We start from the raw sequence: 72,089 nt of genomic DNA on the forward strand, positions 1-72,089 counted from the left end.
ATTGAATGTATTTTAAATTTGTAATTAAGTTATTTATCGTTTTATTATTTTATCTCTCGTCTAATGCGACTAATAGCTTTAGTCGGGTCGAGGAGAGAATTAATCGAAGGTTAATATTTCGCCAAATGGGCAATGGGATCGGGCAAACCCTAATGCATATAACCTTTCTAGGCTTTTATTGTGATTTTTAACCATTTTAATTAATTAAATCGAATAATTGGATAATCGGGATGATCCTAAATAATTCTAAATCCTAATCCTAATTTTAACCCTAATTATATTATTCAAATCCTAAATTAAATTAGATAAATTAATATAATTTATATTTAACCTAAATAATAAAAATAGGAAAAAGTATATGAAAAAAAACCTGGACTGGCTTGTATATGACTGGATTGAGTGCTCATGGTACGCATCCTCATCTATGATGCGTTGGATCCACTTAGCAGCTGATCTGACGGCTGAGTGCTGCGATCCATGGTGCTCCTCTGCAAGTGAAGCGCACAAGATCTGCCAAGAAATATTAAGAAAAATAAACTGCAAGGGCCAGGGATCGAGCCCCTTACCCTTGAGCCACCAGCGCGCGCTACTTACCAATTCTGCCAGCTTTCCATGTTGTTAATATACACACTCGCAACAAATATAAGTGAAAACAAAAGATGATGCTCCCAAACGCGCGCGATTTTTCAAACACGCCAACCATGTGACGACACGTCGCCATCCCTTCCACCAAAACCTGTAATTCCTTTTTCACAGCACATGTGACAGATACGCTGCGAAAACTCCTGTCTATTACACCTGTTAACCTGTGAAATCCTCATACGGACACGAAAACGAAAAACAACGCCATGGACGGACTCGCACGGATCACACGATCTTAATAGAACCCTCAATTCGACTTAATTGTCCCTGTATGAAAAAACCCTAAAACAAAACCCTAAGCACCATCAATGGCATATCACCGAATAAATACACACCGATCCAATTAAGTATCCAGAAACAATCAGAACACCACCATGAACAATTATATACAATCAAAAGCTATTTACAATGTCAGAATCAACGCAATCAACGAATTTTAAGAAAGAGCAAACCGTGGCTTATTACGAACGATTCTGGGAGCTTCCAAACCTGCTAACGATTGGAATAGCTTCATCAATGCTCTAAGAATATGCCTGAGTCTTCAAAACCCCTTGAATGAACCTGCTTCTTCAAATTCGATTTTGAGTTTTCTTCCAAATTTTTTCTCTTGGTTCTCTTTATTGGAGGCCAAAAAAACCGAACCCCTTGGCATCGACAACTGTTGCCTACTTATAGATGTTTGATTAGGTTAACAATTTTGAACCAAATCCTCTTGAATCAAGATATTGCAATTTGATGAAAAATCAACCTTTAAAACCTTCTAAAATTAGCCTAAATCCAATCTCCTTTTACCAATCCTCTCTTTCACGAAATTATATCAAAGATATGGCCTTTATGTGATTGAAGTGGATTGGAAAATAAGCAAAAAACAAATCTTTTATTTTTCTTCCAAATATTTGATTAAATTAATCTTTTTAATGAATAAAAATTTACTAAAAATATAATAAAAGTCAAATAATCATGGGCTTGAGTTTGGAGCTTCTTAATACTCTTATGAGAAAGTTTGGATCGTAAAAGAATAGGCCCATCTGGAAAAAAATCCAAGTTTAACCCTTATTTGCTTCACATTTTTCCTCCAAAATCGACCAACTTTGACGAAGCATATCTCCCTCAGTTTTTAAGATATGAGAGAGTTCTATGACTTTTTGGAAACCTCAAGATGTCCTCTACAAGCCACTTTGGAACATATTTTTCATTTGGAGATTTTATCTTGATGATATGCCCTTTGACAAAAAACTGCTTCTGGTTGACCTTTGAAAAGGACCTATAATCTTTTTGACCATATCTCTCAAATGAAGCATTTTTTGGCCTTGGCTTGTGAGAGACAAAGTTGTAGAGAATCAAATTTCCTTCAGAATAGGCTTTGAGTGGGGAATTTCTGATACTCCTTGTGAAAGTTATGACCGGTCAAAGTTGAGTTGGCTTTCTCCTAAAAAAAACCCTAATTTGAACCTTTGCATTTGTTCATTTCTGATTTTTTATTGATGGATCATGATCAACCTTTGATCAAATGATGGATATAACCCCACATACTTGATGCTGACCAAAAATCTTGGAGTTTGATTGTATTTTGACTATAGTTGACTTTTAGGTCAGCATAGTCGATTTTTGAGCATCTGAGCCATTTAGTGAGCAATCCTTGGAATTGAAGCTTGACTTTTGACATGGAGATGCTTTGATACATATGAGACACCTTGAGATCCATTTGAGGCCTCAGAGATTAGAAATCCTTTGATAAACTGCAAACCCTAATCTTGAGACCCTCGATTAGGAGACTCTTGCTTGAGAAGAACCCTAGAACACTGAGTTATTAGAGATGAAATGAGGAACCTTTAATTGAATATAAGAGGGCAAATTTTGGGGTCTGACACTCATGAAACTTAATTTTTGGTGAGGGGTTACAACTATTTTTCTTGTCTTAAATTTAGTTATAACTTTCAACACAACAATAATAGGTCGTAAATGATCTTATCGAGCTTTGCAAATTTCAAAACTTCCTATCATTTAAAAAAAATTGTTTTCCTTCTATTTTAAGTAACTTCACAATAATTTATTTTCTACTTTTTTTTCATTTGAGAATATGATTTATATTAAAAATAAATATAAATCTTCTATTTTACCAATTTGATAATTTATATAACTTTTACTGTAAGTAGTCAAATAATGCTACAAAGTATTAAAATAAGAGATTAATTGGTATGTATTGTCAGTGTAAAAGATTTTACACTATCAGTGCATTATAACTATCCAAATGGATTACTTTAATAAAAATTCACTACAAGAAAATAGTGTTTTTGCAGCGAAAAAAGTTATTGAGAAAGATACAAAGTTGTTGCAAAATGTATTTTTCGTAGCAAAAAAATTGTCGTTGCATGTCGTTGGTATAAGTGCTATTGCGAAAAGTTGTGCAACGATATTTGATGTCGCTGTCATAACTATTGTTTTTGCAACAAAAAATATTGTTGCCTTAGTAAACATATAGCGATGACTTTAGTTGTTGCAAAAAATGTTTTTTTTATATCTAAAGTGGTTGTAATAAATTATTTTTATTGATAATACAACTTGTTGCTATATCATTTATTTCTCAAAAATTAAATAATTGATTTGATTTATATTTTTGACTAATTAATTGTATTCATTATATATATATATATATATATATATATATATATATATATATATATATATATATATATATATATATAAAAATTAGTATGAATCAAATTTTTTATTTGTTGTAACTATTAAATATAAACTATTTTTAAGTATAAATCATAATACTATTAATGTAATTTTTTAACAAAAAACATAAAAAAAATTAATATAACATTATTAACAAGAAACATAAAAAATAATTAATAGAAATTTATATTAATGTATCATAACTTATCTTATTCAACATCCAAATTAAAAAATAATAAATAATTTAATTCTTACCAAAATAAAACCTAAAAAATTCATAATTAACAAATAATTTTTTTTTCATAAGCAACTCTTGTATTAAGGTTATGGGGTACTAGGGGTACACCAACCCATATACAAGAAATGAAAGGAAACCTGATCTACATTACACCAAAATCACACACATAATAAGGGATTTTTAAACAACTCATAAAAGTTACACTTGATGTTTGAAGATGAGGCAATCCACCACCAAGAGTACCACAATGTCATATTAAATAATTCATCAATATCCAGCTTTGCATTGTTAAAGATTGTATCATTTCTCACTTTCCACATACACCAACAAAGTGTTAACCATATTGCTGCAGATTTATTGTTCGACATCCTGCCCTGTAATTGTGCCACCCAATTCGTCAACGAATCCCGACAATTCAGGGCCACAGGCTGTTGTGTATCAGTCCACACAGAAATTCTGCTCTTCAGAGAAACAAAAGTTGGACAATGCATGAATAGATGTTCAGAATCCTCCACCCGCATATCACAAAAAACGCACATAGCTTGTTGTTAATGAACAATAATATTCCGTCTTTGGAGTTGGCTCATTGTGGGCAGCCTATCTCTAAGCAATCTCCACCCGAAAATCTGAATTTTGGAAGGCACAGCTGCTCCCCAACATAAACTGAGACTCTCTTTCAATGCAGCCAGAGAAACCGTAACAGATTATCGATTGATAATGTCGTACCACGATTTCACATCGAAGGAGTTGGAGCTGTCATACGGCCAGATAAACACATTTTTGCTACTGGCTGAAGGCTTAATCCCAGTCAAGCATAATTTCAGTTCCACATACTCCTTTGTAGCCTCACACCCCAAAACCTCTTCACCTTTGATGTTAGACCAATCCCATGCATCTCCATTACATTTACCAGCATTGTAAACTGTAATTTCTTTGGTCAATACTTCATTATAAAGGGAAGGGAATTGAAGTGCCAAAGTATCTACCCCGATACAATGATTCAACCAAAAAAGTATGGATTTTCCATCTCCTAAACTTGCTGTGAATTTCTTCATAACTCCCTCTTCCTCACCACACAAATCCATCATATCTTTCCACCATAGGGACTCTTTATTGGTTGACTTAGGTTCTTCACACCCCCACATTCTATTTATCACATTTCCGTACCTTCCATGTAACAATCCGTTCCATATAGCAGTATCTTCGTTTAGAAATCTCCAAGTCCATTTTGACAACAATGCTTTGTTGAAACTTCCCACATGTTTGATTCCCAAGCCACCTTCATCCTTTGGTTTACACACCTCACTCCAACGTAACCATGTTATAGACTTTTTATCCCCAACTCCAGCCCACAAGAAATTTCTTTGTATGGCGATAATTTCTTTTAACACTTGGCTTGGGATTTTGTGAAACGAAAGTTGATAGCTTGGCATATTCGTAAGAACACTGTTTATCATAGTAACTCTTCCTCCAATTGATACCAGATTACTCTTCCATGAGGAGAGTTTGTCTTTCAATGATTTCACAACCGGTTTCCAGAAATCTATCCTCTTATGGTTCCCTCCCACTTTGAAGCCCAAGAATTTGAAAGGGATTTTGTCTATTTTTCATCCCAAAAAAACTGAACAAGCCTCCATTTGGTAGTCTTGAATGCAAACTCCATATATCTTGCTTTTATTCAGATTAATTTTTAAACCGGATGCCATCTCAAATCCTCTTAACACAGCTTTAAGAGTCCACAAGTTATGCCATGATCCATCACCGAATATTATCGTGTCATCAGCAAATTGCAAGAGGCTATAATTGACTGTTTCGTTAATCTGAAATCCCTGAAATTGCCCACTATCCATAGCTTGCCTCATCAGACCTACCCAACCTTCAGCCACAATCGTAAACAGAAACGGAGATAAAGGGTCTCCCTGCCTTAAGCCTCGTGTCACCTGAAAATCCGCCGTTGGGCTTCCGTTGACTAAAACTGACATAGAACTTGAGAATACAGCAGCTTCCATCCAATACATCCATCTCTCTCCAAACCCCATGCTTCTTAACATTAGCCTCAGATAATTCCAATCCACACAGTCGTATGCTTGTGCAAAATCAGCCTTGAAAACCAAACGCTCCTTCTTGTTCCTTTTTGCATAATCTAGGATTTTGTTTGTAACCAAAACCCCGTCTAGAATTTGTCTTCCCGGTACGAATGCCGTTAGGTTGTTTGAGATCAGTTTACCTATAACATTCCTCAGTCTCGAAGCTAGTATAGGTGATACAACTTTGAGCATTCCACTAATCAAGCATATTGGGCGATATTCTTCAAGACTTAAGGGATTTTCAACTTTAGGGATTAGAGCTATAAAAGATGCAGTTACAGCTTTTGGCAGCTTACCTCCTTTGTGAAAATCTTGGATGAAAAGCACAATCTCCTCCCCTACAATGTTCCAGCACTTCTTCATAAATTCCAAGTTAAATCCGTCTGGCCCAGGCCATTTGTCTCCATTGCCTTCGAATACAGCTTGCCTAATCTCATCCCTCGTGAAGATTTCCTCCAAGCTCCTGCTCTCTTGTTCACTTAACTTGTATGGACATGGACAGTGCAGGCGCGGTCTTGTAGTATTTGGGCTTCTGAACTTTGCTTCAAAGAATTCCTTAATAACTTCTTTGACCTCCATAACCGAATCCACTACTATCCCAGCGGAATTTATGACTGATCCAATGTAATTGCTCCTATGCCTAGCTTTCATTGTCGCATGGAAAAGCCTGGTGTTATTATCGCCTTATCTTTCCCACTAGTGACTTAATTTTTGTTTGATGATGCTTTCTTTGATATGAAGTTTCTGCCAAAAATTATCCTGATATAACCTTCTGTTTACAAAATCTGCCTCTGCTAACTTTACATTTGGGATAAGCAACTTATCTTCCAACCGGTTCAGATCATTCACAATATCTTCTATCTTTAGGTCCACCATGCCAAATACGTTACGGTTCCACCATCTTAGTCTACCTCGTAAAAATCTCAGCTTCTCTTTTATGATGAAGGCTGGACTTCCTTTGAATACAACAACATTCCACTCATTTTGTATAAAACTTTGGAATTTCTTATGTTCGTACCAGCACTTCAAGACTTTAAAACTCTTTGGCCCCCAATCTAATTTGCTTGATTTTGTCCATACCGGTTTATGATCTGAAACATCCCTCTTCCCTACTTCTTGAGCCACTATTTCCCACTTTGAGATCAACGCCTCAGACAACAGAATTCGATCAAGCCGACTCCCAGCCTTGCCATTTGGCTTGATCCAAGTGAACAGACTACCCATTACTTGCAGATCAACCAGGTTCATCTCCTCAATAAAAAATTTAAATTCTTCCATCTCCACCCCTCTACTGTGGTTCTCCTTACCCCTCCTTTCCTCCCTATTTTTAACAGAGTTGAAATCTCCCCCAACCACCCATTCTCCCTGATCCAGTTTGTTTCTCCACTGAATAATTTCCAACCACATGTCTCTTTTTTCAGATAAACTACATGGCGAGTATACATTGATGAAATAAATTACCTCATCATTGATGATTACCTTTAATCCAAGGAATCCTTTTCCACCACAAGTATATTTTGGGCATAAGGCTCCTTTCCTCCAAATTGTAACGATTCCCCCTGATCTCCCTGTTGCTTCCTTAGCAGACCATTCACAATCTTTAGATCCCCACAACCTCCATACCACCTGCTTCGACATCTTTCCAATCTTAGTTTCCTGTATGAACATAACCTGTGGATTGATTTTCCAGACTATCTGGGAAATACGTTTTTGTTTCATCGTATTTCCGCTCCCACGAATATTGTATGTTGCAATGATCATTTAAGTGCCATATCTCTCTCCTTCTTTCCTGCTGCACATCTTCTGTCGCTTTCCTTCATTTCTCGAATAATTGTTTCAAAGACCTCATCATCTTCATCACCTTCGATCCCCAATACCTTTATTATGTTCCATACCTTCTTTGGGACACTTTCCATTGTCTTCCATAATCTCTTATTTCCAGTTTGAACCCCAGAGTCAGTAATTGAATCTCCTGAAACCCCTGAATTGTTTGGCTCATCATTTATCCTCACCGACCTGACCTTTTTCAGTTGGTTTTTTGAGATAGTTGGTTTCAAATTAGGGTGGACTTGGGATTGTAGCAGAGTAGTGAAATAAGAAGGAGCATACGGTATTTTCAAGGATTCGTATATCTCAACCAAGGCCTTTTTTCTATTGGACTTTAGAGGTTTTGATGGCCCAAACAGGCCCACTTGTGTGCTTGAGATAGCATCAGAATTGTCTTGGCCCATAGCTTCTGTATTGTCCAGCCCAACTCTCTCTCTCCCCTCCTCAATGACCCCACACCCCTTTTTTTCAGCCAACGTTGACTCTTTCCCCTTGTTACCTCCATTCCCATCACCATTAATAATTCCTTTTCCCGATGACTTTTGATGTACTTTTTCTGCCTCCAATATCTGGATACTCCCATAAACCAAGGCCCCTAACCCTAAGGTTAGGAATTTAAGCCGAAAATCTTAGTGCAATAATACTAGTTCATACTTCCTTCAGAGTTCATAGAAAGATGATGGATAAAAATCCGACAAGAGTATTAATTCTTCTCCATAACAATATTACTTTATCTTCATATAACTTTGCTTTTGAACCTTTCTTTATGGAGTATTTGAAAGATCTGCAATTCAAACACAATGAAGAGTTAAGACTTAATAATATGTATACTTTTAATAAAAAATTTACACAATAAATCTCATTGATAACATTATTAAGAGAATCAAAAGTAAAAAATTCATGAATTATGAGAACTTGAATCTACTAAACAAACCAACACTCAAATTGAATCTCACTCAATCAATACATTATTCTTTTGCACTCAAGACTTTGTTGAATTTTATAATGAATAATTGTAGGAAGATAGTCTACAATAAAAACACAAAGATGATAACATAAATGTGAGAATTGGAAATAGAGAACGCTGATGACAAGAAGAATGATAAGATAAGTACGGGGAGAAAAAAAAGAATAAAAAAAAAACCTCTATAGATTTGTTGTATAAAAGTAGAAACAAATAGCCTCTTTGATGTAACATTTGACATATCTACAAGAACAATGAAAAAACAATCAAATAAAAAATATGTCAAAAGAGATGGAGAAAAAAACTATAGAAAATGGTGAACGGTTTCATAACTACAACCACATTTTTTTCCATTTGTAATTGAGAATGAGTTAGTGGAGACGGTTTAAAAAATTATAGTGTTTAAGAAAGAGAAAAAAGAGAATGAGTTAGTGGAGGGTTTCCATTTTTTTCTCCTTATTTTATTTTGTTCATTAAATTAAAAAAATTATTTCTAATTCATAAACTCATTCTGTTAATCGTAGAGACATTCATTGGGCAAAATTTTTCCAATAATAACTACTGATTTAATGCATAAAAAATAGGCAGTTGAACGTAAAAAGATGATTTTTTTGGTCTCTAATAAAAACAAACATTAAATAGCTTCAATCACATTAAAATTAATTCTATAAATCCATAAACATTTATAGTAATTTATAGTTATAGTGGCCATAATTTTAATTTCATAACTATAAATTAATTATGTTTGCACGAGCTGCACCCATCAAATTAATTACATGGGCACCAATAATATTTAAATTTATTAATTAAAAAGATTATAATTTAAAAAGTTTTATTATACTTTTTTTTTTACAAAGGCAAACTTAACTTCCATTAATCAAATAAGAGGAGATACAAAGAGGAATTACGTCAAACATCATGCGTCGAGTCTAGGAATTGGCCGCCTTAGCTAAGGTGTGGGCAACCAAATTCGCTTGACGCTTTACAAACTTAACCTCAAAGTTGGGAAAAGCTAACAGTAACGACTTAATAGAGTTAATAATAACATTAAATTCGGAATTACCACAAGAATTTGACTTGAGACCATGATCAAGCACCTGAGAATCACTCTAAAAAATACATGAGAATAATGCAAATTTATAACCCCTCGAATAGCTTCCTTGAGGGCCAAAGCCTCCGCTTCAAGGATAGAAAACGTTCCGCCATCCCAAGCCGTGCCGGCAACAACAAAGTCCCCATGATCATCACGGAGACACCAACCACGGTTCGTTGTCCCTAAAATCCGATTAAAGCCCGCATCCACATTACACTTAAAGGTTCCACTAGGTGGTAGGCTCCAATGTAACGAGTTCTCAGGAGGAACGGTAGTCTGACGAACTTGTTGGGCTGAGAACCATTCTTGCCATTTGTGAAAGGCGAGCCAACCAAGCTTAGAAGCATCTTCTTTCTCCTTGTTCCATAACCAATCATTCCTGTTCTTCCATAATCCTTCTATCATAACCGCAACTCTAGTTGCAGTATTTCTGTCTTCCTTACGACAAATATCAAAGATTATAGATTTAGCATCCTGAAAAGAGTGGAGACGGGGAGATATAACATTAAACAAACCTACTGCCCGTCAAGAGGAAATCACATCCGGGCACCCAAAAAGAACATGCCAATCATCTTCGTAATTACTATCACAAGACGGATAATTAGGAACACAAGGAACATGGTGCAAACGGAGACACACTCTCGTCGGGAGACAATCCCTACAAATTCTCCAAAGAAGATGTTTAACTCTAGCCGGTGCCACAACCCCATCATAAGCTGTTCCAATTACCAGTTTTGGCCACCCTACCATTTCTATTCCTCGCCTTCATCCAGATACGATACCCCGATCTGACACTATAAGACCCATGATGTTCTTCCTTCCAAACCAAACGGTCCATCATAACATCTTCCAAAAGAGGGACTTGCAAAATATCTTTAATTACAGGAGGATCAAAGACCTCCCGAAGAACTCTCATATTCCACTGTTTAACATTAGGCAACAACAAATCTCTAACCGAAAAGGTATAGACATCATGCCTTTGAGGTCCACTCAAGCAACCCTCACGAGCATGTTAAGTGCCAAAATGTAGTTATTTTGTGTTTGTAAATAGTGGCACTTATCGATACTTTTTGTTAATACCGTTTGAATAATTCCCCGTTTTTGTGTATATTTGTATCGTTTGTGTTTTGTTACGTTTTCGCGTAAATATGTACCGTTTGATAGTTTTGTTGTCTTTTTGTAGGTATTTATGCGTGTTCAAAGCTTTGAGGAATAAAGTGTCGAAGACACGGCGACGAGCACGCGATTTTACCAATTCATCGGCGGACAAGGCTCAAAATAAGGATGATCAAATTCATCGATTTGGTTGAAACTTGTTCATTGTTAGATAGAGCATGGAATAAGCTTTCCAACGCTTCGAACCGGGCGCAAATCGGAGTTACGGTTCTCAAGATATGACCAAAATAAGATTTCAGTTTTCTGTTGAGCGGGCTAAGCGGGCTTGACCGCGCTAAGCGCGGTCTGGGAGCATTTTTGACCCGTTTGGCAGAAAGTTGGGCGCTTAGCGCGGGTTTTTGGCGCTAAGCGCGGTCTGGAGGTTTCAGAACAATAAAAAACAGCCCGCTTAGCGCGCTGGGCGCGCTTAGCGCGGTCTGCGACTTCAGTTTTGGTATTTATGTTGTAAAATCACATTTTTTAGGGTTTTTTATCATCCATTTCCCCCATGGAGTGGCTCTGGTCCAATTTTGATAGTTTAGAGGCTTAGGAAACACCATTGGGTGCGACATCATGTGGATTGATCATGGATCTGTCTCGATTTCATTGTACCGGTGAGATCTTTCCGGTTCATCTTCTCTCTTCCCTTTGTTTCATTCCAATGGTGGGTGTTGTATGCATGTTTCTACTCTTATTGTATGTATATTTGTGGATCTTGGGATCGTTTATATATTCGCTTTACAAATCATCATTGTTGTTGTTCTTGATCTTTTTGCTTAAATGCTCTGGATTTGTGTTGTTGCAGACATGGACACCATAGATCTTGATTAGGAATGATAACTGTTAGTTTCTGGGTTGCAGACATGGATTTAGGACTAACAATCGTAGTGGGTATCGAGTCTAATGCCTCCGTGTTGTTTGTGTCGGTGGAGAAATCGCTGATGTGAATAGTACGGTTGAGCTTTCGTCGGTGTTGCAGACATGGACACCGATGTGGCATCTCGAGTGATGCCCGGTGATGTTGATGCGTATTGTGAGTGTCGAGCGATAGATCTTCAGATTTAAGTATTCGACGGGTAGAACGAAATGCAATTCCATAACTATTTCTCTTAGACTATTGAGATTGTTTATCTGCTTTTATTTACTTTTCCCGCATTTACTTTCCGCACCCAAATCATGAAACTTAGAACGCGAGATAGTCGAACGGCAGTTTTTCTCAACCAATCTCTGTGGACTACGATACGATATAACCTATATCACCCGGTAATAAATAATACCTATTACTTTTTGCTTGCCGCTTTACCGCTTCAACAAAATGGCGCCGTTGCCGGGGATTGGTTTTGAGATTAATCGCATTGCGATGATTTCATGTTTTAAGTTTCGTAAATATGTTCATATGGTATATTTTGTGCATATTCTCATACTTGTGTGTTTTTGCATAGTTATACATGTTTATGTTTTCATACTTATACATGTTTGTGTGTTTGATTTTGTTCCTCTTTATTTTTGCTATTTAGCAAGGTGAAGTTGGCTAAACAAATTGAACTCGGATAGTTCGTAAATTCTAAATCTTCACTTTTCAATTTGTTTAGCCAATTAAGGATTTTGTAAATATTGTGTTTTATGTATATTTGTGTTTTTACACATACTTGTATATACTTTTGCTTTTGATTCGTTTGTTAAGTGTTTGGTCAGGTCGCTTTCTTTATGTTGCGTTTGAGGCGAAAGCATTGACGTGTTGCGAGGAAGTTATTACCATTCGCAAAAAAAAAAAGGCGTCGAGCTAACGACGTAAAATGAGCGCTTGTTGGGAGGCACCCCAACGGTTTTATTTTACCGCTTTTCTGTAAATGAGTTGTGTAGGTGATTAGTGGAGGTTTCTCTTGGTTTATGTTTTGCTGCACTGGTTTTTCATTTTCTGGTGTAGCACGCTTAGCGCGCTCACCGCGCTTAGCGCGGCCTGGGAGTTTTGTCCAGTGAACTCTTTTTAATGGTTCACTCGGCTCGCCTTTTTCCACTTCCACCAAGGCCTTATAGAGTAGTAATTATTAGTAATATGTTTTAATTCTTTTGTTGTTGTTTAGACTCAAATTTTGGCCCGATTACTTGGAATCGTATTTGGTAATTCTCCAATTTTGATTGATTCAACATGCCAATTGTGCGGTAATGATTGTTCAAATTTGTACATAGCAAGGTACTCGTTTATCGCTTTCTATAGTATAACATGTTTAGGAGACTTTTCATTTGTACATTTTTCATATTATTCATTCTTTTTGCATAACTTGTTCATGACTTGAATCACATTAGTTTCCCCTTTTTACCATAAATGTGAGGTGGCTTTCCATTGTATACATATGCGAGTGACCGACATTTCTTGTTTTAACTGGATATTATTATGTTTAATCTGTCGTTTGTATTGATTTTGTGAATGCACGAAAGTGATCAAGGCACTTGTTTGATTTTGAGCACAACTACCTTAGCCAAGTATCAATTCACCTTGTGAGTGTGTGACCATTCGTAACCCCTTTGCACCTTTTCGTCATTGTCCATTTTGTTTTTGAACTTGAGACATAGTTCACATTTTTGATGGATTTTGATTATCGTTTTTCTTGAACCTTTAACTATGATGTTTAGTTGTATTTTTACCTTGCCTTAGAAAGTAGGGAGTATTCACTTTATATTGTTGTTGAATTCAAGTTGGGGAGAGGATGTTTGCTTGTTTATGTTGTGATTGATGTGAGGTTGAGGAAAGAAAAGAAAAAAATGTGAAAAAGAAAGAAAAGAAAAAGAAAGAAAAAAGAGAAAAGAGAAAAAAAATTGAAATAGAAAATAACAAAAAGAGTTGGGAATAAGATTGTGCTAATAAGTATTGGGTTTGGTGTGAAACATGCGATGAAAAAGAAAGTTTGATTGAAATTCCTTTGTTTGGAACTTTGTGGAAGTAACTACTCCCTTAGGTTTAGGCAAGTTTTTGTTTCGATTAGCTTTAGGACTTATCGCTTGTTTGTTAACCGAGCCACATTACAACCTTTAAAGCCCTTGTGATTCGTGTCGTTGCGTTTTCGATACTATTTTTGGATGAATGCATAATTTTGTCTTTTGTTTGCAAGTTTGTCGGGTGTGTGTCAAAGTCCTCACCTTTCGGTGTTTTCCATCTACCGATGAGTTTTTGCTAGGCGTGATTCATTATTGAGCTTGTTTTTGTTTAGAATGTTTTGTATGATTATTGTACTTACGATTGGTTTCATTTTCATGCGTCGTTGTAGGATTGTGGTAAGTTTTTACTTTGTTTGTACGTTTTTGGTTTGAACTGTGCAATTGTTTCGTTTTCTAAACTGTGTTGATTCTTGATTCTTTGGATTTTTACTTTTGATTCTTTGAGTGTTTGGCCTTGTTTGAGGACAAACAAATTCAAGTTGGGGAGAGTTGTTAAGTGCTAAAATGTAGTTATTTTGTGTTTGTAAATAGTGGCACTTATCGATACTTTTTGTTAATACCGTTTGAATAATTCCCCGTTTTTGTGTATATTTGTATCGTTTGTGTTTTGTTACGTTTTCGCGTAAATATGTACCGTTTGATAGTTTTGTTGTCTTTTTGTAGGTATTTATGCGTGTTCAAAGCTTTGAGGAATAAAGTGTCGAAGACACGGCGACGAGCACGCGATTTTACCAATTCATCGGCGGACAAGGCTCAAAATAAGGATGATCAAATTCATCAATTTGGTTGAAATTTGTTCATTGTTAGATAGAGCATGGAATAAGCTTTCCAACGCTTCGAACCGGGCGCAAATCGGAGTTACGGTTCTCAAGATATGACCAAAATAAGATTTCAGTTTTCTGTTGAGCGGGCTAAGCGGGCTTGACTGCGCTAAGCGCGGTCTGGGAGCATTTTTGACCCGTTTGGCAGAAAGCTAGGCGCTTAGCGCGGGTTTTTGGCGCTAAGCGCGGTCTGGAGGTTTCAGAACAATAAAAAACAGCCCGCTTAGCGCGCTGGGCGCGCTTAGCGCGGTCTGCGACTTCAGTTTTGGTATTTATGTTGTAAAATCACATTTTTTAGGGTTTTTTATCATCCATTTCCCCCATGGAGTGGCTCTGGTCCAATTTTGATAGTTTAGAGGCTTAGGAAACACCATTGGGTGCGACATCATGTGGATTGATCATGGATCTGTCTCGATTTCATTGTACCGGTGAGATCTTCCCGGTTCATCTTCTCTCTTCCCTTTGTTTCATTCCAATGGTGGGTGTTGTATGTATGTTTCTACTCTTATTGTATGTATATTTCTGGATCTTGGGATCGTTTATATATTCGCTTTACAAATCATCATTGTTGTTGTTCTTGATCTTTTTGCTTAAATGCTCTGGATTTGTGTTGTTGCAGACATGGACACCATAGATCTTGATTAGGAATGATAACTGTTAGTTTCTGGGTTGCAGACATGGATTTAGGACTAACAATCGTAGTGGGTATCGAGTCTAATGCCTCCGTGTTGTTTGTGTCGGTGGAGAAATCGCTGATGTGAATAGTATGGTTGAGCTTTCGTCGGTGTTGCAGACATGGACACCGATGTGGCATCTCGAGTGATGCCCGGTGATGTTGATGCGTATTGTGAGTGTCGAGCGATAGATCTTCAGATTTAAGTATTCGACGGGTAGAACGAAATGCAATTCCATAACTATTTCTCTTAGACTATTGAGATTGTTTATCTGCTTTTATTTACTTTTCCCGCATTTACTTTCCGCACCCAAATCATGAAACTTAGAACGCGAGATAGTCGAACGGCAGTTTTTCTCAACCAATCTCTGTGGACTACGATACGATATAACCTATATCACCCGGTAATAAATAATACCTATTACTTTTTGCTTGCCGCTTTACCGCTTCAACAGAGCACCACGGAGCCATGGTTCATTCATGACTTTTTTGTTGTTCCCATCCCCAATACTCCACCTAAAACCTAAAGCTAGGACCTCTCGAGCCTTCCAAACACTTCTCCAAACAAAGCTGGGATTGTAACCAAGGTTAGCATCGAAAAAAGACATTCTTGGAAAGTACCTTGCTTTGAATATTCTGGACACAAGAGCTGCAGGGTTAGACATGAGAAACCAGCCCTGTTTGGCAACCATAGCCATATTAAAAGCTTTAAAGTCCCGGAATCCCAATCCGCCTTCTGCCTTAGGACATGTCAGCTTGTCCCACGCCATCCACCTAATCCCCTTACTATTCGAACCACCTCCCCACCAGAAGGAATTAATCATTCTCTCAATATCGTTGATCACAACATCCAGAATAAGAAATATACTCATAATATAGGCAGGAACTGCCTGGAGAATCGACTTTATCATAGTTTCTTTACCAGCTCTGGACAAAGACCTTCCTCTCCATGAATTAATACGTTTCCAGATGCGATCCTTAATGAAGGAAAATGTAGCCTTTTTACTCCTACCTATCAAAGAAGGCAGCCCCAGATAGTTATCGGTACCTAACACATGACGAACACCCATAACCTTAGCAAGATCCTCTTGCGCGGGAATGCTCAGGTTACGACTAAAGAACACCTCCGACTTTGTCAGATTAATCTCCTGACCAGCCGCTTTAGCATATAAATCAAGAATCTTCATGATATGATGAACTTCAGAAAGATTGGCCCTGCAAAATAAAAAACAATCGTCAGCAAAAAGCAGATGGGACACACTGGGTGCCCCTCTGCAAACTTGGATGCCATGGATATCACCCCTGGCCACAAAACTCTTAATAAGGGTGGTAAGACCTTCTGATAAAATAATGAAGAGATAAAGAGACAGTGGGTCTCCTTGCCTCAAGCCTCTTCCTGGTTCTATAGGTCCAACACTATCAGTGTTAACAAGCACAGAATAATTCACCGAAGTAACGCACATCATGATCCAGTGGATCCATTTATCCGCAAAACCCAATCTCATCAGCATCCCCTTCAAGAAACCCCAGTCCACCTTATCATAGGACTTACTAATATCAATCTTTAGAGCCAACGACGCTTTCCTACCACTCGTCTTCCTCTTCAGGTGATGGATGATTTCGGAAGCAATCAACGCATTATGTAAGATAGATCTACCTTCCACAAAAGCCGGTTGTTCTTCAGACACACACTTATCCAACACTTTTTGGAGTCTGTTAGCCAAGGCTTTCAAAACAATCTTATAAATCACATTACAAAGAGAGATGGGCCTAAATTCTTTCATAGTACTCAGATTAGTACTCTGAGGAATTAGGCAAATATTAGTATCATTAAGCGAAGGTGGAAAGAAACCTCGATCAAGCCAAATCAAAGCTGCATGGTATATATCCTCCCCACAAACTTCCCAGTACTCTTGAAAGAATGCGGGATTGAAACCATCCGGACCCGGAGACTTGTCAGGGTGCATATCGAAAAGGGCAGTCTTAACTTCCAGCATAGATAAAGGTTGAAGCAACTGAGTGTTATCGGCTTCGGTAATCTTTTGTTGAATCAAGCTAAGAACCGGATCATAATCTCCGAAGCCAACGCAGAATAGCTCTTCAAAATAATTCTTGGCAATGTCACAGAGGGAGGCTTGCTCTCTCGTTTCGCTGCCATCTTCATTTTGTAACATGTCAATCCTTTTAAAATTTTTCCTTGCAGTAGTAGATTGGTGAAAGAACTTGGTGTTCATCTCGCCATTTCGCAGCCAATGCATTTTAGCGCGCTGCCCAATATAAATCCTCTTTAAGAAGAGCTTTATTATACTCAGCCTGGGCCTCAATGAATCTTTCCCCTACAAAATCATCATTCTCCCCTCTATATAACTCCATCGTAGCTCGACAACGGTCAAGATCACTCCTCAAACTCCTTCTCCTATTTCTACTCCACACTTCCAGGTTATTAGCACAATTAACTAGACTTCCCTCCACGTTAATGTTCCCTCCGTTCAGCCACCCCTCATGAACAACGACATCAATATCTGGTTCCTGCAACCAGCTATTCTCGAAGCGAAACTTCCTCCTATAGGTGCAGCTCTGCGGAATATCACAGGATAATAAAATAGGATTGTGGTCAGAATGGGCAGCCATGAGATTTTTCAGAGAAACATGCGGGAATAAGTCCAATCATTCTAACGTTGCCATAGCCCGATCTAACCTTTCCTCAACCATATGCGCTGAGCCTCGACTTCTAACCCACGTATATTGGTATCCTTCTAGAGCAATATCTATCAGATCACAATCAGTCACAGCTTGCCGAAATCCCGTACAAAGCCAATTAGGATGAGTGTGAATCCCTCGCTTATCCTCTTGCGACAAGAGGTCATTAAAATTGCCGATAATGCACCACGGTAAGTGCGACATATTACGAATATCCCTCATCATATCCCAAGCCATCTTTCTCCTATTTCTCTCTGGAAATCCATAGTAACACGACAACCGCCAATCACCACGGTTCTCATCCTTTATAACAAGATTTATGAAGTTTCTAGTGAAGTTGCTCACACAGCAAGAACCAGTATGCCTCCAGAGGACTGCTAGTCCACCACTCCTTCCCTCCACATCAATAGACAAACACACTTCAAATTTCAGCGTAACATGAATAGCTTCCAACCTACGACTGTTAGTCAATGTTTCTGATAGAAAAATAATATCCGGACGATGCTGCTGAGCCAGCTTTTTCAAATTCGGAATTGCACACGGATTGCTCAGACCCCGGCAGTTCCAGCTTAAGATTTTCATGATTCCCGGCAGTCCTGGCTGCCAGAACTTGCCGATAAAAAATGCTGAGTTGTTGCACTCGAATTTAAAGTCTTGACAGTTTCATCGACCACCTCACGTCTTCGCTTTTTTTCGCCATGTTCCCCCTCTACTTGGTTCAGCTGGACACTAGGTTGGTGTAAGTGTAAGGGACTGCTGCTGCAATGATCTGAAAGAGATAGGAGAATTGGTTCCATGTTAACGGTACTGTTGCGGGTATCTTCATGTGTTTTATGGGATAGTTGACTGGGTTTGGAAGAGTTGGTTTTAGTTTTGAATTTAAAAGGCTTAGGGTTAAGGGAGAGCATCAATTGTGTAGTGTGGATTGACAAAGGTTGTTGAGAAATTTGTGTAGAATTTTGTTTTGTGTGCATGAAGGAGTCTGGTTGGTTAATGTTTGGTTGGGTTGCTAAAATCGTGGTTTCGTTTGTTGGTGGGGGTGAAATCAATTGCAAAGAGGAATTGGTGGGGTCCGCTGGTTTAGGGGTAGTAGGGATAGTCAAAACGGTTGTCTTGTGTGGGGAATACATCTGTCCCATAGGAGAATTAATTGGTTTCTGTGCATTTAAGGGAATAGGGAAACATTCTTGGAATGTTTTTATTTGACTCTGAACATGTCCACCACGTGGGGGAACATAATGAGCAATTTTTGCAAGATCATGATTCACCAATGATAAGGCTTTAATGCCATTGAAATTGCTTTCAATTGGCTGATTTGGTCGAGGCGTGTATTGTGCATCAGCGAAGGCCTCAGGTGGGGTCCGCTGCTCTTCCACAGGATCATCACGTGCGCCCTTCTAGCCGTGGGATTCACGCGCATACTGACTTTTGGTACCTCTCCGATCTCCACTACTTGTCTCCTCCTCCAGCCACCGTGAAGGTGCCCCTCCGCCGCCATACCGCCTTGTCTCAGCTTTAATTTCCGACGACCAACCCCTAGTCCCATCATCTTCTACCATAGCAAACCTAACTTCACATCGTTGCTCAGAATGTCCCAGTATACCGCATACATAGTAGAATAAACTTAACTTCTCATATTTAAAATTAACAGTACACCATTCCCCTCCTTTATTCTTCACTTTAGTGTTCTGCTTCAAAGGTTTGCGGACATCAAGCTTGACTCAGATTCTCATATATTGTTTCCAAAAACTCGTATTATTCTGCTTATCATAGTCCACAAAGGAACCAATAAAATTTGCCAGTGTCGTACCAACTTTCTCCATCATGAGTCCTGCAGGAAGGTTATGAATCTGGACCCAGAAATCCACAAAGTAAAGAGCTATATTTTCTATCTGCACACCGATTCTCAACCTCTTCAGAATTAATAGATGACCATCATATGTTCAGGGGCAGCCGTTAAGAACAGCCTCCATATCCAATTTATGAGCAAATTGGAACAAGTAGAGACCGTTAGCTTCTTTGATCGCAACACCCTTGAGCGGTCTCATGATATCCGCCATTCGCGATTTCATAGACACAAAATGGATAGGCCTGTCGCAAAGGAATCTCCAGACAATGCACAAACTTAATTCCTCCGCTATTACCGTATCTTCCTCCACATCGAAACAAAAACCCTCTTCCCCTCCTTCATCCCCTAAGGACAGATCTGCGAAACTCGAGCTTGCCATAATGTGCTTGCAAAACCAAACTTGAAAGACCAAGAACCAGAAAGAAAGAAACAAGACTTCTCAATTGAGAAGAAAGACCAAGCCCTAGCAGAGCCTTCTCAAAAGAGAAGAAAAAAGTATTTGCATCAATATTACGTAAAAGTTTTATTATACTTATGTTTAATAATTTTTTTTGGGTACAACACGTTTGATAAAATTATATAACTTAAATGTAATGAAATACAATTTTTTATTTAATATGTAATATTTGATAAGCTTTATTTATAATTTATTTCAACGAAGTAAGAATTCCCCTTTGAAAAGTTTAAAGAAAATGTTGAGTTGATATTTTTATTTATAATCTATTTATTTTTATTTTATTTAAAGAGAAAACGAGTATATATATATATATATATATATATATATATATATATATATATATATATATATATATATATATATATATATATATATAAATATATATATATATATATATAAATATAATAATTTTTAAAGTCATATTCTTATTTTTTGATATATAGTTTATTATCCTTGCGACAAATATTTTTATGTATAAAATAAAAATTCCCTTAAAAATAAATTAATTAATAAATTTTTAACCTAGCATTAAATTTATAAAAAGTTTTTTTCGACGTTGCAAAAATTAACTTATTATAACGATTTATATTAGTCGTCGCAATATGCATATGAAAAAGTTGTATCCATAATCTTCAAGGGGAAAGCTTTTTGCTATGATGTGGTTTGTTCCAATATCATCTTCCTTTCGTGGAGTTGGTTGTCTTTTGGTTATTCCAAGTTTAGTGCCATTTATTATGAATGGTTTAAACTTCCTTTATCCTGTTCAAACGCTATTTAGCGTCTCTTTGTAAGGGTTGCACCCCTAGTGCGAGCTATATAATCAATTGCTTATTAAAAAAAAATTTCAACAAAAATATTTACTGTTGCGATAGGCCATTTTTCCCAACAGTAATGAAATTGTTGAGAAAATAATAACTTATTACAACGACTAAAATTAGTCATTGCTATATGTATGTTATTGCCAACAAATTTAAAGTCGCTGAGAAAAAATCGTTGCCAAATATCTTATTTCTTGTAGTGATTAAACTAAAACTCAAATATTCTTACCAAATTAACGGTTGTGATTCATTCACAGTGTATAACTTCTTTACACTGACAATATATTTCAATTAAATTCTTAAAATAATTAGAATATATTAAAAAATAAAGAAGAATAATATACGAAAAACATTTATATATATATATATATATATATATATATATATATATATATATATATATATATATATATATATATATATATATATATATATATATATATATATATATATATATATATTAAAAAAATGAAAATATAATAATTTAATAGAACTTTTCGGTAAATCGCATGGATATATGTCTAATTATTATATTTTGGTAACTTAAATGTCTAGTTACTTGCAAACACATAATTGATAAATTTTTAATTTGGCCGCTCTACTAAATGTCTTAAATGGGCAAATACAATGTATTAATATACTTCAGGAACATTTAATATTATTTTTTATTTTAAAAAATACTTTTTACTATTTCATAAGAGCTAAAAATTATTTTATTGATGTAAATAGAGGTAACATTATAACTTATAAAGTGATAAATTCATCCCTTACATGGAAATGAAAAAGGGAAATTATGGCTAAAATTGTGAATTTTATTCATGTTATAACTATCATTGTTTTACTATTTTTTTCTGCAGCAAATGTTGAATGTAAGTCGATTTGATTGTTTTTGAAATTTTCTTATTTAATTTAACACAATTATTTCACAAATTAATTTATATTACTTTATCATCTTTTCTTCTTACAGGTAAACTATGTTATAAGAATTTGGATTGTGGTTTCATGAAGTGTCATCATTCCAAAATAGCAATGTGTGTAGAGCGTAGGTGTTTATGTGTAAACGAATCGTTAAGTAGTTTTATGGTGATTGATGTTGAATTTAGTAGGAAAAATTATGATTTACATCTCCGCAACTGCGATCGGAAAAAGGATGAAGCCACATGATGTATTTGGTGTTATATTTAAGAGAGTACCCAATTTCTCTACTACAATTTTTCATGAATCGTCATTTAGTTATTGTTGGCGCTTAATAAGTTGTTTTTTTCTTATTTTCTTATTTAAGTTTTAAAAATGTAATTTTATGTTGTTGTTATTTAAGATGATGATTATGAAATAAAATAAGGTATTAATAAATATTATTTAGATTGTCTTTTTTTCTTTTAATTGTAGATATATTACTATGACCTTCAGTTATTCATTTGTTACTATCTATCATTAATATCTTTGATATTTATGTTAAAAATCAATTTTCTCAAACACCTTTGCTTCGACACATTGATGAATGTAAAACAGTTTCTTCTGATCTCTCTTCTTGGATTCCTTGTATGCCAATCTCTGAGCGTCAATAGTATTTTCTTCTAGCAGTTGAAGCCCTTATGTTACATAGTCGGGCACATCTTGAACGTTGAAGATCACTCTCATTTGGATGCACCATATTCCTTAATTCTTTCTATCAAGAATTAGAAGATTTATAAGGAAGTGATTGTCACATATTTAATCGTTATTGGTTCTTGGAACTAAACCAGTCTCATGATACCAAATGTTGGTGTTATCAGAACAATGTGAAAAATGCAAGAAATAATTGTGAGAGAGAGAGAGTTGTGGAGTGAAGGAAGAGATTATTAATTATTATTGATTGAGTGAGTGTGAGAGTCTATTACATTATACACAAGTTGTTATTATACATACATGAAGTAACAAACTATATACAATCAACATGTAACTGCATTTCTAAACTAAACTCACTAAGTTTGAATTACTACACAATAATTGAAATGACTTTTTTTTTTATAAAAAAAAATAGGGAAATTGATTTGAAAATGCTATGATTTCAGCAGAAGGAATTGCTTTTGAAATGGATGTAAAACCAAAATTTCGTGAAAAATGTATTGTTTGTAGAAAGAAACAATTTGATGAGATTACTAACAATGAATTTATTAAATCTCCTGAAGAATCATTTAAAACTGATTACTACTTATATACAAGTGTTAAATATGTTTTTGGTCCCTCTAAATATAGGCAATTTCAATTTTAGTCCCTCAAAATATTTCCTTTAAAGAATTGTCCTCCTAAAGTTTTCCATCCACACTTTTGGTCCCTACTGTCAACGTCGATTAACAGAAAATGATGTAGCACGTCATGTGGCCGTGCCAACGTGACAACATGCTGACATGTCATGCCACGTGGCTAAGTTCAAGAATATACTTGAGCCTATAAAAAATTGTAGCTAATCCGTAGTTTAATTCGTTGCTAATCTCTAACAAATCCAAGAACCAAAAAATTTATCATATTGTCCATGACTCATCATTATTCTTCATGAGCATAGTCTTTTAATCATTACTACAATTATATCCAACACAATTATAAGATTGCCTTGTGGACTATAATGAAAGCATGCCTTTAAAACTGTTTAAATTGAGGCACTTGTTTTCGAGGCTTCAGGGTTGCAGAGCCTAGCACATATAATATGTGAAAAATAAAGGAAAGAAAAGAACCCTAAAGTGGTGTTGAATATGCCAAAGCTTCTAAGAAAGGTACTCCTCGTCTACGAAACACGGACATCGAAAACACGACACCGACACTCATACGTCGACACATGGTTTTTAATATGATAAATTTGCTGGTTTTTAAATTTGTTAGAGATTTATTAGGTACGAATTTGGCTACGGATTAGCTACAATTTTTATGGGCTCAGGTATATTCTTGAACTTAGCCACGTGGCAAGACACGTTAGCATCTTGTCACGTTGGCACTGCCAGATGGCGTGTCATATCAGCTTCTATTAACAGGCGTTGATAGGATGATCAAAAGTGTGGACGAAAAACTTTAGGAGGACCATTCTTTGAAGAAAATATTTTGAGGGACTAAAAATGAAATTGACTATATTTAGAGGGAACAAAAACATATTTAACCCTATATACAATAGATCAAACAATCACTTCATTTTAAAGTATATTTGAAAATTTTAAAATATATAGTGATATTTTTAGTTTTTTATTTAGTGTTGAGATGTTAAAATCCATTGAAGTTGAAAATTTAAAAGACAATTGTTTTAACCTTGAACGATCATTAAAACATAATGACAAAATCGATATTGGTGGATTAAATTTATTTATGGAACTCCAAATTTTAAAGGCTAAATTACCTCCTGGGTCCTTTAAGTTTTTTAATTGTAACAAGTTAGTCCTTTATATTTTAATTGTAACAAGTTAGTCCTTTTTCGTTACATGTTGGTCCTTTATATTAACTAACGCTGTACCGTTGACCTTTTTCTCAAAATCCTTTTCAAAAAAGCTGAAGTAACATTAAATGGTACTTATATGTCACGTAACATGGTCAAAGAGCATCATTGAATCATATAATAAAATTTTCAAAATTTTTAGTGTATAAAAGTATTTTTAAACTAATTAAAATGCACGCAAAAAAGAAATTAAAGAAAAATAGTAAAACAGAAAATAAAATTCTCATAAAATTACACAAAGTGTAAAATGAGAAGAAATATTTTTAAGAATTTTTTTATAATTTTTGGACCCAAAACGGGTTTAATATGAATTTTAGAAGTTAAAATAAAATTTATAGAACAAAATAAATTAGAAATAGGTCAACGGTGCACGCGTTAATTAACCTAAAGGATCCACATGTAATGAAAAAAATATAAATGACTGACTTGTTACAATGAAATAACTTAAAGAATCTTGGAGGTAATTTAGCCAATTTTAAAAGATATCCATAATGAAGGGAGGCACACTTGTATATTGTCGGACGTGGACACATAGTTTTAGGACAATCTGAATCATGTCGACATTTATTCTTCACCGCTATAGTGAAAAAAGATAACAAATATAATTTACTAAATTGTAATAAAATAATTACAAATGAAAAAGAAAATTTGAAAAGTATAAGAATGACTAACCTTCAACGTTCATAATAACAAGAAATAGAGAAAGAAAGAAAATTTCACAATAAAAAAACTTCATAATTACAATAGTACTTTCACCTCTTTGCATATAAAAGATTGTTTTATTACTTTGTAATGTACTATAGTTTAATAGTTTTTAGTACTTGTTTCTGAAAAACATTCCAAAAGATATATTCATTATTAAATGTTTCTAAAGTAAATAAATATGTTATGTTTGTCTCTTTAACACACTTAGTAATAACGCCTCTTAAAAAAACTCTAATCATAAAAATTCATACCTTTTTGAATCTCTAGATTTTCATCAATTTGATAACCTTTCAAGATTAATAATATTGTCTTGACATGTATGTATTAGTTGAGTGCATAGTTAGATCATAGTTTATTTTTTTATAGCAAATATTGTATATGTATAACATGAAGCAAGGATTTGAGAGTATTGTTATATCAACTTAATCCCTAAAAGTTATGCATTATTTGAAATTTCTCGACCTCTATAGCCTATAGGTATTGTATATATTAGATTTTAAGGCCATCAATATTTTTTTTACGGGAGCATGAAAGTTCGATTTTTTTTTTTTTCAAAATAACAATGTTTTCCAACGAATTCTTTTAAATAATTATATTTCTGCATTAATTCCAAACTACTCAAATTTTAAACAAAACATTTTTAAAACGTAGAGCACAAGTCAAATGAATTGACATTTGCATTGGACAAATTATAGGTCAAGTCAATTGAGTTGGATTCTCCTATAGACAATGTCAATTCAATTGGCGTCTATATATAAGTGTTAGTAGAAGGCGCTAATTCATCTGTCTTTAATGTGTTGCACGTTTTATTTGTATTTTTAAATAAACAATTGGAATTAATAGGAGCAAAAGGGATGCTCCACCCCAATACAAAAAGGAAAGCTCCTACCTCAAAAAACAATCTAGAGGTCGAATATTCCAAAGATAAAAATTACCAAAGTTCACCTTCTTATGAAGAGAAGATAACCACCTCCAAGAGTTGAAAATAATCTCCGACATACAATCGGTAAAGCTAAACGGTTCCTCTCTAAAGATCACCGCGTTACGCTTTGTCCATATAGACCAAATCGTAGCAAGCCATACATAGGCCACAATCATTCTCTTATTTAAACATTGAATCTTCTCATAATTGTAGAAAAAGTCACCAAACTCCTCGAGAGTAAAAAAGTCGGCTAAATCTAGCCACATAAACACCCTTCTCCAAATGCGTGAAGTAATTTCACAAGAGAAGAAAAGGTGAGATTGAGATTCCTCCTTCTCCATACATAAAAGACATAAAGAATCCATACCTTCCACCAACACTACCCTTCTCACCAATTGATCCCTAGTGGCTATACGATTGTGTATAAATCTCCATCCAAAAACTAGAATTTTCGAAGGCACTTTGCACTTCCAAAGATAGTTTAACGCCAAAACCTTCTTGCTATCCAATGGGGGACCGGAAAGAGAAGCCTTAAAAAAATCATAGCATGACTTAACGGAAAAAACTCCATTAGTAGTCCGAGCCCACGAGAAACTATCCTCACTATACTCCCTAATCAGAACACGATCAAGGGTTTCCACCAGTTGTTGCAGCATATCCGTAAGATGCTGCCCGGACTCTAAGGATTCATCCGTTTTGCTGTGGTTCCTGGCTGAACCGAACACTTCTGTGTTAACGACAGTTCCAATGTTTAGACAGCCAGCAGCATGACTATCCTCTTGCGCAGGCCTAGGAGATTCAGCCACCGTGCACGTTTTATTTGTAAAATATTATATTTTAATAGGTATCATTTTGTTTAAATAGAGGTATGCTTTTTATCATTTTTCACACCTCTTTTCATTTTTTTCTTACTATTTTCTTCACTTGTTCTAACATGAGTAGTAAAAGACATGAACATGTTTGATTTTTCGAGATTATTTTATACATCTCTATTGTGAATGACAATGATGATATCCAGTTAGAGATGACAATGATGTTAGGGATATGATGTTTGTACCAAATAATATTATTTTGAGTATTGTATACTCTTAGACATATTGTGGTGTTAAGTCTTTTTATTTGTTGTTTTGATTTTTTTAATTGTTGTATGCTCTTAGATATGTTGTGGTGTTTTAGGAATGATTATGTTCGTTTTGTTGTAATCAAAAGCTATTATCTATATGAAATTCCTTGATTGCAAATTTTAGGATTACAACAAGATGTACCTGATACAATCATAGTTACAAAGAATACAACACAAGCAAAAATCTTGTTACTTGAGATTTCTAAGATATACAAGTGTAAGACGATCTCGAGTCTACGTGCAATACAACAAGTATGTATAAAAGCTTAAAGAGTGAAACAGTTCATGTTCTATTTTGTTGTATGTATTTTTATTGCTACTTTTGAATCTTCAGATCTTTATATAGAGGGCACAAAAGAGACGTTGGAAGCTTGCTTGCACTAGTGTCTTTGCTAAAAAAGCGGTTTCCAAGAGAGAGACGATGGATAGGTACGTTAAGGATCTTTATGTTCTAAATTATATCTTTACCCATAATGTCTTTCTCAAGTAAGGAGTCCATAAACATGATGGAGTATGTTAAGGAAGTTGAGAAGATGTAGTCTCACTTCATTTGTAAATAAATCGTTAGCTTTTAAATATTTTTCATAGCATACGTAATCAAATATTTTTTGTAATTTAAATTAATGATAACTCTTTTTATTAAATATTAGGATAGGTGGATGCATATCCACCACGTGCTTAAAAATTTAATTATGTAAGTATCAAATATGCCTAAGAGGGGGGGGGGGGGGGGGTGAATAAGGTACTTTATAATTTTTTTTCGGTTTTATGGTGTAAAGGTGATTATTTTTCTGATTTATGGTGATGTTACTAAAATATGTAAAGTGCAGAAAAATAAATGACACAAGGATATATCCTGGTTCCCCTCACAAACCGAGAGTACTCCAGTCCCCTTACGCAGTAAGAGATTTCAATATAGTTGGTATCTTGTACAAGCCTAACCAAACACCAAGAACAATCCTCTTGGACCAAGAACAATCCTCTTGGATTTTTCACTAAGACCACTTATGAGAACAATCCTCTCAAAGTGTCTAACTTGTTTCCAACAATCCTGGGTAACAAGAATACAACAAGTATTTTGATTTTGTATAAGAGTTTGAATAGAAAAATAAAGTATCAATCACTTGATTGATCTTCTCTACCAATCATGCAATTTATAAGAATAACAAGTTCTCAAATGTTGATGGATATGATATGAATTTTCTGTTTATGATTTATGAGACAATGCAGAAAATTCTTTTGAAAGTTTGGTAATCACAACACTTGAATGAAACTTTTATGATATAGAATGATGTTAAATTGCAATAGGAAGAGGTGATTTGAATTCTGAAAATATAGGATATATATAGTGTCTTAACACCCCTAGGAATGATTATGATACAATGAAAAGGTGCAAAGTTTAATGGTATAGAAAAGGTTCACGTTCAAATTGTAAACATACTGTTTTTAGATTCTGGAACGATGGAAATCGATTTACCATTATGGGAAATCGATTTCCCTGAAACGTTGTGCCTTAAAATTCAAAAACTGATACTGGAAATCGATTTTCCACCACAGGAAATCGATTTCCACAAGCAAAAAACAAATTTCCAGAAACTGATTTGGCTAGGAACGCATAGGAAATCGATTTCCACTTATAGGAAAGCGATTTCCAGTTTGAAAAAGTTAGAAAAACAGAATTTTTAACAAGCCAAAATGCACATGATTTGAGGATGAATTTGAGCACTTAATTTATTCTTATAAGAACATGTTTGTACCTATTTGAAAGATGAGCTTCATAAATTCTTCAAGTGATCTTGTATGTTGACAATCTTCTCTGACTTTATTAATTTGAGTAGTTCAATCTTTGATACGTCCTTTCTTGATATTTATGAGTGCACACATGTTGTCTTCATCAAAACACATAATATTTGGAGAAGCTTGCAATCACATTCTCCCCCTTTTTGATGATGACAACCAATAAGCTTTAAAAGTGATTTTTGCTTGACAAGTCCTTATGCTCCCCCTATGTTGATGACTCCTCTTTTAACAAATTGTTTATCATAACTTGAATGAGTCTTGAGACAAATTTTTTTATCCATGAGGCTGCATAATTTAGACTAAAAAGCAAAAAATACAAGTTTCTTCTCCCCCTTTGTTATTATCAAAAAGGATGGGGAAAAGAGGTAAAACATGGACAAAATATATAAAATGCAATATAGTAAAAAAGAGACTTAATAACACAAATAAACATAGCATAATGATAATAATTTTGTCTAAACCATAATCATAACATAATACTACTAATTATGTCTAAAAAAGAAGAACTTAAAACCATAACATAACATAACAAAATGAAAATTGTCTAAAGTACCACAAAACATACTAAGAAATAAAAATAGAAAATAAGACACATAAGAGAACTAGTCACTAGCATTCATCTCTTCATTTCCAACATCTTCTTCTTCTTCTTCTTCTTCTTCTTCTTCTTCTTCATCTCCGGAATTCTCAAGTTGTTGTTGAAGTTGATCAAAGCGATGATTAAACTCATTCCGGGTTTTTTGATGTTCATGAATGTTACGGATTTCCATTTAGAGAAGTTTCTTGTAAAGGAATTCCATGGTAAAGCCTCCTTCGGGTATGTCGGAAGGTGCTTGTGCATTCTCACCATCATTATGTTTGTAAAGGCCATCATTATCTTTAAAAATTCCCATATTTCTCAAACAATTGTCACTTGAAATTAAGCTTGTCTTCCCCATTTTCTTTGTGGGTTCCTTGCCTAATGGAATTCTAGAGGCTTCAAAAATTTTGGAAATTGGGCGAGCATATGGTAGCCCACTTGTCAAAGAAAAACAGTATTCCATATGGCGGAGAATCACATAGGCCCAATTTACCGGCATAACATTTTTCATGGCACATAGAAGCATCATATCAACTTCTCCTACGTTAGTATAATTGTTGCCTTTTGGAACAAGCACATGAGCAAGAAAGTAATGAAGCATTCGGTCACTTACCGACAAATTCTTGCTAGAGACAAACATCTTGGATGAACCGGATTGAATGTGTTTAGCATAAAACTCCTCTCTAGAAATACGACTTATTCCAAAATAAAATTCCATCATTTCATAGTTAAGAGCTCCTAGTTCTTCCGGAACATAACCGCGCATAATTCGTACACCTTCATAAGGAACACCCAAACATCTACCAAATTCTTCTATGGTCATAACAATGTCAACATTTTTAACCTTAGAATGTAATGTAAGAGTATCATCTATCCTAAGGTGAGCATAAAAGATTCTAACCAAAACCGGATAGTAAGGGCCAGCATCAGAAACAAACTCATCCATCTTTTGAAAAGCTAGTATTTCAGGGAAATTGAAGCTAGTGTTAGGGAATGAAGTAAGATTACCAAATTTAGGTGTGATGATGGCTCTTTGTTTGAAGTTGAAGAATGCTTTGCGTTGCCGTACCGGAGGGAGTTCTTGCTCAGAGTCAGTGTCGGAGTTGACAACCATGGGAGCTTTTCCTCTTGATCTTTTTGGAGGTGCCATGGAAGAGTTTTTGTGAGGTGAAATTTTGTGAGGGAGAGAGTGATTTTCGTTTTTGGTGTTAGGGTTCACAAAATAAGCACTTTTGAGAATGACTTATTTTGTGAGAAGAAGAGAGAATAAGGTTTTATAATAGTTGGGATAAGTGGGTTTTAATGGAGATAGAGTTGGGAGATGGAGAGATTTAAGTGGGCAATGAAGATTGTGTTGAATACTTTGTATGTTACCAAGGAGAGTAGTTGAAGAATGGAAGAGAGAGTGAATGCTAGTTTGACCCAAAATTAGAATACATACAATGCATAAAACATATAGAAACAGAATAGTAAAAGAAATTAAATAAATAAGAAAAACGTACAACAATAACGTATATTAATATTCTGTGTAAGGTTACGGAAATCGATTTCCTATGGGAAGGAATCGATTTCCAGCTTCGCAAACAGCATTCCAGAACCCAGATTTTGAGATTTTCGCTGAAGGAAATCGATTTCCTGTGAGGGTAAATCGATTTCCGTGACAATTTTTGCCCAAAATTACTGAAACAGTAGCTTTGTGACTTTGAAAATATTATAGGAACACTTATGGAATAATATATAACATCACACTAACATGTTTAGGCAATATGTGAGTATAATTAAAAATAAAGTAACACAATATAAAATGTAAAAATATGATTTCACAAATAAAATTGTGAAGATAATTTTAAAGAAATTTAAGTGAAGTAAAGAATGATAGCATGTACCTTAAATATCGAAACTTTATATCATATGATTCAAACATCATTCTCATCTAAAATTCCGAGTTCTCTCCGAATTTTGTAAAATGGTTCTTTTGCAAGCGGTTTGGTAAAGATATCCGCAAGTTGGTTATGAGTATCCACAAATGTTACTTCGACATCTCCTTGAAGAACATGGTCTCGGAGAAAATGATGTCGAATGTCTATGTGTTTGGTTCTTGAGTGCATGACCGGATTTTTTGTGATATTAATTGCACTTGTGTTGTCGCATCGAAGAGGAATGCATCCTAGATCAAGTCCGTAGTCACGAAGTTGTTGCTTAAGCCAAAGAATTTGTGCACAACAACTACCCGCTGCTATGTATTCCGCTTCGGCCGTGCTAAGAGCAACACATGCTTGCTTTTTACAAGCCCATGATACTAATGCATTTCCAAGAATGTGACAAGTGCCACTTGTGCTTTTACGATCATTTTTACATCCTGCATAATCCGCATCAGAATAACCAACTAAATTGCAAACACTACCTTTAGGATACCATAAGCCAACGTTGTTTGTTCCTTTGAGATACTTCATGATCCTTTTAACCGCAATAAGATGTGATTCCTTTGGATTTGCTTGAAAACGAGCACAAAGACAAACACTAAACATTATGTCAGGACGGCTTGCCGTTAAATACAATAAAGAACCAATCATACCTCGATACTTAGTAATATCAATTGGAGTACCAGATTCATCTTGATCAACATATGTACTAGAGCCCATTGGAGTATTCATTGCTTTACAATTATCCATATCAAACTTCTTCAATAGTTCTTTACAATATTTAGATTGATTGATAAAGATTCCATCTTTGAGTTGCTTAATTTGTAGTCCAAGAAAGTAGTTCATCTTTCCCATCATAGACATCTCGAATTCTCCTTGCATCATCACTGAGAATTCCTCACACATTTCTTTGTTAGTCGATCCAAAAATGATATCATCAACATAGACTTGAACCAATAAAGTGTTACTCTTGATTTTCTTAATGAACAAAGTTTTATCAACCTTACCCTTTTCGAAACCCTTTTCACACAAAAAATTGCTAAGTCTATCATACCATGCTCTTGGTGCTTGCTTTAAGCCGTAAAGAGCCTTTCTCAACTTAAAGACATGTGTAGGATTCTTGAAGTCTTCAAATCCCGGGGGTTGTTTGACATAGACTTCTTCATTGATGTAGCCATTTAAGAATGCGCTCTTGACGTCCATTTGATAAAGCTGAAAATTTAATGAACATGCATAAGCAAGTAAAAGACGAATAGCTTCTAACCTTGCAACCGGAGCAAATGTTTCTTCAAAGTCAATTCCTTCTTCTTGATTGTAACCTTGGGCCACCAATCTTGCTTTGTTTCGAACAATTATACCATTCTCATCAAGTTTGTTCTTAAACACCCATCGAGTACCTATGATGTGTTTATTACTTGGTCTAGGAACAAGTTCCCAAAATTGATTTCTCTCGAATTGATTTAATTCTTCTTGCATTGCATTTATCCATTGACCGTCTCCTAAGGCTTCATCAACTTTGGAAGGTTCAATTTGAGAAACAAAAGCCATGTGTAAGCAAGCATCTTTGAGATTTAATCTTGCTGCAACTCCTTGGCTAATATCACCAATAACTTTATCAATAGGATGATCTCTATGAGTTCTCCATTCTTTTGGTAGATCATTGGTGTTTGATTCTTGTTGTACACCTTTTTGTTGAATACTTTCTTGTTGAACACTTTCTTGTTGAACTTTCGGTGCCTTCACAATTATATCATTTGAAAGTTCTTCCGGGGGTAAATCTAAAGGATCATCATCATCACAAACAACTATTTCCTCTTTGGAGGTGTTAGTCTCATCAAAAGATACATGCATGGATTCTTCAATAGTTAAAGTTCTTTTATTATAAATTCTATATGCTTTACTAGAAAGAGAATAACCAAGAAATATACCTTCGTCGGATTTCTCATCAAACTTACCAAGATTGTCTTTGTCATTGTTGAGAACAAAGCACTTGCATCCAAAAATGTGAAAGCGAGCAATGTTTGGCTTTCTTCCTTTGAAGAGTTCATATGGAGTCTTCTTTAAGATAGGTCTAATGATTACTCGATTTCCAACATAACATGCCGTACTAACCGCATCCGCCCAAAAGTATTTAGGAAGATTTACATCACTAAGCATTGTTCTTGCAAGTTCCACTAGAAACCTATTTTTCCTTTCAACTACTCCATTTTGTTGTGGAGTTCTTGGTGCTGAAAAATTATGAGAGATACCATGTTCTTCACAAAATTCTTCAAATGATGCATTTTGAAACTCTCCACCATGATCACTTCTTATGGATACAATCTTTAATGATTTTTCATTTTGGATTTGTTTTGCATACTTCTTAAAGGCTCTAAAAGCATCACTTTTCTGCACAAGAAACAAAGTCCAAGAATATCTAGAATAATCATCAACAATAACTAAAGCGTATACATTACCTCCGAAGCTTCTTGTCCTTGATGGACCAAATAGATCCATATGCAACAATTGAAGTGGTCTTGTTGTAGTCACCACATTCTTTGGTTTGAAAGATGATTTGGTTTGCTTTCCCTTTTGACATGCATCACATAATTTATCTTTGACAAACTTTATCTTAGGTAGGCCAATAACAAGATCATGTTTGGTTAATTTATTTAAATGATCCATATGAATATGGGCTGCTCTTTTATGCCATAACCATGATTCATTATTGTTTACCAAAAGACATTTTACTTTCAAAGATAAATCATTTAAAGAAATCATAAAAATGTTATTAATTCTTGTACCTTTGAGTTTTACCTCATTGGTGACTTCATCGATGATCAAGCATTCCTCTTTGGTGAATTTGATCTTGAAGCCTTTGTCACAAAGTTGGCTAATGCTTAGAAGATTATGCTTTAGTCCTTCAACATAAAGAACATCTTTAATGGATGTGAAAGGTGGTGCACCAACTTTGCCTTTGCCAAGAATTCTTCCCTTATTGTTGTCTCCATAAGTGACAAAACCCTTGGCCTTTAACCTTAGATCTGAAAATTGGTTTAAGTCACCCGTCATATGCTTTGAACAACCACTATCTAGATACCATAGGTTTGAAGTGGTCTTCAAGCATGCCTACAAAACAAATTAAGTTTTGTTAGGTACCCAAATGGCTTTGGGTCCATCATAGTTAGTTCCTTTCTTCACCCATACATAATGTCCACTTGGAACACTAAAATTCCTTACATAATAAGCATTGGGTGTGTGACCAATAATACCACAATAAAAACAAGTAGGTTCAAAGTTACTTCTATATCTAGGAGGATAAGATTTCTTCTTAACAAAGTTCTTCCTTTTAGGATAATGTTGCATTACTTTAGGCTTGATCAATTTCTCTTGAATTGGTTGGTTACTAGCCTTGACAAAGATAGTCTTGTTGGATGTTGGTTTATCAAATTTAGAGAAACCAAGTCCGCTCTTATCATTGGAGTATCTTTGTGTGCTAAGAACATTTTCCAATCCAATTTGCCCTTTTTCATATCTTTCTAAAACACGTTTTAATTGGACAATTTGGAAGGAAAGTGATTCACAGTTCTTGCATGCAACATTATCTTCTTGAACACTAATCATTTTTTTTGTCATCTTTATGTTCTACTTCACTTATCTTATCTTTCTCTTTTAAAGATAGTATGATTTTCTTTTGAGATGAGATAGTTTTATAGAGAATTTTGCATTCTTTTAATAATTCATCTATTGCACCTTGTGCACCATTATCAAAAAGAGAATCATCATAACTAACCTCGCCTTCTTCATCGTCGGAGTGGTGTGATGCCATTAGTGCTAGGTTTGCACTTTCGTCACTATCGGAGTCTGATGAGGAACTTACTTCATTATCTTCCCATGCTATGTAGGCCTTTTTATTTTTGAACTCCTTTTTGCCTTTGAATCCATTCTTCTTCGAAAGCTTTGGACATTCCGGCTTTATGTGTCCTTGTTTCCCACATTCATAGCAAGTAACTTCTTGTGATGAAGTGGATGCTTCTTTGACCTTATGCTTTGAGAATTTCTTTCTTTTGACATAGTTAGTATTATCAATATTATTTTTATTACCAAAAAATTTGCCTAACTTTTTTACAAGAAGCAAGAAATTTTCATCTTCATCCGATGCATCTTTCATTTTGCTTTCTTTTGAATCTACCTTTAATGCAATGCCTTTGGATTTCTTCTCTAAGTTCTCATGCTTTTCCAATCTTCCAAGTTCCGTCTCATATTCTTGAAGTTCCGTCTCATCCGTTTCGATGTGGTTCCTGGCTGAACCGAACACTTCTGTGTTAACGACAGTTCCAATGTTTAGACAGCCAACAGCATGACTATCCTCTTGGCAGGCCTAGGAGATTCAGCCACCGTGCACGTTTTATTTGTAAAATATTATATTTTAATAGGTATCATTTTGTTTAAATAGAGGTATGCTTTTTATCATTTTTCACACCTCTTTTCATTTTTTTCTTACTATTTTCTTCACTTGTTCTAACATGAGTAGTAAAAGACATGAACATGTTTGATTTTTCGAGATTATTTTATACATCTCTATTGTGGATGACAATGATGATATCCAGTTAGAGATGACAATGATGTTAGGGATATGATGTTTGTACCAAATAATATTATTTTGAGTATTGTATACTCTTAGATATATTGTGGTGTTAAGTCTTTTTATTTGTTGTTTTGATTTTTTTAATTGTTGTATGCTCTTAGATATGTTGTGGTGTTTTAGGAATGTTTATGTTCGTTTTGTTGTAATCAAAAGTTATTATCTATATGAAATTCCTTGATTGCAAATTTTAGGATTACAACAAGATGTACCTGATACAATCATAGTTACAAAGAAAACAACACAAGCAAAAATCTTGTTACTTGAGATTTCTAAGATATACAAGTGTAAGACGATCTCGAGTCTACGTGCAATACAACAAGTATGTATAAAAGCTTAAAGAGTGAAACAGTTCATGTTCTATTTTGTTGTATGTATTTTTATTGCTACTTTTGAATCTTCAGATCTTTATATAGAGGGCACAAAAGAGACGTTGGAAGCTTGCTTGCACTAGTGTCTTTGCTAAAAAAGCGGTTTCCAAGAGAGAGACGATGGAGTAGGTACGTTAAGGATCTTTATCTTCTAAATTATATCTTTACCCATAATGTCTTTCTCAAGTAAGGAGTCCATAAACATGATGGAGTATGTCAAGGAAATCGTGCCACACAGCCTTGAGTCTTAAGCTAAAACTTTTAGTTTACTTTCTCCATACTTTTGGAAGTTGCGAAGATGTAGTCTCACTTCATTTGTAAATAAATCGTTAGCTTTTAAATATTTTTCATAGCATACGTAATCGAATATTTTTTGTAATTTAAATTAATGATAACTCTTTTTATTAAATATTAGGATAGGTGGATGCATATCCACCACGTGCTTAAAAATTTAATTATGTAAGTATCAGATATGCCTAAGAGGGGGGGTGAATTAGGTACTTTATAATTTTTTTTCGGTTTTATGGTGTAAAGGTGATTATTTTTCTGATTTATGGTGATGTTACTAAAATATGTAAAGTGCAGAAAAATAAATGACACAAGGATATATCCTGGTTCCCCTCACAAACCGAGAGTACTCCAGTCCCCTTACGCAGTAAGAGATTTCAATATAGTTGGTATCTTGTACAAGCCTAACCAAACACCAAGAACAATCCTCTTTGACCAAGAACAATCCTCTTGGATTTTTCACTAAGACCACTTATGAGAACAATCCTCTCAAAGTGTCTAACTTGTTTCCAACAATCCTGGATAACAAGAATACAACAAGTATTTTGATTTTGTATAAGAGTTTGAATAGAAAAATAAAGTATCAATCACTTGATTGATCTTCTCTACCAATCATGCAATTTATAAGAATAACAAGTGCTCAAATGTTGATGGATATGATATGAATTTTCTGTTTATGATTTATGAGACAATGCAGAAAATTCTTTTGAAAGTTTGGTAATCACAACACTTGAATGAAAATTTTATGATATAGAATGATGTTAAATTGCAATAAGAAGAGGTGATTTGAATTCTGAAAATATAGGATATATATAGTGTCTTAACACCCCTAGGAATGATTATGATACAATGAAAAGGTGCAAAGTTTGATGGTATAGAAAAGGTTCACGTTCAAATTGTAAACATACTGTTTTTAGATTCTGGAACGATGGAAATCGATTTACCATTATGGGAAATCGATTTCCCTGAAACGTTGTGCCTTAAAATTCAAAAAATGATACTGGAAATCGATTTACCACCACAGGAAATCGATTTCCATAAGCAAAAAACAAATTTCCAGAAACTGATTTGGCTGGGCACGCATAGAAAATCGATTTCCACTTATAGGAAAGCGATTTCCAGTTTGAAAAAGTTAGAAAAACAGAATTTTTAACAAGCCAAAATGCACATGATTTGAGGATGAATTTGAGCACTTAATTTATTCTTATAAGAACATGTTTGTACCTATTTGAAAGATGAGCTTCATAAAGTCTTCAAGTGATCCTGTATGTTGACAATCTTCTTTGACTTTAGTAATTTGAGTAGTTCAATCTTTGATACATCCTTTCTTGATATTTATGAGTGCACACATGTTGTCTTCATCAAAACACATAATATTTGGAGAATCTTGCAATCACAAATTAGTCGGCTTAACGCCTTACCGTTTGATTATTCAACTAAAAACAATCTTTTCCAATCATATTAATTCAATTCTTCACAAATAAATTGGACGGGGTGGATGTACATTCACACTTTCCTCGAATTAACCGATTGACCGTACGCGTCATCGATAGGTTATTCAATTCCAAAATTATTTTTTGTTTTATTTTAGAAACAAATGCAAACAAAAGCAATTGAAAATATCCTACACCCAATATTTTCTTTTCCTAAAAATTATATGATTTGAAGATCTAAAATCTAAATCTTCAAGAAAATTTATTTTTTCAGTGTAAATAATATAATATTTTGGGTAAACAAAGTAGTTTCTAAACAAATTAAACGCGCTTTTTTTGGCCTTTTACAGCGCTTAAAAGCGCTACCGTAGGTAAAGACAACGCTTTTTTTATGCCATAAAAGCGCTGCCTTTGGTTTACTTCAGACAGCGCTTTCCTTTGAAAAGCGCTTTCGTAGGTGGGTCTTTAGCAGCGCTTTTATAGAAAAGCGCTTTCGTAGGTGGGTCTTTAGCAGCGCTTTTTATATAAAAAGCGCTTTCTAAAGTAGCCTTTAGCAACGCTTTTTTTCTGCTTTTATGCTTTCTTTTATCATCTTAGGCAGCGCTTTTTATTAAAAAGACTTTCGTAGGTAAGCCTTTAAGAGCGTTTTTAAAAGCGCTTTCATTGCTAAACGCAATAGTTTAAAGTGCAACTTGTAATTTAAGCCACCCAGTTCGACCTGTAATTTTTTTTTTCAACCTGTAATATTTTTATAAATAATCCCTAAACCTGTAATTCAAGCCTCATATATATATATATATATATATATATATATATATATATATATATATATATATATATATATATATATATACCATTATTTCAACAAAAACCCGTATGTAGGACATTATAATACCATTATAATTCAAAATAAAATATATACACCATTATAGTTCAATTAACATGTTTGCAACAGATACATATAACTAAATCATCTCTAACAATAACTAAATTAGAAAACCCGAAATTCTCAAAATCCGACGAGCCGACGGTCCTGGTCCTGCAAAGTATGAAGATAACAATATGCTCAAACACAATTAAAGACTCTAACACAAAGTCATTATCAAAATCCGTCACACAATAATGTATTCATAACACTTTTCACACAATAATGTATTCATACCTATATGATTCTTTGCTGAATATAAAATTGACACAATTCTTCTTTGATTTCTTCCAACTTAAGTTTCGTGTAAGAAGCAGAATAGAATTCATCAAAGTACTACATAACAAAAACATAATATGCATGATTTAGTTAAATGTAATAAATTATAAAAAATTATCATAAGTCATAAATCCATACCGTGATTGGAATCTCTAATTGATTCATTTGAAGGATTTCTTTCAAAAACCTCAAAACAAAGTATCTGCAATCTGTACTGTCTCGCTGTTGCGGACACTACATAGAAAAATAAATAAGATTTTATAGTTGTCTTATTTTATCAAGTAGCATAACTATTATAAGCAAAATTGTGAAAATTAATGTACCTGCACTTTGATCCAAGTAATGTTGTTTTATTTAGTCTGTGATACCCGTGCGTCTCTTTGACTTCGGAATACTTGTATTGATCTAACAAAATAAAAACATATATTTAGATCAATCTCATAGAAATAATTAAATATATAAATATACACGAATATTTATAACGATCTCACTTACCTATCAATGATTGACTTCATATCCGGATAATTGGTCCACTGACCATCTACCAAATTCAGATAATAGACCGCTTCTTTTATAGGATCGATAGCAAGCAACAACCAGTGTGCTCTATAAATTAAAACAAAAGTTGATATGAAAATTTTGCTACGCAAAAGAAACAAAGATTAGATGAACCAAGAATGAAAAACTAACCCTATTGGTTGAGTATTATACGCCCAAAGATACAAGCTTTATGTATTGCCGGTGATCATGAATCTCTCGACTAAGTGCTGTCTAACTGAATCTGGTTCCCTATCCATTGTTGCTCCGCTGACATGGGAAGAAGACACGAAATGGAATCTGTTTGACAATTCAGTCCCTTGCATCATTCTGTCATACAACAACCTTAAATAAAAACATAATAAATATTAGACTATTTTCATTGAAATGTGTAAATAAATTGTTCGACTAATTAAATAATATATTGACCGGATTACCGGATGTATGAGTGAATATTACTGACGCCTAATTCTTTATGCTTAAAAATCTCTTCCATGTCCTCTAGTGCAACTCTTTTGTTGAATTCAAAACCAAAGATAGCTTCATCCATATTAATTTCACGAATAGCACCTGTCGTCAAATTTGACATATCCACAAGTGTTCCAAGCGCCTGCCGGTATCGAGGCACAAAAGCACCTCTTTTTGCCACGGCCTTCGGAGGACCCTTTTCCTTTTCTTTGGGTGGTACGCTACGAATTTGTTGGCTTACTTGTTGTGACCCTTGAGCAGATACCTAAAAATCATATAACTTTGGTAAATTATAAAATCATGTAGTTTTAGATTCAGATCATATAATTAACATTTTAAATGTACCTCTTTTAGTGATGCAACAGACTCATCGTGCTGCAAAATCCCTTTACCCTTAATTGCGGGTTTTGTAGGATTCTAAAATTATCATGTAAAAAAAAATTATCGTAACGGTTTAGAATTGACATTTCAAAACTAAATGATTCATAATGGTTTTCAACATACCTCATCATCAATGAAAATGAGTTCCGAGGGCCATGCAACAAATGACCCTATTGCATCTCGCCGCAATGTTGTCTCAGAGACCATGTCAGGTACCAATAGAAACGCATCATGATCTAATACAACATCAACCGATACTTTCAGGTGTCCATTCGGGAGAGGTCTATGGTGAAGTAAATCTCCCAAGGTGTTGTGCACTTTTCCCTTGCTAACTAGGCGATAATCCGGTGACGATAAGTATAGTTGGCAAGATGAAATGCCCTAAACCAATAATAAATATATTACTGTTAATTCAATAATAGAAAGAGGTGGAAAAAAAGAGAAACTTGAACAATATAGAGTCATTATCATTACAGAAATAGAACAATTGTAAGAAAAAAGAATTTATAATTACCTCGGGAAATTTATTTTGACAGTTGATACTAGATTTATCACTAGTTTCTTTCACCGATGAAGTATTGTACTTTTCCCTCATATATATCTCTTTATCTCTTTGCAATTCAGAGACTAGTGCTTGTAAATCCTGCAATTTTTGCATCACTTCGTCATTGGTAGGATTTCTTCTCCTAGGATGCTTATAGAAAGAGGTTGGAGTCACACCATGACCTTTACCCCTCACCCGACCGGGATACTCAGGAACATCCAGTGCTCTACTAAGTACGCTCCTATTATCATGGTCCTCACCGGTGGATACCGATTGCGACATGGTCTCCTGTAATTCATTTGGATTTCAAAAAATATTAGTGGAGATAAAAAATCAATTATATATTAATAAACATTTTATTTAATTAAAGACACAATGTTATACTTACACATTAATCATAAATTTTTTGAACATCGGGATCAACAGCTCGATTCTTGCCCACACGAGCTTCTCTCCACAACACATGTTCTGGAAGTGAGGTTTCCTCACTTTTCGTCTCCTCTAACTATGCATTGACACAAATGATAAGATCGTTAATTACAACACATTTAGACAATTAATAAGAACGTAGCATTTCTATTTACTTACAATGTTTTCCTCTAAGCGTGCATATCCCGAACGCCCTTTTTTGTATGGATACACGGGTTTTGATGCTCTCGCCCTATTTTTGGCACTCCTTTTCCGGAAATCTTCATCTCTTTGATTTACAAACTTAACCCAATTTTCATCTTTAATGAAGATCGCATACTTTTCTGGACGTCCCGGGGCCTCTTCAATAAAATTTCCTTCTTTATCCTTAAGATAGGTGCTTGTTAAAAAAATTTTCCACCCTCTATGTCTTTTTCCGGCCAAACCAAGTATGTAGCCTTTACGCTCATCTGGTATGTTAAAAGACCTCTGCAAAAAAACATACGCATAGAGTGTGTTAGTATAAGTAATTTAAACACATTATCGTCAAGATAATAACAACAACCATATATGATACCTTAAGCTCAGCCCAAAACATATCTTTTTTCTCGTCCAACTCTTTACTTTTCATATTCCATTTAGATATGGAGATTGGAATATGCATACGAACAAGTGTACCAATGTAGCTTGTCAACTTTGCAGCATTAGTCCCAATTGCTTGGTTATCACGATTCCATTCTAAATTATATATTAATCCTTTGTCTCTATCACAAATGATTCCCTTCATAATGGTGATGCCTCGTGCAACTTCTCTTGCTGAAGTGTCAGCGGGAGGATTTGTATTTGGAACATCTCTATCTTGTGAGTTTTCTTGTGAGTTTTCTTGATTACAAGCCATTTAACCTGTATAAAAATAAAAATGGATATAAAAATGAAATGACAAATATAAAAATCTATACAAATTCCCAATGTTAGTAAGTTCATCACTTAACGATTAACAACAACGATGTCAAATTAACGAAGTATGCACAAACGATATCCAAATCAAACAAACTAAAGCACATTAGTACATTATTACTATTTAAATATGTATACAAGTCAAATGGAAGTCAAAGTAACTATGTACAAGTAAATCGGAACCGAAATCGGTGAAATCGGAATAAGTGTCAAAAAAAGAAAGTTGTCGGAATTGAACGAAATTTACATGGCTATGGTAAAACATACTCATGAACTCAAAAATGAAGTCGGTTTTCCGAAATTCATACCCTAAGCCTGACTTTTGATTAAGGAAAGAAGCAAAACCGATAAAAAACAGTCCCAAAATGCAAAGATAAGTGCATGAGCAGCTCCATAATCGTCAAAATAGTATAGTTACATGTAAAGAAGTCGACAAACGGATACATGGTTCAAAAGTTATGTACAAAACGAGAATATGCCCCAAAATCGGATATTTGTGTCATTTTCCGATTAGCTCGAGTTTTGATGTTTGGAAATGGTTTAGCAACTATCTTGAACTCATCGGTACATGACACAAACCTCAAATGACAAGTATTGTAACAATCGACACAAAATTGAAAAAAACTATACAAATTGAATATATATATATATATATATATATATATATATATATATATATATATATATATTTTATTGAATGATATAAGCTATAATTACACTATTACCTTTTTCACTAACGTCTCTTTCTTTTCTTGGTAGGAATATGTTCTACGTGTCTCTTAACAACGCGGACGGTTGGTTTGATCCAAATACCCTCATTATGATCATTTCTAGTACAAGATTCATTCTCATTTTGATCGTTTCTTGTACAAGATTCAATGCCAACACCAATATCACCTTGATCTCCAATGTTTTCATCAATTACTTTGTTAGATAAAAGCACTATAGACCATTTCGTACTTGTCAGATCATTCACATAGAACACTTGTGTAGATGTTTTTCATGTTGGCTGCATTTATGGTAAAACATACCTGGGTGTTTAATGTCTTGACTGATGTCATGACATGATTTATATTGTGTTATGCAGGTTGCATATGTGTAAAGTTAATACAGGTTCTGTTAGTGAATATCATGACCGATGTCTTGACATCCTTGTCTGACAGCAGGAGCTGTTTTGTTTTATTATTGTGTTTCCTGATTTATCTCAATCTACAATTTAGAAAACCTTTTATTGTGTGCTGAATATTTCGTCTAGAAGATTTCGCTGACAGCACATTCTGTAAAAACCAGATGACGTGTAAATTAGGTTAACTTGGTTAACCCTAATTTGACTCTTAAGAAGCCCAAGGCCCAAGAGCTGCATATAAGAAGAATGCAACCCTAATTTGGAACACAGAGAGAAAGTTTGTTAATTGTGAAGAACCGTAGTTCTGTAGCTGTGTGTTTAGTCTCTAGTACTCCAAGCAATTGTCTTTTGATGATTGTATTGGAATAGGTTGTTTATGTATTTTGTCACTCTAAGATTTTAAGCACGAGTGTGTGTCTCTTGATTGAAGCTTTTAAGAAGATCAAGGTGTGTTTTTGAAGTGTGTTTTCTCTCTCATTTGTTTAATGTTTATAATCACTGCTGTGATTGGGATTACATTGGGTAGGTCTTAAGTGAGGAGTTGTAAACTGGGGAGTTTAACTCCGAATTAATTATGCTTATATTGGATTCCCTCCCTGGTTTGGTGGCCCCCAGAGTAGGTATTGTTGTATACCGAACTGGGTGAACAATTTGTTGTGTTCTTTACTATTTTTATGCGTTTCTGTTTTAACGTTTTGTATTGTGTAATTGTGGATGTCATAACACCCAGTACGACATCGCGTGTGAGTTACTAGAATTTTCAAATTGTTTAGCTTGAGAGGCTAGAATGAAGGCTCATATTTGTACCCCACCCTATTGAGATCCACTTGCAAAAATCCTGACTTATCCATTCGTATGCCATTATTATTTTCAACCCACTTGCAACCAAATACAGGAATCTGAAACTTCGCGTAATTAAACACAAAAATGCACTCGATAACCCCAAAATATGACAAATTTGCAAATTTCGGGTTTAAGTCATTCGCACTTGATATGTGCATTGCTTCAGCTACCAAGGTAACACCATTATTTTGCATAGTAATTTTATCATCCTGTTCTTTGGTATAAAATGTGTATCCATTAATTGCGTATGCGCTATAAGAAAACACAACTATACTTGGACCATATGCTAAACATCTAAACCTTTCTGTTATTGAAGCAGGATATGAATGATACTTTGAATAAATATGTTCCTTAAACCATGGTATGAAACTTCGATTTTGCTCTCGTACTATCCAATTTTCATTTCTATTTTGATTTAAACCTCGGAGAACACCCTTGTGCATTTCAACATACGGCTCAACCTCAATCTCATTGTGCAGAACATACAAATGCACTTGATCCCGTTCGACCATTGATACTGTCATAACTTTATTTCCAATTAGCTTTTTTCCTTCTTTTTTTCCGACAATATAAGATTTGGGGAGTCCAATTGATTGAAAATTTGACAGATAATTATAACATAATTCAACCGCTTCTTCAACAACGTATCGTTCGGCAATACAACCCTCCGGTCGACTTCAGTTTTTCACGTACCCTTTTAATATTTTCATATAACGTTCAGTAGGGTACATCCATATCATATAAGCTGGTCCGCACAATTGTGTCACTTTCACAAGATGAACGACTAGATGAACCATTATGTCAAAAAACGAGGGAGGAAAATACATTTCAAGATCACATAATGTAACAACTATCTCTTTTTGCAATGTTGGTAAGATCACAGGATCGATCACCTTACTGCAAATTGACTTAAAGAAAAAACAAAGTTTAGTTATTGCGCTTCTTACTTTTTCTGGCAGAATAGAACGTATACCTATTGGTAGAAAATGTTCCATTATAACATGGAACTTACACAATATTTTCTTATAATTTATAGGCCCCTTATACCTATTACTTATAATTTATTTGCCCCTGCCATTATAGCGAGTTTTGATTTAGGAACCCTTAAGTTTTTTTTTATTAAAGGCCCCTTATAATTTATAAATCCTGAATTTACCTAACCCTTTTACCATATTTGCTGACTGGGCTTTGAAGTATTGGCCACAGTGGCAATTGTTTGATGACTGGGCTTATATGAAGTTTGGAAATATGTATGTTGGTTGTTTACCACCCCCCCCCCCCCCAAAAAAAAACAAGTGAACACAAAATTAGGGTTTTCAAAATTTGGAAAGGGCGAAGCTCTGAAGTGGAAAACGGAGAAGACGAAGCTGCGATGGCTTGAAACGGTGATGAACCGGTCGAATCGGCTGAGGTAACTGGTCATTTCTTTCTTTCGTACTTGGGGATAGCATTGATGTTTGTTATTTTGCTTACATTTTGTTTTTGTTTCAGTTGAATGTCAGGTTTAACACTGTGTTTCACCATGGAGGAGAGTTCGTAAAGCTTCAAGATGGTGAGACGATTTACAGAGGCGGCGTATCCACAGTTATTACTAGAGAACACATCAAAACATGGACTCAGCAACACATTCAAAACATAGTAAGTGTGTGGGGTTACGTAGCTGGGTCGTTTAGGTTATGGACGAAAATCGTAGAAATAGATCCTAACTATTTCCAAATTAAGAATGATGGTGATGCTTATGATTTTGCAGCGTATGCATGTTTGATGGAAGCATACGGGGTTTTGCTTGTTGAACACGATGCAGTTAGTAATAGTAACAGTCCTAAGTGTGTGAATGATAGTGATAACATAGAAGTTAGTGATGAAGAGCTTGTTGAAGGGTTGAACGATAGAGAGGATGAAAGGACCACAAATCTTGCTGATGGTTTTGAAGAGATTGATGTGACTTTACCAGTGAATGAGGGGCTTGATATAGCAGGTTATTTGACTTTTCCATGTAAGACTAAAGGTGATAATGATGAGTATGTTAGTGATGATTTATTGAGCTCTGATCCTGATAACTCAGAGGATGAAAAAGGCCCTAGGTTTGAGAAGTTTAAGAAGGAGGGGCTTAATAAGGATTTTAAGTTTAAGTGGGGTATGGAGTTCAACACCCTAGATGATTTTAAAGAAGCCATCCGTGAGTGGACATTATTAAATGGGAGGGAAATTGCTTTTGTAAAAAATGAGGGGTATAGAGTGAGGGTTGAATGTAAGGCCAAATGTGTGTTTTTAATGCTTTGTTCTAAGGTGGGTCATAAGCACACTTTTGCCATCAAGACTATAAAAGAAACCCACACATGTGCTAGGATTTTGGACAATAAAAGTGCAAGTTCAAAGTGTGTGGCTAAGGTTGTGGTTAAAAAGATGCAAACCTCTGATAAGGTAAGGATCTGTGACATAATCCAAGACATGAGGAAAAATTATTCTGTTGGCATAACTGTGTGTAGGGCATGGAAAGCTAAGTTGATTGCAAAGAAAATTATTAAATGAGATGCAGAAAAGGAATATGCAAACTTGTGGAGGTATGCAGTTGAGTTGCATAAGGTTAATCTTGGAAATACTATAAAGATCAACATATATAGGCCTTTACCTTCAATCCAACCAAGGTTTGGATCATTTTATTTCTGTTTTGATGGGTGTAAAAAAGGGTTTATAAATGGTTGTAGACCCTTCATTGGGGTAGATGGTTTGCATTTGAAAACCAAGTATGGAGGCCAACTTTTGATTGTTGTTGGAAGAGACCCAAATGACCAATACTTCCCCTTGGCATTTGGAGTGGTGGAAACAGAAACAAAAGAATCATGGAGGTGATTCATACAATTGTTAATGGAAGATATTGGACAAGATAAAAGATACTTATTTAATTCATATGAACAAAAGGTAGTAGGTTATTTTAATTAGCCATGTATGCAATTTTATTTCAATGCCTATTTCAAATGTCAAATTTTATCATTTGTTTTAAGGTCTGATTGCAGTGTTTGAAGAAATGTTTGAAACAATTGAACATAGGTTATGCTTGAGACCTCAACAAGTAACTTAAAGGAGGGTAAGGCAAAGATGGTTGTCAAACCAACTAGAAGGAGGTCAAGTGAGAGGATAAAGGAGAGTTGGTTCAAAAAACCTAAACCATTCACAGGTTCTGGTTCTGACCCCGGTCAACCAATATGCATGGACACTAAGGAAGTAATTTTAGCATCTGTTTTTCTACTTTTGTTTGTAATGCACACTTTTGGTGCAATGTTGTTTTGTAATAAACACTTTTGGTGCATGTTATTTTGTGCACACTTTTGTTATGACTTAATTATGTAATACTTTTGGTGCAGTGTTGTTATGCACACTTTTTGTAATGACTAAATTATGCACTTTGTATGTGCTATTAAGAACTTAATATAATCAGTGATATTGAACCAACTTAATGTATTGCTATTGAACACAATCATTCAATAACATGTTTCAGAATTTTGTACAGATAGTGAACCAACTTAATGCTAACTTAAGCTGAATTTTGTTTCACATTATGTTTCAAAATCTTGTACTGACATTGTACTGATATTGAACCAACATAATGAATTACACATTCAGAATTTTGTAATGCTATTGAGCCATAATTAAAGAAACCCAATTACTTTCATTTAATAACATGTTTCAAAATTACATTGTACTGAACAATTACATGATTCATCATTCCAAATTACATGCCTCGAGCCTAAACAATGGCAATATTGACCCCACTATAAATTATATGAAATTGTAAAACAAACCAACAGCCAAACAACATAACACATTTGCTAACTTAAGCTGCATATTATTCCTTTTCTGAGCTTCAAACTTCATCTTCAATTTGCTTGTTATTGATTCCAATTGCAGTTCTAGTACATCACACTTCTTACAAAATGGATGAATAACAGTTTCCCCTTTGTTGAAGTCTCCAATTTCATCATCTCATAGGAATAATTCACAGCTATTCTCGATCTATAAAAAACAAGTTGCACATGTGCTAGCATTAAGAAAAATCAAAACTTTATTTGAACTTTCTACAGAAACAAACTCACCCCAGCACCTCGACATTTTCAAAACTTTTGGTTGGGGTTTTGCACTGTGTTGGCGACCCACATCTTCATTGCTCTACCAGAGCCACATATGGGCAAACCATAAAACGATGCTGAATCAAGAGTGCTCCCACAAGAACTGCATCCAACCATGCTTCCAATTGATGGACGATGACACCCGATGGACAAAGAAGGAGAATTGGAGACGAAGACAAAGAAGAAGAATCAAAGCTGCAAAATTTTTCCAGAATGAAGAATTATTTTTATTGACAGGGGGCTTAATATATTTAACCCTAATTATTTTTATTGTCTTAAACTTAATCATAACCTCCAAAACAACAATATAATAGGTCGAGCTTTGCAAATTTAAAAAGTTTCTATCATTTAATAAGTTTCGTTTTTTCTATTTTAAGTAACTTCACAATAGTTTATCTTCTACTTTTTTTTTTTCAATTGAGAATATGATTTATATTAGAACTAAATATAAATCTTCTATTTTACCAATTTGAAAATTTAAATAACTTTTATTGAAAGTACTCAAATAAAGCTACAAAATATTAAAATAATTAGAATATATTAAAAAATAAAGACAAATAATATAAGAAAAACATTTATATCTATATATTAAAAATTTTAAAATATAATAATATAATAGAACTTTTTGTTAAATCGCACACATAAATGTATTATTATTACTATTACTATTATTATTATTATTATTATTATTATTATTATTATTATTATTATTATTATTATTATTATTATTATTATTATTATTATTATTATTATTATTTTGGTTACTTAAATGTCTAGTTACTTGAAAAAACAAAATTCTTATAATTGATAAATTTTAAATTTGGTCAATCTATTAAGTGTCTTAAAGAGGCCGTTCTGTCTTAAAGAGGCAAACACTGCATTAATATACTTAAGGGACATTTAATATTAATTATTATTTTAAAAAGTACTTTTTTCTATTTCATAAGAGCTACAAATTATTTTATTGGTAAATAGAGGACAAATTATAACTTATAAAGTGATAAATCCATCCCTTACATGGAAAGAAGAAAGTATGGCTAAAATTGTGAAGTTTATTCGTGTTATGAATATCATTGTTTTACTATTTTTTTCTGCTGCAAATGTTGAATGTAAGCCGATTTGATCGCTTTTCAAATCTTCTTATTTAATTTGACACAATTATTTCACAAATTAATTTATATTATTTTATCATCTTTTCTCCTTACAGGTAAACTATGTTATAAGGATTTTGATTGTAACTTCATGAAGTGTCGTCATTCCAAAGTAGCAAAATGTATAGAGCGTAAGTGTTTTTGTGTAGACCAATCGTTAAGTAGTTTAGTGGTGATTGACGCTGAATTTAATAAGAAAAATCATGGTTTATATCTTCACAACTGCGATCGAAAAAAGGATGAAGCTACATGATGCATTTGGTGTAATATTTAAGAGAATACCCAATTTCTTTACTACAATTTTCCATGAATTGTCGTTTAGTTATCATGTTGGCGCTTAATAAATTTATTTTTCTTTTGTTATTTAAGTCTTAAAAATGTAATTTTATTTCGTCGTTAGTTAAGATGATGATGATGAAATAAAATAAGGTATTAATAAATTTATTTAGATTGTCTTCTTCTCTTTTAATTGTAGATGTATTATCAGTTATGTAATTTTAGTTTTTGATACATTTGTTACTATCTATCATTAATATCTTTAATATTTAAGTTAAAAAATAATTTTTTATGGTGCTACTAAGAATATATCAGTCACTAAATCTTAAATATCAATTTGTCACTGATAAAAAGACAAGTTATTTCATGATATCTCTGCCATGTATATATGTCATGCCTAAGGATTAGAAAATTTTGCCTAGAATAAACATGTTGCATACTTTCCTCATTCTACCATGATCAGAAACCCTTACCTTGAATGAAGAGATATATCAGATGCATGTTCATGAGTGTATTCAACACTTTGTTTGCATAAAGACCTTATGCCATGTCTAAACACATTTTAGGAAATCTTACTTTAAACATCCTATGTTTCTTATCAAGAGTAATTTCTTCGATGGCAAAGTACATACTTCTTTAGATCACATGATAGAATTCAAATATTTACCATACATAAGTGTATCTAATCACTACTTGTTCTTGCATAGTTCCACACTTATGATATTATTGTTTTAAGAGCGTGTCAAATGATCTATCATTGCTGTGATGTTTAATAAAATGCTTTATTCCATGTATTACTACATTAATTTCCCATAATATTTTGCGCTATAGATTGATAGAACATAAGTGCATATTTGCATCTTTTATCCACATTTTCAATTTCAACAAAGGGGGAGAAGTATACTCTTAGGGAGAGGGTTTACACTCTATCTAACTAAGGAGGAGTATTATCACTCTAAAAATATATTTCTTAGTGTAGCGGTGAAAAATGAAACCAAGGCCATTAGATTGACCTGACTCATTATTTTAGTAAAAGTCGCCACCACGCTTTATTGTTTCCAAAGGAAAATGGAAAAGAGCAAAATAAAACCCAAAGAAGTTTTTCAAGTAAAAAACTAATAAAAACAAAGCAGAGATCTTAGTTACGAGGATTGATTATGCGAGGAGAATGTGTTAGCACCACTCACATCTGTGGTACTCCACAGGAACCTTTTTGTAAATTTATGTAAAAAGAGTTTTGTGCAAAAGAAAGCTTTGTTTGATTTTAAAATTATGCTCAGCAAGACATCACATCTTGTGCCTACATATCTCCTCATTACAATGGAGAAGTCAGAGCATTTGTAGTTCTTCTAAAAAAGAAACATAAGAATTTATTTTGAAAAAGGTTTTTTTAAGGAAAAGGAGTGCAAGTGCACAAAAGTGATTAAAGTCTTGAAAAACAAGGTCGAGGGCGATGCACAAGGAAATCAGCTTACAAAGAGTGGGTTAGGACTTGGTATATGGATCAAGAATACGGGGGTTCACAATTTGTTCATGCAAAGAAAGAACCAAATAAAAGGTAGAGGTAAAGAAGGCGGTAAAAATTATTATAAGGCCTCAGGGATAGGGATTACAAATATAGCGAATAGGAAAAAGTAACTAATACAATTATTACAAAAATCAAATGAAAGCAAAATGATAAATGTATGAAAATTAAACAAATTGTAAATGTCCAAGAGTCCCAAAGTAGCACCTCACATAAACACAAAATATTAGTACGAATATATAAAATAATATATATGAGAAATGATAAAAATATGAACAAATAATTATAAAAGAATATAACAAGAGAAATCTAAAATAAACCATATTAAATTCTAACAAAAGAAAGATTTAACTTTTTTTTACAAGCAAGATTCAGTAAAAAGCGAGTACTAGGGGTACTCGAAACCGCTTACAAAAGAAGATTCAATAAAAAGAGAGAACAAAGCTCAGAAAGAAAATTTCCCACCACTTGAAACTTATCCTAGATTTCCCACCGGATTTTTATAAAAATCATAAAAGTTAAATTTGGATAAAGAAATATTACTTAAGCAAAACTACTTCCAAACTTTCAACTTAATATTCCACCCTAAATCCGATTTACACGGTTTAATACCATTGAAAACTATATCGTTTCTATATCTCCAAATACACCAAACCACCGTTAACCAAATACCACTAGCTTTGTCTTTCAACCCTCCCCCCCCCCCCCCACCTTACTGCATTCCTGTTTTCAGCAAGCCAAACTACCTGAGATATTAGTTCCTAAAATACAATTCATTCCTAACCAACTATAAACCTCCAGCCATATTAGTCTTATGAATCCACAACCAAGGAACAAATGGTACAAATCTTCATCTTCGTCTGTACACAACCCATAACTTAAATCCAAGTTAACACCTCTATAAACCAATGATACTTTAGAAGGTAATCTATCAATAATACAACTCCATCCGAACACCTTAGTTATAAAAGGAACTTCAATTGCCAAACATCCAACAAACTATCCTTGATCGAAATCGAGACTGTCATAAACTGACGTAACCCAAATAGCTTCAAATAGCCACTCCTAGTTGTGTATCCTACCTGTTTATCCTGCAGCCAAACAATGGAATTCGGAGTATAGGGAGAGGGCACAACATTCTGAAGAAAATATTGTAATGACAGTAAATCCTACAGCAGTGTCGGCTCGGAAGTAAAGATCCCGAAGTTACCCCACCCCCATCCAGATTTGCTCCACGCACCCATGCTCTCTACATTCCCTCCTTTCTCCGTACTGACAGCAAATAAAGCAGGATATAAACCATCAAACTTCCCTCCAGCAACCATTTCGTGCTCAAAAAGGGGATTAACCTTTCGTCGCCCGGATAAAACTCATAAGTAGTTGTCAAGACAGTAAAAGGAAATTTTGATTCGATATTAAATAGCTCCGCCCACCATTTGGATCTGGAATCGGCCTTTTGCCTAGAACCAGCAGATAAAATTAAGTGACTCAAATTACCATATCTCGCAGTCAAGACCTTCACCCAAAGCGCATTAGAACCTTGTAAAATCTGCCAAGACCATTTAAACAGAAGAGCCGTATTAAACTCCTTAAAGCTCTTGAACCCCAATCCGCCATTCACTTTTGATAAACATAACAAATCCCACCTAACCCAGTTAATTTTCCTCTTACCATCGATGCTGCCCCACAGGAAATTATTCCGAACCTTCTCAATTTCTTTATAAACACTAATCGGCGCCTTGAAAAAAGAAAGTTGAAATATTGAGAGGCTCGAAAGTATCGTTCTAACCAAAGTAATCCTGCCTCCTAAAGATAACATCCTCCCTTTCCAGCTGCTCAGTCTTGCTCTCATTTTCTGTAACAGAGGCTCCCACCATGTTACAAAATTATGATTAGCACCAATTTGGAATCCAAGAAAATGAAATGGCTTATTTTCTATGTTACAGTTAAGGAAAGTAGCTGCTGCCGTCATAAAATGGTCACGTAAATTAATACCTATGATCCTTCTCTTGTGAAAGTTGACTCCCAATCCCGAGACTACCTCAAAGCCTCTTAACACGGTCTTAAGCGCCTACACCTGCTTCCAGTTACTATTAACAACCAAGAGAGTGTCATCGGCGAACTGTAAGATGTTTATATCATAATTCCCTGCAAAATTAAAAGCTGAAAAAACGTCAACCTCGACCGCCTTCTTAACCAACGTGCTCAAACCTTCCCCAATGATAACAAATAAAAACAGCAAAAGGGGATCTCTCTGCCTAAGATCTCTGCTAACCTCAAAATCTTTCATAGGGTAGCCATTAACTAGGACCGACATCCAACTATTACAAATTAGAGCGTACATCCACTTCACCCATAGCTCCCCAAACCCCATTCTTCTCAGCATATACATTAGAAAACCCCTGTTAACTTTGCTGTACGCTTTTTCGAAATCCACGTTGAACATCAAACAACCTTTCTTTTCCTTTGTTGCATAATCGACGATCTCATTAGCTACTAAAACACCATCTAATAGATTCCTGCCAGGAACAAAAGAACTTTGAGATTCCGAAATTATTGAGCCCAAAACCCACTTCAGCCTAGCTGCCAAGAACTTGGACAAAACTTTATAGATGCAACCCACCAAGCACATTAGCCTAAAATCGTTGAGACTCCTTGGACGCTTCTTCTTAGGAATCAGAGTAATGAAAGAGGATATAATATCCTTAGAAAGTGAACCATGAGCATGAAATTAATTGAAGAAAGATATGAAATCCTCCTTCATAAAGTCCCAACACTTACTTATGAAGAATAAATTATAACCATCCGGTCCCGGGCTCCTAGACCATTCACAACCCCAAACAGCCCCCTTAATATCCTCCTTGGAAAATTGGACTTCCAAAACACTCTTATCAGCAGTAGAAATGGACTTAAATTTGATACCCTCTAACAAAGGACACACCGAGTTAACCTCCGCAAAATTAGCTTCAAAATGCCTTCTGATTTCCTCCTTAACCTCACCCACCTCCTCCACCACCCCCTCTGTCAGTAGTTATGCTACCAATAAAATTCCTCCTTCTTCTTGATTTCAAAATAGAATGAAAATACTTGTTGTTCAAGTCTCCTTCTCTATCCCATCTCACTCTAGCTTTTTGTAACAACACATTCTTCTTCACTTTCATATTCAACCACATTTTACTAGAAGCTTCACTCCTGACTTTAACCAAGCCAATAATCTCTTCCTCCTTGCGAATTTTAAACAGATTGTCGGCTACGTTAATCCCCCTCATACCATCTTCAATGAGAAAATCAAATCTTCCAAAATCCTCGTCATTGCACCTCCTCAGGCTAGCCTTCAACAAACGTAACTTTTCTTTCACCATAAAGTACCCTCTACATTCAATCTTAATTTTCCTCTATTCTTTTTCAACAAATGGTAAAAACTTCTTGTCATCAAACCAAGAATTGTTCACCAAGAACAGTTTAGGACCCCAGTTTGCCTTATTAGAAACTGTCCAAACCGGACAGTGATCAGAGATGCTTCTTTGCCCAATCTTCTGACTCACCAAACCCAATCTGACAATCAAAGACTCATCCACCAAAAAATGATCCAACCTGCTCATCGACAAACCATCCTCGCTGAACCAGCTGAAATAGTTACCTGAACAAGGTAAATCAATCAGCAAACTATCCTCAATAAAAGAAGAGAAGAACCTGTACTCCGAGTTGCTCGCCGCATTACAGCCTTTCCCCTCGCTTCTATTCTTGATAGAGTTGAAGTCACTGCCCATCAGCCATTCCCCATCAGAATAGGTAGATCTTAACCCCAGAATTTCCTTCCACAAGTTTTTTTGTCTTGTAAAGAACACGGAGAGTAAATGTTTATGATATAGATTATGCTTCCCTTCCAATCCAGTTTGGTACCAAGATACCCAACTCCTCTAAAAATAAGAATAGCCGACATATAATCTTCCTTCCTAAGAGTTATTAAGCCCTCTGATATGCCTTCTGATGCCGAATATGACCAACCAATTCTCTCCTTTTGCAACAGACTCCCTACCACTTCTTTGTTAACTACCTTCAACTTAGATTCTTGGATCAAAAATTTATCTGCTTTACCTTGAAAGATAATTTTGCTAATACTCTTCCTCTTAAGATGACTACCTCCTCCCCTAATATTCAAAGATCCTACAATCACCAAAAACCATTCAAACACTCCTTCTTCCCCTGTTGTCTCACTCTGTCCAAGCATTCCAACTCTTAGATCTTTTTAACATAATCCCTCTCCCCCCATTAAAAACTACTCCTAGGTTAGAGATAGCAGACCAAATGTTAGAACCCACATTAGATCTCATTTTCTCCTGAAATCTATAATTACATTGCACCATATCTGCATCAGAGAGATTGCCACCACACAATATTTCCCCTGTAGAAAAACTAGATGTTTAACCAGAAATAGAATTCCCAAGAAGAGTTACTTAGATCTTATTTACATTAGGCCTCCCCGAGTCCACCTCCAAAACTCCCTTCTCATTTAATCCAAAATAAGATATTGAATCAGAACTTTCTCTCAATAACCTCTTCTTGGGCCTTACTTTCTTTTTGGGTTTAGGCCCACCTTTTTCATATACACTCCTAACCTTTAGAGTCCTTTTGCTAAATGATACTCCCTATTTTAATCTAGATTGGGATTTAAAAAAGTATCCACAAAAAATTTTTGTCCCTTTTCAATTATTTTGGAAAAAGAAAAGTAATAGAAAGGGCCCCACCTCCTGGAATATTAACTGCCTCCGCCTCCCTAGCTACAACAATAGCTTCATCAAAACAGCCAATATCTTTATATTTCCAAGAAAAATCCTTCTTCTCTAGCCTAAGGAAAACTTTTTCAAAGTGAAGTGACAGGTCTTGAACGTTACTCTTTGACACTCCACCCTTCTCACATCGGTTACCAGCAAAAACATAAGCACCTCCTTCTGATTCCTATTCACATGTCTCCATATCAACTTGATTGTTCCACTCAAATTCAGAATCTGAGGACAAATCAATACCCTCCTTCCTATCTACCTTCTGGTTAAGCACAACTCTTAAAGGACCATAAGAATCTTCCACCATTTTAATTTTGAATAACTTGCCATCAATCTTAACATTAAAAACTTCGTTCAAAACACCAACACGATTGATCGAAAAAATTAGCAAGTGTACTATTTTTCACCGATGTAGTTATAAAAAGAGGTTTAAACCCAGTATCGAACTCGCGGACTGCGTAGGAAATACAAGTTTCACAATTATTCAATTGAACAAAATATCATTGGATTTGTTTGTTTATAGAGAAATTATATTAATTATAACTAATGAACGCAAAAGTAAAATAACGGTTCTTGACAATATGAGAAAGCATGCTAGGTTAGGTGTTTAAATTGCCGCGCAATGAACTTTATTCCCCAATTTATGAAATATAGTTATAATAAGCTACTACCGAATCTCAAAAGTTTTTTTCCTTAATTCCTTAACGGAAAACCTTTGGTGCTTATCTTTAATTCTAATTCCTTAGAAATTAAAGATAACAACAAGCGCTATAATAATGAATATCAAGAATTAAACGGTTACTACGGTTAAATCCTCATTCCTAAGCAATTTTACCGAAGTATTATTGTGCAAATTGCGTTGAGTTGGTTTGTCCGACCTAAATCTCAACCGTGAATCTGAAAACTATTTGTCCAATAGGAAAGGCATTAAGAATTTTGCACAATAAAAATAAACTCATAAAACTTCAATAACATAAATTGATGAAAATAAGGTTCATAACAATGGCAATTCAGGGACACCCCCTAGCAATGAGGGGTTTAGCTACTCATAGTAATATTTGAAGAATTGAAAATAAAGATGATAGACATTACAAAAAGTAGGGAAGGATTTAATCTTCAATTGCGATTGCCGTTGAAAATCTCCGTTCTCCAAAACCCTTGTTAGCCCTCTTCTTCACTGTAAAAATTCTTCAATATGATCCAAGATAATCACCAAAACTCTCAAACTAGGTCTAAGTAGTGTTAGGTTACATTCCATTCATGTAAAAAGTCTAGAAAGCCTTTAATGAGACTTGAAATAATAAAACAGCTAAAAAAACAAATTCTGGCCGCAACAGCTGACACGGCCGTGTCCCACGACACTGGCGCCCGTGTCAGCCTCTGTTTTCTCTTCAAAAAGCCTCTTTTTCCCTTTTCAGCTGACACGGCCGTGTCCCACGACACTGGCGCCCGCGTCAGCCTCTGCCTTATCCCAACAACACTCTTTTTCCTTTTTCAGCTGACACGGCCGTGTCCCATGACACTGGCGCCCGCGTCAGCTTCTTTCCTTGCAATTTTGGCTTTGTTTTCTTCTATTGTCGTCCCATTTTTTCGCCGTTTCTTCCTTACACCTGAAATAACCAATAACTACCAACAAAGTGATCAAAATTAACTATTCTACTAACAATTACCACCAACAATTAAATTAACAAAACATGAAGGAACTACTCAAAACAAAGAACAAACAATTCACAGTGTTACTGAAATGACCGATTTTTACCAAATAATTTGCGGAGTATAAGTGAAATTGGTGACCGATCACAACCCCAAACTTAGCTCGTTGCTTGTCCTCAAGCAATGCCTGAGACATCAAACAAAGGTCACCCCTAAATTTATGCTTCCACAATACAACGGTGCTTTTCACAACTCGACTTCCACCCTTCCGGTCAATCGTGCTAGCTTTTACTCCCCGAATTTTCCGCTCCACTTTCACATTAAAATTCTCCTTCACATGTAAGCTTTTTCACACTTCTCACCAAGTCTCTCACGGTTAAAAGCAAGTCTCTCACTTTTAAATTTGAAAAAATTCTACTTTCATACACAAACTCTTTGCACACAATTTTTTGAGGTCTTTGGGTTGTAACGGGGCTTAGGACAGGTGGGATAAACAAGGAAACGAATACACAAAGGTTTTAGGGGCTCGGCAATCATGTTGTATTTCTTGTCATTATGCTTATTTTAATACGATGGGGTTTAACATTGACTTTTTAACTTCACTCAATTATTCAAGTGTTTCAAATGAAACCATATCGTTTAGCCGGGACAAGTGTGTTTTTATGAGTTTTATTTTTTTTCTTTTTTTCTCCGAGCATTCAAGAGTCTCCAATTTTTTTTCACACTTGCCCTTTTCGTATAAGGTTCACCACCCCAAACTTAGAACTTTGCACAATTTCTACATCCATAACGTTTATGCCGAGCACGGGTAAAAGGGAATATATTTTTTTTCTTTTTGGCCAAGGGGTAATATATGCGGTTTTAAAAAAAAACAAACAAGGGATACAGGCTCAAAGGGGTTCGCAATGGATAAACATAAATAAGGGACGGCTAGTAAGGCTCAAGGGGAAACAAAAAAAACGTGCCTCAGTGTGTGTTATCATGTAGTGTCATATGAGTAGAACTTACGCAAATTCAAAGTGATAAAGTCATACCTGACTACTCTCTCATGATGATAAATTTATGGCTTTTATGATCTCACCATGTTGGGCATAGCTTACAGGATCCCGAGTACTTATCGTGTGGTGTCGCTTCTTCCGGCTTGTATGTACCAACTTTCAATCTCGGTCCGGTGTCATCAAGTTGCGTCTGTCGCGGGGAAAAATCATTTGTTTTGTGGGATGAGACACCTGATGCCTTCTTTGGGCTCGAGTGGTCAAGAAAAAGATTTTTCTTTGTTTTTGTCACGACCAAACTTTTTATTATTCCCAAAGTAGGAAAAGGAAAAAAGCTGCAATAACCTTAAAAGTGGGGGAGAGATCTTGGGTAAGAGGGTTGGTTATACGAAGGGAAGGTATTAGCACCCAACGTATCTATAGTACTCTATAGGCTTCTTTGTTATGTTTTTCATTCTATGTTATTGAGAGGTTCTGTTGTGAGATAGGTGGGAAACTAAGGTGTTTGTTTGATTATGCTCGCAAATATCATCGCGATCCTCTGCATACATATCCCTTAGAGGGAATAAGAGCATTTGTAGCTCGAGGTCTACGGGTGCTAAGGTTTGAGTGGTTTGAGGGAGAAGTTTTGCTCGCCAAGGATACGACCATGTGCCTACGTATTCTCAAAGGGATGTTGAGAAAGTCAGAGCAATCGAAGTTCCCACTTATGCTAGTGGAAGCAAAGGAAAAGAGACAAATGTCATCTAAATGTTCGATGTATCTAATCTATATCATCACATACATCTGTTTGATTTTGTTTGAAATCTTTTCATTATAAGCCCTGGGCTGTGCCACTTATGGCGCTTAGAATGATAAAGATGTTTTTTTGTTTAGCCAGCCTTATGGCAAAAACAAGTTGATTAGCCAGCCTTGTGGCAAAAACTTTCAATGAAGTCAGCCTTGTGACAAAAAGTTTTGATCAATCAGCCAGCCTTGTGGCAAAAGTTTCGACGAAGCCAGCCTTGTGGCAAAAACATTGATTAATCAGCCAGCCTGGTGGCAAAAAGTTTGATTGATTAGCCAGCCTTGTGGCAAAAGAGAAATTTGATTAATTGATTGTTTGAGATGATATAGATGAGATACTCCTATCATAGAGATGATAAATTTCTAATCTCCTAGGGTATTTGTTTTGGATATTGGGGATGCTTATATGAAGCCCGTGGGTCCTTGTACGAAGCCCAAGAGGAGGCTATCCCAGGGTCCTTGCATTGTAAGCCCAAGAGGAGGCTATGGGAGGGACAATCGAGGGTCCTTGCATTGTAAGCCCAAGAGGTGGCTATAGGAGGGACAAGTCGTTTGTACGAAGCCCAAGAGGAGGCATGGTATAGTTGGTTTGAGCTCTTAGAGCGATTTCACCGGGAAACCATACTCTATGTCCTAACCTAAACTAGGGAGATTCTTTGCACGAAGCCCAATAGGAGGCTATGGGGAACCTAGTGTTGTACTAAGTTGAACAAGTATATATAACACGATCACAAATATGAACAAGTACGAACAAATATGAACAAGTACATGAACAAATATGAACAAGTATGAACAGTTATGAACAATTATATATGACAAGGTGTGTGTATACTGTCATACCCCAAAATTTTCCCAACATATTTATTAATATTTCAGTCCATCTGACTTTCAAATGCTCAAAGATATACCAGAAGAAAGCATGTAGTCTCTCTCCTAGACAACAGCCTCTAAATTAGGGTTTCTGATTTAAGCAAGGAATTTGAACTTCTGATACCTCAAGTGGATTCCATGGTCTCTCATATGATTCAAATTACCCTCATGCCAAGTTTCAAGCCTCAATTCAAAAGATTACTCAGTCAACTGCTCAAACGATCAACTAGTTGACCTAAAAGTCAAACTATGGACAAACTACAGTCAAAACTTCTGATTTTGGGTCAACATCCTCATTATGGAGTATCATTCATCATTTGATCAAGGATTGATCATGATTCATCAAGAAAAGCTCCAGAATCATCAAGAACCTGAGTTTCTAAATTAGAGTTTTTAAGGAAAAAGTCAACTGAACTCTGACCAGCCATAACTTCTACATGGAACATCAAAAAAATTTTCATCCAAAGCTCATTTTGAAGGAAATTGAATTCTCTACAACTTTGTCTCTCACATGCCAAGGCTAAAAGTTCTTCATTTAAGAGATATGAGCTAATACATTATAGGTCCTTCTAAAGGATCGCCAAAAGGCAGTTTTTTCTCAAAGCTCATAACTTGAGCATGGATTTTTTAATTGAGATGAAACCAAAAGCATCATCTAGAAGACACTTTAAGCTTTCTAAAAAGCTCAAGAACACTTCCATCCAATAAAAAATGAGAGAGATACGGTGTGTACAAGTTGGTCGAATTTCAAGAAATGCATGAAACTTCAATTGCATAATTTTGTGTTTTTGAGCTAATGGTCCTAAGCTTTTACTCTCAATATGATTGTGACCTAAGAATAGACCTATAAATTTGTCTTCATTATTTTTATGACCTTTATTTAATTTATTTGGATTTTTATTCATTAAAAAGCTAAATTAATTAAGTAAAATTATAAAAATAATGAGATAAATTAAAAGGGTTCACTTTTAACCATCTAATGGCCCAAGTATTTACCCATGAAAATACAAATTTCGTTCACATGTTAAGAAGAGGTTTTTTGACCAAGTTTAGGAAGGAATATAGGTTTTTTAATCAAGTTTCTTTCTTGCTCCAAAGACTTAGTATCCAAGCCCAATTCTAAACCTAGTAGACTCTTCTATATATTCCCTTGGCACTCAGAAGAGAAGAGGGGACCCTAACACGAAGGAGTGGCAGCCTCCATGGTCCTCACCAAACTTTCAAAAACTTTAAAGAAACTAGGGCACGGAAGAGGAGATCCATAAGCAAGTTACAAACAATTCCAGCCATGGCATTCGTCTCCTAACAATCCCAGGAGATCGACCACGCGTTCCTTGAAGTCTAAGACACCCTCTAGCGACCTCTTTGAAGCTACGGTTTGCACATCCAATCTTTGAATTCAAATTTTTCATACATGCCATATAAATAAACTTTGCTTACATATTTGCGATAAAGATGATGTTTAAGACTGTTTGGAGTTGCTACCCGTAAGTTTTCACGCAGGGATGAGCAAACACCATGGCTAGGGCTTTGATTTCGTAAAGCTTCGTATGGGACGATGCAGGCCGTTTCAATCGAAAATAACCTTTCCATTGAAATCGCAGCATGAGATTTGGTGGATCTGGGTGCATTTGGATCGTTGTTTTAACGTTTCTTGCAGGTTCTAATTTTCGTATCACCGGAGAAGGCGTCTGGAGTTTGACTCCGGCGCCGCTGCAACTAGGTTGACCAAGGGGTGGTCTACGTGGCATAATCCCGCGTGGTGATTGGCAGTCAGCAATCCAGTCTCTTCCTCTCTCTTCTTCATTGGATAACGCGCGTGAAGACCGGGTCCCAGCGCTGACCCAGGTTGAATTTTCCATTTATTAGTTTTCTTCATATTTAATTTTATTAAAGTATTATGTTTACAACTAACAATTACAGCACGCTTGGCAAGAGAGAGAGAGAGACTGTCCACCTTCATGGCATGAGTTCGATCCATGTGGTAGACAACATTTTTTATCAATCAACAAATACAGAGATCCAGCGCGCACGCACCCATATGACATACGATGCACCTTCCTGTTTCTTCCAATGTATTCACACGTAGTCAGATCTGAGGCCCTTGAAGCGCAAGACCATCATGGACCACCAGAGCTGACCCATATGGAATCAGAGCTAAGTATTCTTTTTCTTTTTTTTTAAATCTCTTTGTCTATTTTCTTTTCTCTATTTTTGTTATTATTATTTTAAAAATTATTTTTAAACATGTTATTCATTCATTAAATAAATATTTTCATGACCTTTTTTTTTATTTAATCGAACCTTCGATTTTCTTAAATTCATAAATTTGTCATGTTTAAACCTATTGCTTTAAACCCTGATATTATTTTTCCTCATGATCACTAATCACTGTCAGGTAGATGTCATCCATTATCCATTAACTTAGTGTTTTTTCTCCTAAAAACTCATTCCCTAAAAATCAGGGTTTACCTTGCTTCAAAACGTTTTGTTTACCTTGTATTGTTTTGTCTGCCTTGCCTTTAGTTACTCTATTAATCTGGGTTGTGTGGTTTGTAGATCTTTAATGCACTGACATCCTTCTTCTTTATGCCCAACTTTCAGGGGTAATCAAGATCCTCCGACTATGCGCCGCCAAATAAAAGCTAAGTTTCTATTTTCTTTTTCTTAAAAAATATCATTTTATTTTATTTTACCTTTGCCTTATAGGTTCAACTAGGGTTTACTTCATCTGTTAGTGAGTTCCTTCTACACTCACCACTATCATTTTTCTGTTTAATTCTCAGATGATCAGAGTCAATCAAGGTTCGAGGAAGATCAAAGGCGGAGATCAAGATAATTAAATTATTTATATTTCTTATTTTCTGTTTTAATTTCCCCCATCCCCGCAGGTGTTTATTGTAATAGCGTAGGACATTTATTTTCTGCCTTTAATTTCCGTAATATTAACTGCGTGGTTAGTAATCCTAGGGAGTGCAAGATTATTAACTGAACCTAGATCACTAACTTATAAGATAAATGTCATTGAAGTTAACCACATGATTGGTGCACCCACACACCTTTAGGGTAATCCCTCTTGTTGCCTTATATTGTTGCCTTATTAATTGGTTGCCTTAATTCTGTTGCCTAAAAATAGTCAAGTCCCTCGAATCCGAGGATACCTAAAGCAATGCTGCCTGTCGCCTTCAAAGTTATTGAAACTCCCTCGAGGTTGCCTTATAAAAAGATTGTCCCAAATTGCTAAGGTATCCTCGCATGATGCCTAAAAAGATTAATGACTATTCTATCCTTCCCTTAGACTACCTGCCCTCTTTATGGCATGGGACAGTCTTATGGCGAACGATGATTCTCGATGACCCTTCAAATCCAATTGAAAGACTTCCTGCCCTCTTATGGTATGGATAGATCCTTTCGCCTGAAAGACTAAAAGAACAATTTTTCAAGCTTAGGGTAAGTAGCTTTTAATTGCTTGCTCGATTCAAATTCAAAATCAAACTCTTTTTCCACTAATTTTTAAATACTTTTTCAAAAGACTACGCTTATTTACGAGCTAAAGTCCTTCTTCAAAGTTTTTACTTTTCACACCTCATTTTCAAACATTTCAAACAATACAAAAGTGAGCTAAGCAATTAAGAGCCCATGGAAAACCATGGATGCAAAGGGTGCCTTACACCTTCCCTTTGTATAACTTACCCCCCGAGCTCAAAATCTTTCAAAAGGTCTTTCCTGTTCTTTTAGCCTTTCCAATTGGATAAAATAAAAGTCGGTGGCGACTCTTGCTATCCGCAACATTTCGATAAAGTCAGTTCACCGTATTACAGAACTGGCGACTCTGCTGGGGATAATTTCGATTAAAAGAGAGGTTACCTTAGAGTTTAGGATTCACTTTAATTGTTTGATTTGTCTGCTTTATATTTCAAAGGCTATTTTGGGTATTTACTTGTGTGAAAGATCCTAACCCGGATCTGAGAACCTTAGGTAAATGGCATGAGACCAAGGAGACTGCACAGCGTATACTGATGTGGTTGATCTGGTGGCCATCGTTAGTGTGACACATTTGTTTGTCCTGGTGTTCCTTGGGATCCGACTCGAGGAAACACTTGGCTGCTGCTAGGGATGGCAATGGGTAGGGTTTGGGCAGGGTACTATAGTACCCGTCCCCATACCCGCAGTTTAAAAAAATCCCCGTACCCGAACCCAAACCCGCATGGGTATCAATATTCATGCCCATACCTATACCCTGTGGGTACCTCAATGCCCATACCCGTACCCGTTTACCCGTATTTATAGTAAAATTAAATAGTTTAATTACAAAATATCATATAATTTAAGTCTTTTTAACAATATTAAAAAAATTATGTATGTTATTGTTGAGTTAAGAAACAAATAAACACTTTTATTAAAATGTGTAATGATTTAATAGCGATATATTTAAAAAAAAATTAGAATCATGCATTTTTATATAATAATATAAATGACATTATAGAAATATGTAGTGTGGGTATGGGGCGGGTTGGGTAGTAAGGTACCCGTGCCCGCACCCATACCCGCATATTTTAATGGGTAATTACCCGTGCCCGTGCCCATACCCATTTTTATGGGTATTTACCTGTCGCGGGCGAAAAATCGTTTTGTTCCTCTTTTTTGTGGATGAGACACCTGATGCCTTCTTTGGGCTCGAGTGCTCAAAAAAAATGATTTTTCTTTTGTACCGACCAAACTTTTTATTATTTCCAAAGGAGGAAAAGGAAAAAAGCTGCAATAACCTAAAAGTGGGGGGAGAGATCTTGGGTAAGAGGGTTGGTTATACGAAGGGAAGGTATTAGCACCCAACGTATCTATAGTACTCTATAGGTTTCTTTGTTTTGTTTATTCCATTCTTGTTATGGTGGAGGTTCTTGTGAGAAATAGGTGGGACCTAGGGTGTTTGTTTGATTATGCTCGCAAAGATCATCGCGATCCTCTGCATACATATCCCTTAGAGGGAATCAGAGCATCTGTAGCTCGGGGTCTACGGGTGCTAAGGTTTGAATGGTTTGAGAGAGAAGTTTTGCTCGCCAAGGATACGACCTTGTGCCTACGTATTCTCAAAGGGATGTTGAGAAAGTCAGAGCAATCGTAGTTCCCACTTATGCTAGTGGAAGCAAAGGAAAAGAGACATATGTCATCTCAATGTTCGATGTATCTAATCTATATCATCACATACATCTGTTTGTTTTTGTTTGAAAATCTTTTCATTATAAGCCCTGGGCCATGCCACTTATGGCGCTTAGAATGATAAAGATGTTTTTTTGTTTGTTTAACCAGCCTTGTGGCAAAAACTTTCAATGAAGTCAACCTTGTGACAAAAAGTTTTGATTAATCAGCCAGCCTCGTGGCAAAAGTTTCAATGAAGTCAGCCTTGTGACAAAAACTTTGATTAATCAGCCAGTACGGTGGCAAAACGGTTTGATTGATTAGCCAGCCTTGTGGCAAAAAAGTTTGATTGATTGATTGTTTGTGATGATATAGAAGAGATACTCCTATCATAGAGATGATAAATGTCTAATCTCCTAGGGTATTTGATTTGGATATTGGGGATGCTTATAAGAAGCCCGTGGGTCCTTGTACGAAGCCCAAGAGGAGGCTATCCGAGGGTCCTTGCATTGTAAGCCCAAGAGGAGGCTATGGGAGGGACAATCCAGGGTCCTTGCATTGTAAGCCCAAGAGGAGGCTATGGGAGGGTCACTCGTTTGTACAAAGCCCAAGGGGAGGCATGGTATAGTTGGTTTGAGCTCTTAGAGCGATTTCACCGGGAAACCATACTCTATGTCCTAACCTAAACTAGTGGAGATTCTTTGCACGAAGCCCAATAGGAGGCTATGGGGAACCTAGTGTTGTACTAAGTTGAACAAGCACACATATCACACATATGAACAAACATGAACAAGTATGAACAAACATGAACAGGTATGAACAATTATATATATGACAAAGTGTGTGTATATAATGGAGTTTATGAAGGAAATATACCTGTAAGCATGATCCATCTGTATACACGGGGCTCGGGAATTATACTCGAGGAGAGGTCCACTTGAGTTTATTCAAAGCTATGTAAACAGGTATTTACAAGGGCTCGGGACTTATACCTACATGGAGGCCCATGGTATTTTTGGGAAGATTTAAAGAAACCTTCATTTTTGGTTTGTTATTCAAAGTTAAAAAAACATATTGATTGAGATATGTACAAAAGGCGTACAATGAAATACCTAATTTCATGTACTGGAATGGGTATGTACAAAAGGGGCTTGGGACTTATACCTACGTGGAGGCCCATGGTATATTTGAAAAGTTTTGTTTCTTTGAAGTTTTGTTGTTTTGAAAATGATTTGAAAATTGTTTTGAAAAGATTTTTGTTTTGAAGTTTTATTGTTTAAAGAAAAAAACAAACTGTACAAAAAGAAAAGAAATGGGACTTACACTCTCTAATATTCGAGAGGCCCCACTTCATTTTGAAAATCGATTGATTAATCAAAAAGGATTTAAAAAAGAAGTGGTTTATCGTTTTGAAAAAGAATCGCGATTGCTCGTCTTAAAACGATTTGAATTTGAAAGAAAACAACTTAATTAAGTTAAAACAAGTTTTAATACTCAATTAAGACCTAAATGATTAGGGTTTGATCACAAAAAATATTTACAAGTGATTAGGTTAAAAATTAAATGAAAAACAATATTTAAAGTATTTAAAAACACTTAAAAATGTATCATTTTAAACCTAATTAAAAGCATATTAAATAAATCTTTTTTTGTGATTTTTTTTGATATTGTCAAAATATGTATATTAAATAAGAGGTGTGTAAAAAAATGAATCAAAAATAAGTTGATTTGATTGGTTAAATTAAAGGATGAATTTGTGAAAAAAAATGAACAAAATAAGTGATTAAAAAAAATGGTTTTGTCTTCACTAAGACTTGAACCCACGCCCTTGTGTTCACCAGCCAAAACACTTGCCAACCCAGCTGCGCGCGCAGCTTGTTACTATAACAACTCCATTTAATTATATTAACATTTGAAATTTCTGAACAGAAAATGGCGCCAAGAACACCATCCCCATTTGATTTTGAAAATTCTTGAAACTGAACCAAATTGATCAAGTAAAGGGTCTATCTTGCTCGGTTTTGGACGAGGAACATGATGATAGCATTTAATTTCATTTATTTTAACCCTAAGGCCATTGATTCTCTGATGAACACGAAGAACCCTAATTCTATGATTCATTCTAAAATCGTGTATGTGCAAGTTAAGATGCAATTGATTGAGGGTTAATGATCCTCATAGGTGCAGAAACAAGATGGTATGCTCACATTTCATTTATGATGCGTGCAAGTATGAGTTTGAAGTTCATGAGGCTTACCTTCAAAAACGGCCAAAGTGGAGATTGAATTCTTCAGTAGAGGTGTTACAGATGCTTTGCAATGATCTGGATAGCTTCAATGATGATTATGGAACATGTCTGGATGCTTGGAGTGAACTGAATTCATCTGAGCATAGCCATGAGACCCGATCTGCAGTTGCTTGGAGTGAGGATCGAATTTGATGATGGAGGTGTTTCAGATCATGGATGATGATTGGTATAGCTCATATATGATATATGGAATGTGTTTGGATGATTAACTTGGACAGATATGGGCTAGTGTGAATTTTGGCATGATAAGGCTCTCTTTATGCAAACATGGTGGTTGAAGAGTGATTCTGAGATTTAGGTGTTTTTGGGGTGTGTGGATGGATCAAACACATCACATTTGATGTTTATGAGATGTTAGAACCCTCACTTTGGCCAGAAATTGCAAGAGATGGAAATTGCAATTCTCCCTCTTTGAAACTCATGAAACTTGCAACTTAAGAAAGAAGAGAGAAAACCTATGATTATGAGGTTTTGGTGTGAATTGAAGAGTGGAAATGACCTCTATTTATAGGCCAAAGTTTCTGAATACAAAGCTCTTGCAAGTTGATCAAGAATGATGATTTGGCTTAAGAGATAAAATGGAATCTTTCACATTAAATGCAAATGGTTAAAGTAACTAAACCATGGTTATTTTGGCCAAGCTTCTTATCTCTTTCCATTCTGATCTCAAATCAGAAAATATCATTCAATCATTGCTTTGGTGTGTCATTGCTTGAATTATAGGCCATATAGTATTGAACTTAGTGAAAATGGCCTGTAATTTCATGCATAATGACCTCTAATTGCAAAATTCAAAACCATAGCTACACTCCATATTTTTTCATGCTCTTGGACATTTTGGAAAGCTCATATTACACACTTCAAAACCCTAGTTGAAAGTTTCTTCAAGATTCTTAAGGAAGTGGGTGAAAAAGATCCATGAACTTTGAGAAAAATGAAGTTTCAAGTGAAATTTTCCAAAGATGCCAACTTTGAAGCTCCATATCTCTTAAATGGTTGATCTTATGGAAAAAATTTATATGTGTCAAAGTTGTTTATTGGATCAAAATCTACAACTTTCATGTTGGAAGTTTTTTTCAGTTTGTAGGTGAAATTTTGAGTTATTCCCCTCCAAAGTTTGGAAAAAACCATGAAAAACACTTAGAAAAATTTTCTAAGTATGAAAGTCAAACTTTTGACTTTTTGATTCTTGATTGATTTTCTTGATTTTTCTTGATCAAATGACTTCTCATATCATATATTGATGATTTAAAACTTCAAAAGTCATGGTTGACCAAAATTCCCCAAAAGTCAATGACGATCTTGTACAGTTGACTTTTTCAGACGAATCGCGTTTCTGGAGATTTCAAATGAAACAGGCTACCCTCATCAAATGAATGGTATGAATGGATCACATTGAAGCATTAGAGGATATTGAGCCATGGTTTGAGTTGTGGCACCATGTCCTGATTAAAAAGTCAGTTGTTCAGTGAATTAGGTCAAAAACCCTAATTGTCGACCTGATGAAATTGATGACTGTGGATCTTGAATTGAGACACAATCTTCATTGGATATTGTCATAGGGATTATTTGAAGATGATTGAAACCTTTGATTGACTTCCTGGGGATTTTTAGGGTTTCCCAAATGTGATCCCTGATTTCAGTCCCTGATAGTTCAAAACCCTGATCTGAGGATTTGTCTGATCAATCTTTGTGTAGGAGATGTCTTGAGCTAATGGATTAGGTCAAAATGATGCATTTGGGGTCTTGAGGTCATGTCCCAAGTCCTTAGGTCAAACCCTGAGCAAAAGTCAGGAGTATGCTAACTTCAGTCAAAACCCTAATCTGGTTGATTCAAAGCTGTTGAGCTTGTTGAAATGAATCTCTGAGGACCAAATGTTGATTGTTGATGAAGATGATTCATTTGAGATGAAGGGAGAACAAAACCCTAATTGACTTTTTCTTGCACTGATGAGTGATCTCTTGATTAAACCCTGCTGAGCACAAGTAACAAACACAAGCTATGCAATTTGTTAGAGATGCAAATGATGCATATGCAAATGATATGAGGTGGTATCTTAGGTCAAAAATTGGGGTATGACATTACCCTACCCGATATGGGGTTTTTTGTGGGTACCCACTGGGGATGAGCCAAATTGCCATCCCTAGCTGCTGCGTGGTGTCATAAGCACTAATTCGCCCCTAGAACCCTAGTTGAACTTGACTTTGGCCTATTACAAAGTAGCGAGATGGCCGGCTTTGGTTCCGACTGAAGTTGGTTGATACTCGAAGCTACACTCATATGGACTGGACTTTCAGGACCTTGTCGGTTGGTGATTCGATTGCCGAACTGAGATAAGCGCCTTCGAGAAAGGTCAATGATATGAGCTCCCTAGAACCCGATCTTTATATAGGACAGGTTGAACCAACTAAACTTCAGTGGGGGGTACCTACCTACGAACTTCAAGCAAGCCTAACCATAAGGCAAAATTGTGTGACTTGTGTGACTTGTTTGTGTTTGCTACTAACCTTTGTTTTCTTGCAGGTTTTGTTTGCCCTTACTATCTCACGCTGTGCCTAATTAACTGCATTCGCATAACATTCATGACATCATAAGCATAACATGATTTAACTAACCCTTTTCAAGGATCTTAGAGATTTAGGGCGCACAATTTCAGGTGCTCTTATCAAGGACTGAACTCTTATCTAGGGGCAAGAGGTGTTATTTTCCTCTAGCCACGTGCCTTCCAATTCGGAGACTCAGTACCTATCAAGGGGCAAGAGGATTTATTTTCCTCTAGCCATATACTTTCAAATTCAAAAGTACAAGTATCCCGAATCAGAGGCTATGACCCACTGGATATGGTGAGCTTGATTCTCAAAGAAAGACATTCAAATCCAATAATCAGAGTTCTTCAAACGAAGACGCGACCAAATCATTTTCTAATGTTGCTAACTAAATTCCTTAAAGATCCTTGAAAAGATTGCATTAGCATTCATAAAACTAATCTCTCCTTTTAGGTCATTTCAAAGTCGAAAGAATATTATCATCCAAGTGCGGTGCAAATACAATCGTATCAACGATTCAATCTCAATACTCATTCAAGACAAATACAATTCTGACACTTCATTACGGGTCTTTCTTCAAAGATAATTCAGAAGTAATCAAAGAACTTCCCATCCTTTCTAGGAACCTTTCTAGGTAATCTTTTCTAAGATGTTTGATATCCTTTCAAGGAACCTTTCCAGGAAGTCTTCTCTAAGACATTTATCATCCTTTCCAGGAACCTTTCTAGGTAGTCTTTTCTAAGACATTTATCCTCCTTTCTAGGAACCTTTCTAGGTAATCTTTTCTAATATGTTTGATATCCTTTCAAGGAACCTTTCCAGGAAGTCTTCTCTAAGACATTTATCATCCTTTCCAGGAACCTTTCTAGGTAGTCTTTTTTGAGACATTTATCCTCCTTTCTAGGAACCTTTCTAGGCAATCTCCTTTCTAGGAACCTTTTCTAGGTATTCTTTTCTAAGATGATTCATAGGTAATCTTTTCTAAGATGATTCATATCCTTTTCAGGAGCCTTTCTAGGCAATCTTTTCTAAGATGTTCCATCCTTTCTAGGAGCCTTTCTAGGTAGTCTTGTTTAAGACGTATCATAACCTTTCTAGGAGCCTTTCTAAGTCATTCTTGTTTAAGACATATCATACCTTTCTAGGCTAATCTTGTTTAAGTCACATCTCAACCTTTTTAGGTAATCTTACCTTAAAAACACTTATACAATCTTTTCTAAGACATCTCTTGCCCTTTCAAGGAGCTTCTCAAGTTAATCTTCTACGAGACAATTCTTCTCGAGCTTTGTCTC

General features: G+C 35.3%; 2 protein-coding genes and 2 long non-coding RNA genes across 4 annotated transcripts; 2 read left to right on the forward strand and 2 right to left on the reverse strand.

Annotated features, from left to right (window-relative positions):
- Positions 1–6,345: 6,345 nt before the first annotated feature.
- LOC131625077 (uncharacterized) lies at positions 6,346–7,368 on the reverse strand. The gene has a single exon (XM_058895976.1). It carries the CDS (start codon positions 7,366–7,368, stop codon positions 6,346–6,348), a length of 1,023 nt encoding a protein of 340 aa, XP_058751959.1.
- A 19,903-nt stretch (positions 7,369–27,271) lies between these two features.
- LOC131625066 (uncharacterized) lies at positions 27,272–27,582 on the forward strand. Its single transcript, XR_009290727.1, has 2 exons — positions 27,272–27,405; positions 27,488–27,582. It is a non-coding gene; the product is annotated as an uncharacterized LOC131625066 (long non-coding RNA).
- A 22,161-nt stretch (positions 27,583–49,743) lies between these two features.
- LOC131625088 (uncharacterized) lies at positions 49,744–50,386 on the forward strand. Its single transcript, XR_009290729.1, has 2 exons — positions 49,744–49,875; positions 49,974–50,386. It is a non-coding gene; the product is annotated as an uncharacterized LOC131625088 (long non-coding RNA).
- Positions 50,387–53,789: 3,403 nt separating this feature from the next.
- LOC131625078 (uncharacterized) lies at positions 53,790–55,080 on the reverse strand. The gene is made up of 3 exons (XM_058895977.1): positions 54,723–55,080; positions 54,500–54,643; positions 53,790–54,322 (listed from the first exon to the last, which is right to left on the reverse strand). The coding sequence occupies exons 1-3, from the start codon at positions 55,078–55,080 to the stop codon at positions 53,790–53,792; spliced, it is 1,035 nt and encodes a 344-aa protein (XP_058751960.1).
- Between the last annotated feature and the right edge of the window lie 17,009 nt (positions 55,081–72,089).

Source organism: Vicia villosa, unplaced genomic scaffold (assembly GCF_029867415.1).
Source record: "Vicia villosa cultivar HV-30 ecotype Madison, WI unplaced genomic scaffold, Vvil1.0 ctg.000182F_1_1, whole genome shotgun sequence".
In the NCBI taxonomy this organism is placed as follows: Eukaryota; Viridiplantae; Streptophyta; class Magnoliopsida; order Fabales; family Fabaceae; genus Vicia; species Vicia villosa.

Bases quoted from the DNA above. Each gene is read 5' to 3' on its own strand.
- LOC131625077 (XM_058895976.1), bottom strand. From the start codon at position 7,368: ATGAAACAAAAACGTATTTCCCAGATAGTCTGGAAAATCAATCCACAG.
- LOC131625078 (XM_058895977.1), bottom strand. From the start codon at position 55,080: ATGGTGAAAGAAAAGTTACGTTTGTTGAAGGCTAGCCTGAGGAGGTGC. The intron at 54,644-54,722 runs GTGGGTGAGGTT...GTCCTTTGTTAG, and splicing joins CAGAGGGGGTGGTGGAGGAG to AGGGTATCAAATTTAAGTCC. The intron at 54,323-54,499 runs GTAAGTGTTGGG...GCATCTATAAAG, and splicing joins TTATAATTTATTCTTCATAA to TTTTGTCCAAGTTCTTGGCA.